The sequence below is a fragment of the Telmatherina bonti genome, assembly GCF_933228915.1.
Source record: "Telmatherina bonti genome assembly, chromosome: 5".
In the NCBI taxonomy this organism is placed as follows: domain Eukaryota; kingdom Metazoa; phylum Chordata; class Actinopteri; order Atheriniformes; family Telmatherinidae; genus Telmatherina; species Telmatherina bonti.
The window spans coordinates 3,320,516-3,392,604 of record NC_136623.1 but is presented as its reverse complement, the minus strand read 5'-3'; positions in this window follow the sequence as shown (position 1 = coordinate 3,392,604).

Here is a 72,089-nt window from a genome sequence, read left to right as displayed (position 1 = left end):
TATTCTAAATTTACATTAATTTTCAGACTCAAACTGGAGTCAAACATTACTAGAAATTTATCACAAATTAATAATCAATATCTTAATTAATAATCACAATATTTTTCTGTTTTGTGGTCAATTGTCTTCATTATTCTCATTGTGACAGGGATTCTCCTCCTCACCTCCTCATCGAAAGAATAACTCAAGGGATAAGAGAATAACTTAAGACGAGATCAGGTTGACGTCATAAATAAAATCCTGTGAGTTTAAGTTAAGTTTAGGTTAAAGTTTAAGTTAAAAATCGTGAGTAACAAGACCAAGTCGTAAGTGCTGTGAGCTAGACGTAGCAAGACCAGACCAGTAAATCTTGTGAGTTACAAGACCGAGACCAGTAAATTAGTCAGTAAGTCCTGTGAGCTCGAGAAGCAAGACCAGGCCAACCTTGAGTTAGAAGACGGAGAGGAAAGCCATCTTGAGTGAGGAGGAACAGAGAAGAAACTGTGTGGGCTGGTTTCTGGAGACATTGAGAATTTTGCCTGATAATTCTACAAAGGTGTGGGATTGACCCTCTGTGTACATCCGCTGCAAACAGAACTAGTTCCTTTGCAGTAGGAGATTGATGTACAGCACCATTAAGAAGTTGAAATCTCTGTCTTCATGTGAGGGGTAAACTGGGGTGGTTGTGTAAAATTTCCTGTGTTAAACTTGATTGGACTGATTGTGTGGAGAATTAAAACCACGTCTTGTGAAGCCACACTGGACTCTCGCAGGAGAGCCTAGAAGCTTGTGTGGGGGTAGACAAACGTGGGGGCACGACCCATTCACATGCATTCATCCAACTGTTGAAGTGAATTGTTTGTGTAAAATCTAATTTACTGCAGTAAGAAAAAAAAAAAAAAAAGAAAAAAAAACAAACAACAAAAAATGTATGAGAGAAGGAAGTGAGGAAAAGAGTGTGTTCATTAAAGGCCTTCTGCTCACTGAAGGAGATGATGTCATAGCATGTTAGGCAGAAACAAACATATAAATCCTGTGTAAAATAGATGCTTGTGCTTTTCTTCCTAAAGCTTTTATAAGAGCATAAAAGCCACTCCCTGTATGAATGTGGAACCCTTTTCCTAAGGAAAAGCATTCTCTATTATCACCTGAGAACATTTTAAAGAGCAACAACATATTAAGAATGAAAAATCTGAAATGTGAGAGATGTGATTTATAGTATTAGGAACTTACTATGTTAAATTACTGTACATTGTGTAGGCAATAAGCTTAGGTTTCTGTCTGTTCCCTTTCAGACATTCATAAGGTGATTTTTATTCCTTTACTACTGCAATTATTAATTTATGCCTAGCATGTCTAAATAAATCTAGATAAACTGGAAATAAAAAATGCAGCTGAAGGATGCTGAAAATAAGCATAATGTTAGGAGAAAAAGAAAATTCTTGACCTTAAAATAGGAATGGTGAACCAACGTAACTTTGCTAGAGTAAATTTCCCTTGCAATAAGTTCACTTTAGCTAAATGTGAGCGAACGGCAAGAAGAGAAGTTCTCAGAACAAGTGTATCTTCTTAGCAAGATCATGTTCAGCTTTCCCAGGAGAGAACTGAGTTATGAATCCACTGATAATATAGTCTCACACACACAATTACAATGTAATATTCAAGTTACATGATGTTCACAGCACAGAACATGGTCCACATAATATGTTTGCCTCAGGATTCAGAAGAAAACTATTATAATTATGAGGCTATGATCTTTATTTTCCCCTTACTGGAGAAGAAAATACACCACATGACCAAATGGTTCAGTCTCAAAAGCTCGTCTGCTGTATGGTGTTGGACACATTGCAGCGTTTCCCTTCTAAACCCTTGTCAGCATGCAGCTTGGACCTCAAATGTCTATCCTGCCTGAGGGGATTCAGAGGAGGGGCTGGGGGAGAGTGAGTTCTTGATCCGGGTCACCGTAGAGTTCTGGGTGTCACGCGTGGTCAGTCAGGAGACTGGAGCAGAAACGGTCCCTACAACCTACAACATCATTCCACCTCCCTTCTGTGTCAGCTCTGAGTCCTGGAGCAGAACCTGATATGCAGATGTGGCTGCATGGACCCGGCCGCTGCTGATGGCCTGGGGATCCCAGAACCAGAGGGTCTGGCAGAGCCCTGTTGGTTGTGACTGTGAGCAGTGTGGATATGGCTCCTATGGTGGACATGTGAGCTGGATTTTCACCTTTGACCTCTGGAGGTGATGGATCCTCCTTGTCCTCAGACTGTGTTTCAGTTGTGGGATTTTCTGGAAGTAAAAGACTAACGGATGTGGCCGGCAGGCAGCACGAATCTCACCCCGACTACAGAATCAGATGGTGTTTTCTGGAATAAGCTGCACCCTGATTCTGTCAGAAAGACTGTTCGGTTCACTCAGTTCTCTGTGGAAAACCTGGATCTCCTTCCTTGAACTTTTGCCTACTTTCTGATCCTTTACATGTTACTCTTAATTAATTACACATATGAATCTGATTTATCTACCAGGAAGTTTTGATGAACATGTGTCGGGCACTTCCTGGCATGAATTTCTGATTGTATGCTGATTGGAGGAGAGCATGGTGGCTGTGGTGCGTCTGACTCCTGAGCAGATCGAGTGATACGAGCTGAATGATTATCCACAAGACCAGGCCAAGGAATGAGGCCCTACAACCAAACATTTACTCACTGTTTCTGCTTAGCTTTATACCACATTTATGAGCATGCATAAAATTTCGCACTCCTGCAGACTTCTGCAACTGAACAATGACACAGACATCTCTGCTTTGCTGCAGGGAAGCTGAACAGTTCATACAGACAAGTCAACTTCTGGCACGCTGTGCCTTATAAAAAAAAAAAAAAAAAAAAAAAAGTGATGAATACTAAGTTTTTAATGTTTGAGACAGAATAGATGTCAAAAGAGAAAAAATAAGCCGCTATATGACATTAAATAAGAAGGTAGCTTTGTAATTTCCTGACTTCAGCGAATGCAACACAAGTACAACAATCTCCGTGTTTTATTTGCTGACAGCTTGGTGTTTCATCCCTAATCAGAATTCATTATTTTGAATTAAAGCAGATATGCTCAGTGGTTAAAATACACATCAGATTACTTTTGTTTAAAGAGTAGAACCAACTCTTGCGATGGCTGCCAGTAAACAGACCAGTCTCTTAGTTAACACGCTTAATAAGTAAACAAACAAGTCATTTAAGCCCTGTATGTCCTCAAAATAACATGAATATGAGGCAGATTATTTGTAACAGTATTGATACTTCCAAAGTTAAGCTAACTATGCTAAACAGTTAGCCTTGGCCTTTTCTTTGCATTAAAATCATTAAGGAAGAAATGCTGCTGTGAGTGTGTGCACATACATGTGTGCGTCGTGTTGTTGTAGATGTAAACAGCTTTACCATCAGTATTAGAAGTTTGTTTCTAAATGCTGCTTTAGTTCAAATGTAGATAGAAAACAAACAGCTTTATTATGACCTGAAGGTCTCTGGCTGTTCAGTACCTGAAGTCCAGCTGTTAAAGATGGGTTTACATCTTGTTGCTTTATGCTTATGCTTATGTTTACAATATATTTGGAATAGAAAGCCAGTCTTATCATGATCTCAGTTTTGTGTGTGTTGCTCCTGAATGGGTCTGTTGGAGTCTAAGAGAGACAAATCAGAGTAAACCATGAGACTAAACTAGACTACATTACTGATTAAATCAACAGTTCTGAATGAGCTTTATTTAATATATGCAGAGATTCTTCAGTGTGGTTCTGCTTCTGTCATTTAGCAGACATGACATAAACAACACGAGCAGTAAATCAGACAGGAAATTCCAGCATGGATAAGTGTTGGTCAGACTGCTGGGAGTCCAGTTTGACACATGTCCTGCTATGCAGTACTAGAGGATTTTTTCTGGTTGTTGGTTAAGATGAGACTACCTGATAGGAACTTTGCAATAAGTAATTAAATGAATTTGGTTACTTTGAATGCTTACCTACCAGATAACTGAGTGGCCCTAACTGTTGCTTTGTATTGTTCATGTTTTACTCCATGACTGTTTAGCTTAAACTGACTATCCTCTGCACCCCCCAGGCCTGGCCCCTGACCGACCTCTAGTTGACCCTGACTTGATTTTCCTTTTGATGCTGTTTGCTCTGACTGTGACACGGTGGAGGCTGCAGCTCTCCCGTCTCAGTTCTCGTTACTTGAGCTTACTCTTTAGCTGAAAACAAGTCCATGTTTTGGCGCTCTCTTATGAATGACTTTCTGGATGCCATTTTCCTGAATGTTTTCCTCCCACAGGTTGCAGACGGGGAAATTTCCTTCTGGCTCTCTTTTCAGATCTTCCTTGGACCAAATGTACTTTTTCTGGTTCTGATGTACATGCGCATGCGTAACATGGAAGCATGGGCCTTTTTGTGATTCTTTTTGCAGGACCCTCACCCAAGCGGGCATGGTTCCTTCCAAGACTGCCTGTTCAGACACAGCTCTGTGTGAAAGTAATGTTTTAACATATTGTCCTAACCTCATAAGAACCCTTTTCAGGCATTTGCACACAGGTGAAAGCTGCCCTTCATGAATCAGCATCTATGCAGCTCTATTCACTTCATTTTGTCATGATAAGAAGCTTTAAACATCAGCGCTGGAACCAACATCGATGGTTTAGGCCATTTCAGGTTTTCCTGGCGACCCAGACAGCGGTAAAGGTCGCAGAGTGAGCTGCTTGGCACTACAGATTGCTTGAACCTCCTGAAGCTCTTCAGTCTGAAATTACAGAAGAATAACGCACCACCCAACAAAGGGCAGAATAATCCCTGTGGTTGCGTGGGTAAGTGAGATAGTCTACTCTCACGCCTGAAGACCAGCCTTCGCTCTCAAGCAAGATCAGTGAAAGGTGAAAGAAGCGCTCCACTGCAACTGTGACATGCCAAGTCCCACCAGAACGCCGACAGTGTCTTCACTGCACCTCTGTCACCCCCTAAGAGGAATGATTTGTTTCCACTTTTCTTACATTTATTGTTAGACTCAGATTTTGAAGCTGAAGTGAATGGCTCCTCACTATTGTAATTTCTGAAAGATTCTTTTAAAACCAGACGGGCATGAGGCTCCTGATGTTTTGAGAATGTTGTCTTCTGTATGTATTTTTGCGTTCTGATAACAATTTCTCTTCTTATTGTTGGTCCTGTAGGACCAAGAGGAGGGAGAGTGTTGGGGAAAATTGTTATGAGATTGGTTTGTATTAAGTATTAGACATATATGCATTGATTTGCTGTGATCCTGCTGTGTTTTGTGTCTATGCACAAAGCTTTCTTTAAGTTATATGATCCTTGTCTGGAATGTGCAGACAAAGTCTGAGACAGGAAGAGTTTCCTGCAGGGCATCGGTTTTTGTCAACTGCTTGGTTGACCAGTTGTCTAAAGGTTAGAGGTTAAAGGTAATAAAGTAATATAGTGAGTGATTGATGCTTAGTGAGTTCAGTTTAGTCTTAAATAAGAGATAATGATTGTTTCATATGGTGTGCTCAGCAACTAGGAGGAGTTAAGCATGGTTTATAATTGGGTGTTACTTCAGCATCTGCAGAGAGAGTTTTCTCTCCAAGCTCCAGCGTGTGCTTGTATTAGTTTATAATAAAATGTTCATTGTAAGAAGACAGTTGACTCTTAGATGTATTACAACTTCTCAAGACCAGAGTATTTTCCACCACAGAAGACATGTAGAACCTAGAGCGTGTTAGAAGACATGTAGAACGTAGACCGTATAAGAAGACATGTACAACCTAGAGCGTGTTAGAAGACATGTAGAACGTATAGCGAGGTGGAAGACATGTGGAACGTAGAGCGAGTTAGAAGACATGTAGAACGGAGAGCGTGTTAGAAGACATGTAGAACTTAGAGTGAGTTAGAAGACATGTAGCACCTAAAGTGAGTTAGATGACATGTAGAACCTAGAGCGAGTTAGAACACATGTAGAACCTAGAGCTTGTGAGAAGACATGTAGTACCTAGAGTGTTTTAGAAAACATGTAGAACCTAGAGCGTCTTAGTAGACATCTAGAACCTAAACCGTGTTAGAAGACATGTAGAACCGAAAGCATGCTAGAAGACATATAGAACCTCGAGCGTGTTTGAAGACATGTATAACCTAAAGCGAGTTAGAATTCATGTAGAACCTAGAGCGTGTTAGGAGACATGTAGAACCTGAAGTCTGTTAGAAAACATGTAGAACCTAGAGCGTGTTAGAAGATATGTAGAACGTAGAGCATGTTAAAAGACATGTAGAACCTAGAGCGTGTTAGAAGACATGAAGAACCTAGAGCGTGTTAGAAGACATGTCGAACCTAGAGCGTGTTAGAAGACATGTAGAACCTAGAGCGAGTAAGAAGACATGTTGGACCTAGAGCGTATTAGAAGACATGTATAACCTAAAGCGTGTTAGAAGACATGTAGAAAGTAGAGCGTGTTAGAAGACATGTAGAACCTAAAGAGTTTTACAACACATGTAGAACCTAGAGCGTGTGAGAAGACATGTAGAACCTAGAGTGTTTTAGAAGTCATTTAGAACGTAGAGCGTGTTAAAAGACATGTAGAACCTAGAGCGTGTTAGAAGACATGTCGAACAGAAGGCTCGTTAGAAGACATGTAGAACCTAGGGCGTGTTAGAAGACATCTAGAACCTAGAGCGTGTTAGAAGACATGTCCAAAAGAAAGCATGTTAGAAGACATGTAGCACCTAAAGTGAGTTAGATGACATGTAGAACCTAGAGCGTGTTAGAAGACATGTAGAACCTAAAGCGAGTTAGAAGACATGTAGAACCTATAGCGTGTTAGAAGACATGTAGAACCTAAAGCGAGTTAGAAGACATGTAGAACCTATAGCGTTTTAGAAGACATGTAGAACCTAAAGCGTGTTAGAAAACATTTAGAACGTACAGCGTGTTAGAAGACATGTAGAACGCAGAGCGAGTAAGATGACATGTAGAACGTAGAGCGTATTAGAAGACATGTAGAATGTGCAGTGCGGTCGAAGACATGTTGAACCTTAAACGTGTTAGAAGACATGTACAACGTAGAGCGAGGTGGAAGATATGTAAAACCTAGAGCGTGTTAGAAGAGATGTATAACATAGAGCGTGTTAGAAAATATGTAGAACCTAGAGCGTGTTAGAATAGATGTAGAACGTAGAGCGAGTTAGAAGACATGTAGAACGCAGAGCGAGTAAGATGACATGTAGAACGTAGAGCGTATTAGAAGACATGTAGAATGTGCAGTGCGGTCGAAGACATGTTGAACCTTAAACGTGTTAGAAGACATGTACAACGTAGAGCGAGGTGGAAGATATGTAAAACCTAGAGCGTGTTAGAAGAGATGTATAACATAGAGCGTGTTAGAAAATATGTAGAACCTAGAGCGTGTTAGAATAGATGTAGAACGTAGAGCGAGTTAGAAGACATGTAGAACGTAGAGCGTGTTAGAAGACATTTAGATCCTAGAGCGTGTTCGAAGAGATTGACAACGTAGATTGTGTTCGAAGACATGTAGAACCTAGACTGTGTTAGAAAACATGTAGAACGTAGAGCGAGGTGGAAGACATGTAGAACCTAGAGCGTGTTAGAAGACATTTAGAACCTAGAGCGTGTTCGAAGAGATTGAGAACGTAGATTGTGTTCGAAGACATGTAGAACCTAGACTGTGTTAGAAAACATGTAGAACGTAGAGCGAGGTGGAAGACATGTAGAACGTAGAGCGAGTTACAAGACATGTATAATCTAGAGTGTGTTAGAAGACATGTAGAACCTAGAGTATTTTAGAAGACATGTGGAACCTACAGCGTTTTAGAAGACATGTAGAACCTAAAGCGTGTTTGATAACATGTAGAACGTAGAGCGTGTTAGAAGAAATGTAGAACGTAGAGCGAGTTACATGACATGAAAAACGTAGAGCGTGTTAGAAGAAATTTAGAATGTGCAGCGGGGTGGAAGACATATTGAACCTATTGCGTGTTTGAAGACATGTAGAACGTAGAGCGAGGTGGAAGATATGTAGAACCTAGAGCGTTTGAGAAGACATGTAGAACGTAGAGCGAGGTGGAAGACATGTAGAACCTAGAGCATTTTAGAAGACATGTAGAACCTAAAGTTTGTTAGAAAACATTTAGAGCGTAGAGTGTGTTAGAAGACATGTACAACCTAGAGCGTGTTAGAAGACATGTAGAACCTAAAGCGTTTTAGAAGACATGTAGAACCTAGAGCGTGTTAGAAGACATGTCATACCTAGAGTGTGTTAGAAGACATGTAGAACTTGAAGCGTGTTAGAAGACATGTAGAACCTAAAGCGAGTTAGAAGACATGTAGAACCTAGAGCGTTTTAGAAGTCATGGAGAGCCTAGAGCGTTTTAGAAGACATGTAGAACCTAAAGTGTGTTAGAAAACATTTAGAGCGTACAGCGTGTTAGAAGACATGTAGAACCTAAAGTGAGTTAGAACACATGTAGAACCTTGAGCGTTATAGAAGAGATGTATAACATAGAGCGTGTTAGAAAACATGTAGAACCTAGAGCGTGTTAGAATAGATGTAGAACGTAGAGCGAGTTAGAAGACATGTAGAACGTAGAGCGAGTTAGAAGACATGTAGAACCTCGAACGTGTTAGAAGACATGTAGAACGTAGACCGTATAAGAAGACATGTACAACCTAGAGCGTGTTAGAAGACATGTAGAACGTATAGCGAGGGGGAAGACATGTAGAACGTAGAGCGAGTTAGAAGACATGGAGAACGTCGAGCGAGTTAGAAAACATGTAGAATCTAGAGTGTGTTAGAAGACATGTAGAACGTAGACCGTATAAGAAGACATGTAGAACCTAGAGGGTGTTAGAAGACATGTAGAACGTATAGCGAGGGGGAAGACATGTAGAACGTAGAGCGAGTTAGAAGACATGGAGAACGTCGAGCGAGTTAGAAAACATGTAGAATCTAGAGTGTGTTAGAAGACATGTAGAACGTAGACCGTATAAGAAGACATGCAGAACCTAGAGGGTGTTAGAAGACATGTAGAACATATAGCGAGGTGGAAGACATGAGGAACGGAGAGCGTGTTAGAAGACATGTAGAACTTAGAGTGAGTTAGAAGACATGTAGAACCTAGAGCGTGATAGAAGACATGTCCATCAGAAAGTGTGTTAGAAGACATGTAGCACCTAAAGTGAGTTAGATGACATGTAGAACCTAGAGCGAGTTAGAACACATGTAGAACCTAGAGCTTGTGAGAAGACATGTAGAACCTAGAGTGTTTTAGAAAACATGTAGAACCTAGAGCGTTTTAGTAGACATCTAGAACCTAAACCGTGTTAGAAGACATGTAGAACCGAAAGCATGCTAGAAGACATATAGAACCTCGAGCGTGTTAGAAGACATGTATAACCTAAAGCGAGTTAGAATTCATGTAGAACCTACAGCGTGTTAGAAGACATGTAGAACGGAGAGTGTGTTAGAAGACATGTGGAACTTAGAGCGAGTTAGAAGACATGTAGAACGCAGAGCATGTTAGAAGACATGTAGAGCGTGTTAGAAGACATGTCGTACCTAGAGCGTGTTAGAAGACATGTAGAACCTAGAGTGTGTTAGAAGACATGTAGAACCTGGAGCATTTTAGAAGACATGTAGAAACTAGAGCGTTTTAGAAGACATGTAGAACCTAAAGCCTGTCAGAAAACATGTAGAACGTAGAGCGTGTTAGAAGAAATGTAGAACGTAGAGTGAGTTAGAAGTCATTTAGAACGTAGAGCGAGGTGGAAGATATGTAGAACCTGGAGTGTTTTAGAAGACATGTAGAACGTAGAGCGAGGTGGAAAACATGTAGAACCTAGAGCATTTGAGAAGACATATAGAACCTAGAGCGTTTTAGAAGACATGTAGAACCTAAAGCGTGTTAGAAAACATGTAGAACCTAAAGTGAGTTAGAAGAAATGTAAAACCTAGAGCGTTTTAGAAGACATGTAGAACGCAGAGCGAGTTGGAAGACATGTAGAACCTAAAGTGAGTTAGAAGACATGTAGAACGTCGAGCGTGATAGAAGACATGTAGAACCTAAACGTGTTAGTACACATGTAGAACCTGGAGCGAAGTGGAGGACATATAGAACCTGGAGCAAGGTAGAGGACATGTAGAACACGGAGCGTGTTAGAAGACATGTAGAACCTAGAGCGTGTTAGAAGACATGTATAACCTAAAGCGTTTTAGAAGACATGTGGAACGTAGAGCGTTTTAGAAAACATCTAGAACCTAAACCGTGTTATAAGACATGTAGAACCGAAAGCGTGTTAGAAGACATATAGAACCTAGAGCGTGTTAGAAGACATGTAGAACCTAAAGCGAGTTAGAATTCATGTAGAACCTAGGGAGTGTTAGAAGACATGTAGAACCTAGAGCAAGTTAGAAGACATGTAGAATGTAGACCATGTAAGAAGACATGTAGAACCTAGAGCGTGTTAGAAGACATGTAGCGAGGTGTAGGACATATAGAACACGTAGCGAGGTGGAGGACATGTAGAACACGGAGCGAGGTGGAGGACATGTAGGACCCTGAGCGAGGTGGAGGACATGTAGAACCCGGAGCGTGTTAGAAGACATGTAGAATCTTGAGCGTGTTAGAAGACATGTAGAACCCGGAGTGTGGTGGAGGACATATAGAACACGGAGCGATGTGGAGGACATGTAGAACACAGAGCATGTTAGAAGACATGGAGAACACGGAGCGAGGTGGAGGACATGTAGAACACGGAGCGAGGTGGAGGACATGTAGAACACGGAGCGAGGTGGAGGACATGTCCTCCACTTCGCTCCGTGCTCTACATGTAGAACCCGGAGCGTGTTAGAAGACATGTAGAATCTTGAGCGTGTTAGAAGACATGTAGAACCCGGAGCGTGGTGGAGGACATGTAGCACACGGAGCGAGGTGGAGGACATATAGAACACGGAGCGAGGTGGAGGACATGTAGCACACGGAGCGAGGTGGAGGACATATAGAACACGGAGCGAGGTGGAGGACATGTAGAACACGGAGCGAGGTGTAGGATATGCAGAACACGGAGCGAGGTTGGGGGACAGGTAGAACCCGGAGCGAGGTGGAGGACATGTAGAACACATAGCGTGTTAGAAGACATGGAGAACACGGAGCGAGGTGGAGGACATGTAGAACACGGAGCGAGGTGGAGGACATGTAGAGCACGGAGCGAGGTGGAGGACATGTAGAACCCGGAGCGTGTTAGAAGACATGTACAATCTTGAGCCTTTTAGAAGACATGTAGAACCCGGAGCACGGTGGAGGACATATAGAACACAGAGTGTGTTAGAAGACATGTTGAACCTCGAGCATGTTAGAAGACATGTAGAAGACGGAGCGAGGTGGAGGACATATAGAACACGGAGCGAGGTGGAGGACATGTAGAGCACAGAGCGTGTTAGAAGACATGTAGTACCTAGAGCGTGTTAGAAGACATGTAGAACCTAGAGCATGTTAGAAGACATGTTGAACACGGAACGAGGTGGAGGGCATGTAGAACATGGAGCGAGGTTGGGGGACAGGTAGAACCCGGAGCGAGGTGGAGGACATGTAGAACACATAGCGTGTTAGAAGACATGGAGAACACGGAGCGAGGTGGAGGACATGTAGAACACGGAGCGAGGTGGAGGACATGTAGAGCACGGAGCGAGGTGGAGGACATGTAGAACCCGGAGCGTGTTAGAAGACATGTACAATCTTGAGCCTTTTAGAAGACATGTAGAACCCGGAGCAAGGTGGAGGACATATAGAACACAGAGTGTGTTAGAAGACATGTTGAACCTCGAGCATGTTAGAAGACATGTAGAAGACGGAGCGAGGTGGAGGACATATAGAACACGGAGCGAGGTGGAGGACATGTAGAACACGTAGCGAGGTGGAGGACATGTAGAGCACAGAGCGTGTTAGAAGACATGTAGTACCTAGAGCGTGTTAGAAGACATGTAGAACCTAGAGCATGTTAGAAGACATGTTGAACACGGAACGAGGTGGAGGGCATGTAGAACATGGAGCGAGGTTGAGGACATGTAGAACACGGAGCGAGGTGGAGGACATGTAGAACCTGGAGCAAGGTAGAGGACATGTAGAACACGGAGCGTGTTAGAAGACATGTAGAACCTAGAGCGTGTTAGAAGACATGTAGAACCTAAAGCGTTTTAGAAGACATGTAGAACGTAGAGCGTTTTAGAAAACATCTAGAACCTAAACCGTGTTATAAGACATGTAGAACCGAAAGCGTGTTAGAAGACATATGGAACCTAGAGCGTGTTAGAAGACATGTAGAACCTAAAGCGAGTTAGAATTCATGTAGAACCTAGGGAGTGTTAGAAGACATGTAGAACCTAGAGCATGTTAGAAGACATGTAGAATGTAGACCATGTAAGAAGACATGTAGAACCTAGAGCGTGTTAGAAGACATGTAGCGAGGTGTAGGACATATAGAACACGTAGCGACGTGGAGGACATGTAGAACACGGAGCGAGGTGGAGGACATGTAGGACCCTGAGCGAGGTGGAGGACATGTAGAACCCGGAGCGTGTTAGAAGACATGTAGAATCTTGAGCGTGTTAGAAGACATGTAGAACCCGGAGCGTGGTGGAGGACATATAGAACACGGAGCGAGGTGGAGGACATGTAGAACACAGAGCATGTTAGAAGACATGGAGAACACGGAGCAAGGTGGAGGACATGTAGAACACGGAGCGAGGTGGAGGACATGTCCTCCACTTCGCTCCGTGCTCTACATGTAGAACCCGGAGCGTGTAAGAAGACATGTAGAATCTTGAGCGTGTTAGAAGACATGTAGAATCTTGAGCCTTTTAGAAGACATGTAGAACCCGGAGCGTGTTAGAAGACATGTACAATCTTGAGCCTTTTAGAAGACATGTAGAACCCGGAGCAAGGTGGAGGACATATAGAACAGGGAGCGAGGTGGAGGACATATAGAACACAGAGTGTGTTAGAAGACATGTTGAACCTCGAGCATGTTAGAAGACATGTAGAAGACGGAGGGAGGTGGAGGACATATAGAACACGGAGCGAGGTGGAGGACATGTAGAACACGGAGCGAGGTGGAGGACATGTAGAACACGGAGCGAGGTGGAGGACATGTAGAACACAGAGCGTGTTAGAAGACATGTAGTACCTAGAGCGTGTTAGAAGACATGTAGAACCTAGAGCATGTTAGAAGACATGTTGAACACGGAACGAGGTGGAGGGCATGTAGAACATGGAGCGAGGTTGAGGACATGTAGAACACGGAGCGAGGTCGAGGACATGTAGAACACGGAGCGAGGTGGAGGACATGTAGAACACGGAGCGAGGTGGAGGACATGTAGAACACAGAGTGTGTTAGAAGACATGTAAAACCTAGAGCGTGTTAAAAGACATGTAGAACACGGAGCGAGGTGGAAGACATGTAGAACCTAAAGTGATTTAGAAGACATGTAGAACCTAAAGCGTGTGAGAAGACATGTAGAACGTAGAGCGTGTTAGAAGACATGTAGAACATAGAGCGTGTAAGAAGACATGTCGGACCTAGAGCGTTTTAGAAGACATCTAGAACCTAAACGTGTTAGAACACATGTAGAACCTGGAGCGAGGTGGAGGACATATAGAACCTGGAGCACTGGATTGACTGGATAAAAATATTATACAACAACCCAAATGCATGTGTGAAGACTAATGACAAAACTTCTCCAAACTTCTGCTTACAGAGAGGCACCAGACAGGGCTGCCCACTTTCTCCATCACTCTTTGCCATTTCTATCGAACCCCTGGCAGCTGCCATAAGACAGAACCCAGAAATCAAAGGAATTCAAGCTAAAAATATTGAACATAAAATTCGTCTTTACGCAGATGACATTTTACTTTTCCTTAACAACTCACAAACAACACTTTCTCAAACAATCACACTAATTAATACATTCTCTTCAATATCAGACTATTCTATTAACTGGTTAAAGACTACAGCAATGCCCATTAACTGTGACTTTAAAAGCATATCGAATACCACTATGCAGTCAGGAAATATTAGTTATTTAGGTATAATAATCTCTCCCAGACTAACCGAACTAATAAAGTTAAATCATGATCAGTTAATAAAAACAGTGGAGGATGACCTCTCAAGGTGGAACCGCTTGCCCATATCACTTATGGGGAGGGTTTCCACTGTTAAAATGATGGTTTTACCAAAAGTTAATTACCTTTTCTCAATGGTTCCCATCAGACCATCCTCCACTTGGTTTAAATCACTAGACTCCCACATATCCAGATTTCTCTGGAAAAACAAGCCATCCCGCATTAGTCTAAAAACTTTACAACAGACCAAAGACAGAGGTGGGTTGGACCTGCCATATTTTAATCAATATTTCTTATGTAATAGGCTGCAGTGCATCTCCAAGTGGCTTAATCCAAGTTCTTTGGATGAGCCATGGCTGGATGTTGAGCAAGCATTGTGTGAGGATTTAGTCATCTCTGATTTACCATTCATCAGCTCAACTGTCAAGTCATATAAGTGTTTTAAAAGCATTAACATCAGCTCCAGTTTAACGGCTTGGTGGGAATTCCTGAAAGTAACCAAGTCTGCGCTTATTCCATGTAAGCTCACACCCATCTGGAACAATCCTGACTTCCTGCAAAACAAAAAGATGATAAACTTCCCTCAGTGGAAGAATAAAGGAGTAAAGCAGTTAGAACATATAGTAGAAAATGGAAACTTTCTGCCATTTGATGCAATTTCTTCACGGTATGAATTCAGCAGCACCAAATTCTTAGAATACCACCAACTTAAATCTATCATAAGTAAGAAATACACCACTGATCAACTAAACTTACAGTTACCTATCAGGGTTGCAGAATTCCTAAATCTTAAGGCCCTGAAGCTACTATCCAAAATATACAGATTACTATTGAAGCTAGAAGATTCCATCTCTCTCCCAACTTCTAAATGGGAAGCAGACTTATCCAGTAACTTCAATCAAAATGAATGGTCACAAATCTGCTTAAACACATTCAAAATGACTAAGAATTCAAGCATGCAATTAATACAATTCAAAATTCTACACAGAACTCATTATACGGGACACAGGATGTTCAGGATGGGTCTGTTACACTCACATATCTGTCCACACTGTACTGACAACATGATTGACAGCTACTACCATGCCTTATGGTCTTGTCCACCTGTCCAGAGATTCTGGCTCCAGGTATGTAAAGATCTGTCAGACTGGTTTAAATGTAATATCCCTGCAAACCCCAAACTGGGCCTCTTGAGTCACTTAGGTGAAAATAACAGGGTTTAATTTAGCAAAACCAATCCTCAGCAGCCTGTGCATTGCAAAGAAAACTATCCTTGTGAACTGGAAAAGCAAACAGAATCTGTGTATCCAGCAGTTTAGAAATCTGTTATTAGATTACATCAGCATGGAAATGATGTCTGCCTCCTCAAAGGATCAGTCAGTTGGATTTCACTCTCTCTGGTCTCCTGTGATCAGCTCCATCACTTAGTGTAGGGGGGAGAGTGTGACCTCATCCTGCTCGGGGCTGGGGACTGGCTGGGTGGCTCAGGTGGCTGTGGGTCTGGGGTGGACCCCTGGACGGGGATCTTGGCTGCTTCATTACTGGGGGGGCTAGGTTTCCAGACCTGGCGGGAGGCCTTGGGTTGATCAATGGTTGGAGTTGCCTTTTGGCGGGGGGGCGAGGTCGCTGGCGGGGGCTGGATCGGCGGGTATTGGCTCCGTGACGGGTGGCCGTGCCGCTGTGGGGGGGGGGCGGGGTGCGGGTCCTGGGCTCCGGTGCCCGGGGCTGTCCCCTGCTTCTCGGGGATGGGGGGGTCGGCCCTGCCGTGGGGGGGTTGGGCTGACCTGGACCTGCCACTGCAGCGGGGGCGGGTCCGTGCCCTGGTGCCCGGCAGAGGGGCCCGGGCCCAAGATAGTTGAGGATGGGGGGGTGCCTGTGTATATATGGGGTGTGTATGGAGGAGTGTAGTGGTACATGAATGTATGGGGGGTGAGGGGTGCGTGTATGTGGGAGTGTGTTGAGGCATGTATGTGTGGGGGTGTATGTATGAGGGAGTGCGGGGGTGTATATGCGGGGTGTGTATAGAGGATTGTAGCGGTACATGAAGGTATAGGGGGTGAGGGGTGTGTGTATGGGGGAGTGTGTGAGGGGTGTTGGGGTGGAGGTTTAGGGGACTGTGATAGTACATGAGTGTGTGGGGTGTAGGAAGTGTGTGGTGATTTATATGTGGGGGGTTTATGGGGAGTGTAGTGGAGCATGAGTTTGTGGGGGGTAGGGTTGTGTGTAAGGGGGAGTGTGTTAGGGCATGTAGGTGTGGGGGTGGAGGTTTTGGGGAGTGTGATAGTACATGATTGTGTGGGGGGTAGGGTTGTGTGTAAGGGGGAGTGTGTTAGGGCATGTAGGTGTGGGGGTGGAGGTTTTGGGGAGTGTGATAGTACATGATTGTGTGGGGGGTTGGGGTTGTGAATGAGGGAGTGGGTGTGTGTGTGTGTGTGTGTGTGTGTGGGAAGGGGTAAGGGCTTGTGTGTGGATAATCTGGTGTTAAATGCATGGGAGATAGGGGTGTGTATATAGAGGAGTGTTGAGATGCATGTGTATGGGGGGAAGTGGCCCGTGTGTAGGGGGGAGTGGGGGGGTGCATGTGTATGTAGGTGTATAGGGGGGTGAAGGGTCATGATTATGAAGGGGGTAGGACTTCAGTGAGAGAAGTGGGGAGTTGTAGTGGTTTGTTCTAGGGTAGGTAGAATGAGAAGGGGTGTTTTGTGATGGGCAGGGAGGTGAGTGGGATGTAGGGTTTTGGAGGTGGACTAAACTTTTGGCTGTGTATCTGTTAGAATGGATGTGTATGTGTATAGATGTATGTGTGGGTCTGTAGGTGTGTGTGTGTGTGTAGATGTGTGTGTAGGTGTGTGTGTGTGTAGATGTGTGGGTCTGTAGGTGTGTGTGTGTGTGTGTAGATGTGTGTGTATACCAGGCTGATGGTGAGGGGGTGTGAATGTGTTGGTGTGTAAAGGAGAAGGGAATGCAACGTGTCTCTGGGTGGGGGCGTCTCCTGGGGGTGTGGGGGCGGTGGGCCCTCCTTCTCCCGCCCCTCCTCTTCCTGCCCCCCCCCCCACTTTTGCATGTGGTTTGTTGGTGCCTTCTGGGGCCGGTGGCGGCTCCTTTATTGGGGTTGCTGAGGGCCCTGGTTGTTGGGGCAGCTGCCCTTGGCCTGTCCTGGCCTTCGGGGGCCCTGGGAATGGGGGACGTGCCTCGTGCCGCAGGTGGCTCATCTTCTTGAGGGAGGGGCGCTTCCCTCGGGACCTAAATCCCCGGACCCCCCTCCTTCCCTTCTTCCAGCACACACAGGCAGGGCGTTGGGAGGTGGACACGTTGATCTGGATGGTGAGAGAGGCCATCAAGGTGGTCTCCATCGCTGCACCCAGCATCGGTTCACCTCCCAGTTTTAATTACACTTAGTCAACATAACACAAAAAACACACACTGACAACACATGGACATGTTTTGGGGGGCGGGCCATGCAGTGTGCGGTGGGCGGGGCTGCTTTGGTGGTCCCGCTCCCAACATGATGTGGTTACTTCTTCCCAATTTTAATTGCAAACAACACACACTTCACAATCATTCATAAGCTGGGAGGGAGGGGGTGACAATGGGGTCCTGCCACGCCCCTCTTTCTGGGGCTGTGCCGGGGGGGTTTGGGCGGGGGAGTGGTGCTGTTCAGGGGGCCTGGGTCTGGGCTGGCCTGGCGGGGGTGGGACTGCTGCTGGCCCTGGGTGGTGCTGGATCGGCTGCATGTGTGGAGTGGTGGGGGGGGCATTGACAGGGGTGGGGGGTAGTTGTGGGGCCCTGATCGGGGCCCTCCTATCCCCTGCTCCCCCGGGGGTATCTCACAGGGGACACGTTGGGAAAGAAAGGTGAGGGCGTGCATGAGCCGATGGATGAAGTGGTGAATGAATGTTAGGGTAGAGGGGGGGGGGGGGGGATCAGGGTGAAAGAATTTAGGAAAGTGGATGGCCGCTGGGATAGGAGGAAGGGGGGGTGTATGCAGATGGGTGGGGGTGTGTATGTGGGGTTATGTTGGTGGTACAGGGAAGTGATGGGGTGGGTGTACAATGAGGACTGTGAATGTGGATAGAGGGGTGTAGGGAGGTGTGTGTGTGTGTGTAGAGTGGGGTATATGTGTGGTATATATAGAAGACATGTAGAACCCCGAGCGAGGTGGAAGACATGTAGAACACGGAGCGTGTTAGAAGACATGTAGAACACGGAGCGAGGTGGAAGACATGTAGAACACGGAGCGAGGTGGAGGACATGTAGAACACGGAGCGAGGTGGAGGACATGTAGAACATGGAGCGGGGTGGAGGACATGTAGAAACCAGAGCGAGGTGGAGGACATGTAGAACCCGGAGCGAGGTGGAGGACATGTAGAACACGGAGCGAGATGGAGGACATGTAGAACACAGAGCGTGTTAGAAGACATGTAGAACCTAAAGCGTTTTAGAAGACATGTAGAACGTAGAGCGTTTTAGAAAACATCTAGAACCTAAACCGTGTTAAAAGACATGTAGAACCGAAAGCGTGTTAGAAGACATGTAGAACCTAAAGCGAGTTAGAATTCATGTAGAACCTAGAGCATGTTAGAAGACATGTAGAATGTAGACCGTGTAAGAAGACATGTAGAACCTAGAGCGTGTTAGAAGACATGTAGAACGTAGAGCGAGTTAGAAAACATGTAGAACGTAGAGCGTGTTAGAAGACATGTGGAACATAGAGCGTTTTAGAAGACATGTAGACCACGGAGGGAGGTGGAGGACATGTAGTACACGGAGCGAGGTGGAGGACATGTAGAACACGGAGCGAGGTGGAGGACATGTAGAACACGTAGCGAGGTGGAGGACATGTAGAACACAGAGCGTGTTAGAAGACATGTAGTACCTAGAGCGTTTTAGAAGACATGTAGAACCCGGAGCGTGTTAGAAGACATGTAGAATCTTGAGCGTGTTAGAAGACATGTAGAACACGGAGCGTGGTGGAGGACATGTAGAACACGTAGCGAGGTGGAGGACATGTAGAACACAGAGCGTGTTAGAAGACATGTAGTACCTAGAGCGTTTTAGAAGACATGTAGAACCTAGAGCGTGTTAGAAGACATGTTGAACACGGAACGAGGTGGAGGGCATGTAGAACACAGAGCGAGGTTGAGGACATGTAGAACACGGAGCGAGGTGGAGGACATGTAGAACCTAGAGCGTGTTAAAAGACATGTAGAACACGGAGCGAGGTGCAAGACATGTAGAACCTAAAGTGATTTAGAAGACATGTAGAACTTAAAGCGTGTGAGAAGACATGTAGAACCTAGAGCGTGATAGAAGAGATGTAGAACGTAGAGCGAGTTAGAAGACATGTTGAACGTAGAGCGTGTTAGAAGACATGTAGAACATAGAGCGTGTAAGAAGACATGTCGGACCTAGAGCGTTTTAGAAGACATCTAGAAGCTAAACGTGTTAGAACACATGTAGAACCTGGAGATAGGTGGAGGACATGTAGAACCCGGAGCGAGGTGGAGGACATGTAGAACACAGAGCGTGTTAGAAGACATGTGGAACGTAGAGCGTTTTAGAAAACATCTAGAACCTAAACCGTGTTAGAAGACATGTAGAACCGAAAGCGTGTTAGTAGACATATAGAACCTAAAGCGTGTTAGAAGACATGTAGAACCTAAAGCGAGTTAGAATTCATGTAGAACCTAGGGAGTGTTAGAAGACATGTAGAACCTAAAGCGTGTTAGAAGACATGTAGAACCTAAAGCGTGTTAGAAGACATGTAGAACCTAGAGCATGTTAGAAGACATGTAGAATGTAGACCGTGTAAGATGACATGTAGAACCTAGAGCGTGTTAGAAGACATGTAGAACGTATAGCGATGTCGAAGACATGTAGAACGTACAACGAGTTAGAAGACATGTAGAACGTAGAGCGAGTTAGAAAACATGTTGAACGTAGAGCGTGTTAGAAGACATGTGGAACATAGATCGTGTAAGAAGACATGTCGGACCTAGAGCGTATTAGAAGACATGTAGACCACGGAGCCAGTTGGAAGACATGTAGAACACGGAGCGAGGTGGAGGACATAAAGAACACGGAGCGAGGTGGAGGACATGTAGAACACAGAGCGAGGTGGAGGACATGTAGAACACGGTGTGAAGTGGAGGACATGTAGAACACGGAGCGAGCTGGAAGACATGTAGAACACGGAGCGAGGTGGAGGACATGTAGAACACAGTCTGAAGTGGAGGACATGTAGAACACGGAGCGAGGTGGAAGACATGTAGAACACGGAGCGTGTTAGAAGACATGTAGAACACGGAGCGAGATGGAAGACATATAGAACACGGTGTGAAGTGGAGGACATGTAGAACACGGAGCGAGGTGAAAGACATGTAGAACACGGAGCGAGGTGGTGGACATGTAGAACACGGAGCGAGGTGGAGGAAGTGTAGAACACCGAGCGAGATGGAGGACATGTAGAACACAGAGCGTGTTAGAAGACATTTAGTACCTAGAGCGAGATAGAAGACATGTTGAACATGGAGCGAGTTGGAGGACATGTAGAACACGGAGCGTGTTAGAAGACATTTAGTACCTAGAGCGAGATAGAAGACATGTTGAACATGGAGCGAGTTGGAGGACATGTAGAACCCAGAGCGAGGTGGAGGACATGTAGAACACGGAGAGAGGTGGAGGACATGTAGAAAAAGGAGCGTGTTGGAAGACATGTAGAACCTAGAGCATGTTAGAAGACATGTAGCGAGGTGTAGGACATATAGAACACGTAGCGAGGTGGAGGACATGTAGAACACAGAGCGTGTTAGAAGACATGTGGAACGTAGAGCGTTTTAGAAAACATCTAGAACCTAAACCGTGTTAGAAGACATGTAGAACCGAAAGCGTGTTAGTAGACATATAGAACCTAAAGCGTGTTAGAAGACATGTAGAACCTAAAGCGAGTTAGAATTCATGTAGAACCTAGGGAGTGTTAGAAGACATGTAGAACCTAAAGCGTGTTAGAAGACATGTAGAACCTAGAGCATGTTAGAAGACATGTAGAATGTAGACCGTGTAAGATGACATGTAGAACCTAGAGCGTGTTAGAAGACATGTAGAACGTATAGCGATGTCGAAGACATGTAGAACGTACAACGAGTTAGAAGACATGTAGAACGTAGAGCGAGTTAGAAAACATGTTGAACGTAGAGCGTGTTAGAAGACATGTGGAACATAGATCGTGTAAGAAGACATGTCGGACCTAGAGCGTATTAGAAGACATGTAGACCACGGAGCCAGTTGGAAGACATGTAGAACACGGAGCGAGGTGGAGGACATAAAGAACACGGAGCGAGGTGGAGGACATGTAGAACACAGAGCGAGGTGGAGGACATGTAGAACACGGTGTGAAGTGGAGGACATGTAGAACACGGAGCGAGCTGGAAGACATGTAGAACACGGAGCGAGGTGGAGGACATGTAGAACACAGTCTGAAGTGGAGGACATGTAGAACACGGAGCGAGGTGGAAGACATGTAGAACACGGAGCGTGTTAGAAGACATGTAGAACACGGAGCGAGATGGAAGACATATAGAACACGGTGTGAAGTGGAGGACATGTAGAACACGGAGCGAGGTGAAAGACATGTAGAACACGGAGCGAGGTGGTGGACATGTAGAACACGGAGCGAGGTGGAGGAAGTGTAGAACACCGAGCGAGATGGAGGACATGTAGAACACAGAGCGTGTTAGAAGACATTTAGTACCTAGAGCGAGATAGAAGACATGTTGAACATGGAGCGAGTTGGAGGACATGTAGAACACGGAGCGTGTTAGAAGACATTTAGTACCTAGAGCGAGATAGAAGACATGTTGAACATGGAGCGAGTTGGAGGACATGTAGAACCCAGAGCGAGGTGGAGGACATGTAGAACACGGAGAGAGGTGGAGGACATGTAGAAAAAGGAGCGTGTTGGAAGACATGTAGAACCTAGAGCATGTTAGAAGACATGTAGCGAGGTGTAGGACATATAGAACACGTAGCGAGGTGGAGGACATGTAGAACACGGAGCGAGGTGGAGGACATGTAGAGCACGGAGCGAGGTGGAGGACATGTAGAACACAGAGTGTGTTAGAAGACATATAGAACCTAGAGCGTGTTTAGAACACATGTAGAACACGGAGCGAGGTGGAGGACATATAGAACACGGAGCGGGGTGAAGGACATGTAGAACACGGAGCGAGGTGGAGGACATGTAGAACACGGAGCGAGGTGGAGGACATATAGAACACGGAGCGAGGTGGAGGACATGTAGAACCCGGAGCGTGTTAGAAGACATGTAGAATCTTGAGCGTGTTAGATGACATGTAGAACCCCGAGCGAGGTGGAAGACATGTAGAACACGGAGCGTGTTAGAAGACATGTAGAACACGGAGCGAGGTGGAAGACATGTAGAACACGGAGCGAGGTGGTGGACATGTAGAACACGGAGCGAGGTGGAGGACATGTAGAACACGGAGCGAGGTGGAGGACATGTAGAACACGGAGCGAGGTGGAGGACATGTAGAACACGGAGCGAGGTGGAGGACATGTAGAACACGGAGAGAGGTGGAGGACATAAAGAACAAGGAGCGAGGTGGAGGACATGTAGAACACAGAGCGTGTTAGAAGACATGTAGAACCTAGAGCGTGTTAGAAGACATCTAGAACCTAGAGCGTGTTAGAAGACATGTTGAACACGGAACGAGGTGGAGGACATGTAGAACACGGAGCTAGGTGGAGGTCTTGTAGAACACGGAGCGAGGTGGAGGACATGTAGAAAACAGAGTGTGTTAGAAGACATGTAAAACCTGGAGCGTGTTAAAAGACATGTAGAACACAGAGCGAGACGGAGGACATGTAGAACATGGAGCGAGGTGGAGGACATGTAGAACATGGAGCGAGGTGGAGGACATGTAGAACCCAGAGCGTGTTAGAAGACATGTAGAACCTAGAGCGTGTTAGAAGACATGTTGAACACGGAACGAGGTGGAGGGCATGTAGAACACGGAGCGAGCTTGAGGACATGTAGAACACGGAGCGAGGTGGAGGACATGTAGAAACCAGAGCGAGGTGGAGGACATGTAGAACCCGGAGCGAAGTGGAGGACATGTAGAACACGGAGCGAGGTGGAGGACATGTAGAACATGGAGCGGGGTGGAGGACATGTAGAAACCAGAGCGAGGTGGAGGACATGTAGAACCCGGAGCGAGGTGGAGGACATGTAGAACACGGAGCGAGATGGAGGACATGTAGAACACAGAGCGTGTTAGAAGACATGTAGAACACGGAGCGAGGTGGAGGACATGTAGAACACAGAGCGTGTTAGAAGACATGTAGAACACGGAGCGAGGTGGAGGACATGTAGAACACGGAGCGAAGTGGAGGACATGTAGAACACGGAACGAGGTGGAGGACATATAGAACATGGAGCGAGGTGGAGGACATGTAGAACCCGGAGCTTGTTAGAAGACATGTAGAATCTTGAGCGTGTTAGAAGACATGTAGAACCCGGAGCGTGGTGGAGGACATGTAGAACACAGAGCGTGTTAGAAGACATGGAGAACAAGGAGCGCGTTGGAAGACATGTAGAACACGGAGCGAGGTGGAGAACATGTAGAACACGGAGCGAGGTGGACGACATGTAGAGCACGGAGCGTGTTAGAAGACATGTAGAACCCGGAGCGTGGTGGAGGACATGTAGAACACAGAGCGTGTTAGAAGACATGGAGAACAAGGAGCGAGGTGGAGAACATGTAGAACACGGAGCGAGGTGGAGAACATGTAGAACACGGAGCGAGGTGGACGACATGTAGAGCACGGAGCGTGTTAGAAGACATGTAGAATCTTGAGCGTGTTAGAAGACATGTAGAACCCGGAGCGAGGTGGAGGACATGTAGAACACGGAGCGAGGTGGAGGACATGTAGAACACGGAGCGAGGTGGAGGACATGTAGAGCACGGAGCGACGTGGAGGACATGTAGAACCCGGAGCGTGTTAGAAGACATGTAGAATCTTGAGCGTGTTAGAAGACATGTAGAACACGGAGCGAGGTGGAGTACATGTAGAGCACGGAGCGACGAGGAGGACATGTAGAGCACGGAGCGAGGTGGAGGACATGTAGAACACGGAGCGAGGTGGAGGACATGTAGAGCACGGAGCGACGAGGAGGACATGTAGAGCACGGAGCGAGGTGGAGGACATGTAGAACCCGGAGCGTGTTAGAAGACATGTAGAATCTTGAGCGTGTTAGAAGACATGTAGAACCCGGAGCATGGTGGAGGACATATAGAACACGGAGCGAGGTGGAGGACATGTAGAACACAGAGCGAGTTAGAAGACATGGAGAACACGGAGCGAGGTGGAAGACATGTTGAACACGGAGCGAGGTGGAGGACATGTAGAACACGGAGCGTGTTAGAAGACATGTAGAATCTTGAGCGTGTTAGAAGACATGTAGAATCTTGAGTGTCTTAGAAGACATGTAGAACCCGGAGATTGGTGGAGGACATGTAGAACACAGAGCGTGTTAGAAGACCTGTAGAATCTTGAGGGTGTTAGAAGACATGTAGAACCCGGAGCGTGGTGGAGGACATATTGAACACGGTGCGAGGTGGAGGACATGTAGAACACGGAGCGAGGTGGAGCACATGTAGAACACGGAGCGAGGTGGAAGACATGTAGAACACAGAGCGTGGTTGAAGACATGTAGAATCTTGAGCGTGTTAAAAGACATCTAGAACCCGGAGCGTGGTGGAGGACATGTAGATCCCGGAGCGAGGTGGAGGACATGTAGAACACGGAGCGAGGTGGAGGACATATAGAACACGGAGCGAGGTGGAGGACATGTAGAACACAGAGCGTGTCAGAAGACATGGAGAACAAGGAGCGCGGTGGAAGACATGTAGAACACAGAGCGTGGTTGAAGACATGTAGAATCTTGAGCGTGTTAGAAGACATCTAGAACCCGGAGCGTGGTGGAGGACATGTAGAACCCGGAGCGAGGTGGAGGACATGTAGAACCCGGAGCGAGGTGGAGGACATATAGAACACGGAGCGAGGTGGAGGACATGTAGAACACAGAGCGTGTCAGAAGACATGGAGAACAAGGAGCGCGGTGGAAGACATGTAGAACACGGAGCGAGGTGGAGGACATGGAGACCACGGAGCGAGGTGGACGACATGTAGAGAACGGAGCGAGGTGGAGGACATGTAGAACCCGGAGCGTGTTAGAAGACATGGAGACCACGGAGCGAGGTGGACGACATGTAGAGCACGGAGCGAGGTGGAGGACATGTAGAACCCGGAGCGAGGTGGAGGACATGTAGAACCCGGAGCGTGTTAGAAGACATGGACACCACGGAGCGAGGTGGAAGACATGAAGAACACGGAGCGAGGTGGAGGACATGTAGAGCACGGAGCGAGGTGGAAGACATGAAGAACACGGAGCGAGGTGGAGGACATGTAGAACATGGAGCGTGTTAGAAGACATGTAGAATCTTGAGCGTGTTAGAAGACTTGTAGAACCCGGAGCGTGGTGGAGGACATATAGAACACGGAGCGAGGTGGAAGACATGTTGAACACGGAGCGAGGTGGAGGACATGTAGAACACAGAGCGTGTTAGAAGACATGGAGAACACGGAGCGAGGTGGAAGACATGTTGAACACGGAGCGAGGTGGAGGACATGTAGAACCCGGAGCGTGGTGGAAGACATGTAGAGCACGGAGCGCGGTGGAGGACATGTGGAACATGGAGCGAGGTGGAGGACATGAAGAACACGGAGCATGGTGGAGGACATATAGAACACGGAGCGAGGTGGAGGACATGTAGAACACAGAGCGTGTTAGAAGACATGGAGAACACGGAGCGAGGTGGAAGACATGTTGAACACGGAGCGAGGTGGAGGACATGTAGAACACGGAGCGTGTTAGAAGACATGTAGAATCTTGAGCGTGTTAGAAGACATGTAGAACCCGGAGCGTGGTGGAGGACATGGAGAACACGGAGCGAGGTGGAAGACATGTTGAACACGGAGCGAGGTGGAGGACATGTAGAGCACGGAGCGAGGTGGAGGACATGTAGAACCCGGAGCGTGTTAGAAGACATGTAGAATCTTGAGCGTGTTAGAAGACATGTAGAATCTTGAGTGTCTTAGAAGACATGTAGAACCCGGAGATTGGTGGAGGACATGTAGAACACAGAGCGTGTTAGAAGACCTGTAGAATCTTGAGGGTGTTAGAAGACATGTAGAACCCGGAGCGTGGTGGAGGACATATTGAACACGGTGCGAGGTGGAGGACATGTAGAACACGGAGCGAGGTGGAGCACATGTAGAACACGGAGCGAGGTGGAAGACATGTAGAACACAGAGCGTGGTTGAAGACATGTAGAATCTTGAGCGTGTTAGAAGACATCTAGAACCCGGAGCGTGGTGGAGGACATGTAGAACCCGGAGCGAGGTGGAGGACATGTAGAACACGGAGCGAGGTGGAGGACATATAGAACACGGAGCGAGGTGGAGGACATGTAGAACACAGAGCGTGTCAGAAGACATGGAGAACAAGGAGCGCGGTGGAAGACATGTAGAACACAGAGCGTGGTTGAAGACATGTAGAATCTTGAGCGTGTTAGAAGACATCTAGAACCCGGAGCGTGGTGGAGGACATGTAGAACCCGGAGCGAGGTGGAGGACATGTAGAACCCGGAGCGAGGTGGAGGACATGTAGAACACGGAGCGAGGTGGAGGACATATAGAACACGGAGCGAGGTGGAGGACATGTAGAACACAGAGCGTGTCAGAAGACATGGAGAACAAGGAGCGCGGTGGAAGACATGTAGAACACGGAGCGAGGTGGAGGACATGGAGACCACGGAGCGAGGTGGACGACATGTAGAGCACGGAGCGAGGTGGAGGACATGTAGAACCCGGAGCGTGTTAGAAGACATGGAGACCACGGAGCGAGGTGGACGACATGTAGAGCACGGAGCGAGGTGGAGGACATGTAGAACCCGGAGCGAGGTGGAGGACATGTAGAACCCGGAGCGTGTTAGAAGACATGGACACCACGGAGCGAGGTGGAAGACATGAAGAACACGGAGCGAGGTGGAGGACATGTAGAACATGGAGCGTGTTAGAAGACATGTAGAATCTTGAGCGTGTTAGAAGACTTGTAGAACCCGGAGCGTGGTGGAGGACATATAGAACACGGAGAGAGGTGGAGGACATATAGAACACAGAGCGAGGTGGAGGACATGTAGAACATGGAGCGTGTTAGAAGACATGTAGAATCTTGAGCATGTTAGAAGACATGTAGAACCCGGAGCGTGGTGGAGGACATATAGAACACGGAGCGAGGTGGAAGACATGTTGAACACGGAGCGAGGTGGAGGACATGTAGAACACAGAGCGTGTTAGAAGACATGGAGAACACGGAGCGAGGTGGAAGACATGTTGAACACGGAGCGAGGTGGAAGACATGTAGAACCCGGAGCGTGGTGGAAGACATGTAGAGCACGGAGCGCGGTGGAGGACATGTGGAACATGGAGCGAGGTGGAGGACATGAAGAACACGGAGCATGGTGGAGGACATATAGAACACGGAGCGAGGTGGAGGACATGTAGAACACAGAGCGTGTTAGAAGACATGGAGAACACGGAGCGAGGTGGAAGACATGTTGAACACGGAGCGAGGTGGAGGACATGTAGAACACGGAGCGTGTTAGAAGACATGTAGAATCTTGAGCGTGTTAGAAGACATGTAGAACCCGGAGCGTGGTGGAGGACATGTAGAACCCGGAGCGAGGTGGAGGACATGTAGAGCACGGAGCGAGGTGGAGGACATGTAGAACCCGGAGCGTGTTAGAAGACATGTAGAATCTTGAGCGTGTTAGAAGACATGTAGAATCTTGAGTGTCTTAGAAGACATGTAGAACCCGGAGATTGGTGGAGGACATGTAGAACACAGAGCGTGTTAGAAGACCTGTAGAATCTTGAGGGTGTTAGAAGACATGTAGAACCCGGAGCGTGGTGGAGGACATATTGAACACGGTGCGAGGTGGAGGACATGTAGAACACGGAGCGAGGTGGAGCACATGTAGAACCCGGAGCGAGGTGGAGGACATGTAGAACACAGAGCGTGTCAGAAGACATGGAGAACAAGGAGCGCGGTGGAAGACATGTAGAACACGGAGCGAGGTGGAGGACATGGAGACCACGGAGCGAGGTGGACGACATGTAGAGCACGGAGCGTGTTAGAAGACATGTAGAACAAGGAGCGCGGTGGAAGACATGTAGAACACAGAGCGTGGTTGAAGACATGTAGAATCTTGAGCGTGTTAGAAGACATGTAGAATCTTGAGTGTCTTAGAAGACATGTAGAACCCGGAGATTGGTGGAGGACATGTAGAACACAGAGCGTGTTAGAAGACCTGTAGAATCTTGAGCGTGTTAGAAGACATGTAGAATCTTGAGTGTCTTAGAAGACATGTAGAACCCGGAGATTGGTGGAGGACATGTAGAACACAGAGAGTGTTAGAAGACATGTAGAATCTTGAGCGTGTTAGAAGACATGTAGAATCTTGAGTGTCTTAGAAGACATGTAGAACCCGGAGATTGGTGGAGGACATGTAGAACACAGAGCGTGTTAGAAGACCTGTAGAATCTTGAGGGTGTTAGAAGACATGTAGAACCCGGAGCGTGGTGGAAGACATGTAGAGCACGGAGCGAGGTGGAGGACATGTAGAACACGGAGCGAGGTGGAGGACATGTGGAACATGGAGCGAGGTGGAGGACATGAAGAACACAGAGCGTGGTGGAGGACATGTAGAACAAGGAGCGCGGTGGAAGACATGTAGAACACGGAGCGAGGTGGAGGACATGTAGAACCCGGAGCGAGGTGGAGGACATGTAGAACCCGGAGCGAGGTGGAAGACATGAAGAACACGGAGCGAGGTGGAGGACATGTGGAACATGGAGCGAGGTGGAGGACATGAAGAACACGGAGCATGGTGGAGGACATATAGAACACGGAGCGTGTTAGAAGACATGTTGAACACGGAGCGACGTGGAAGACATGTAGAACACGGAGCGATGTGGAGGACATGTAGAACCCGGAGCGTGTTAGAAGACATGTAGAACCTAGAGCGTGTTGGAAGTTATGAACAACCTAGAGCATGTTAGAAGACATGTAGAACCTAGAGCGTGTTAGAAGACATGTAGAACATGGAGCGAGGTGGATGACATGTAGAACACGGAGCGAGGTGGAGGACATGTAGAACACGGAGCGTATTAGGAGACATTTAGAACCTAGAGCATGTTAGAAGACATGTAGAACATGGTGGACGTGGAAGACATGTAGAACACGGAGCGAGGTGGATGACATGTAGAACACGGAGCGAGGTGGAGGACATGTAGAACACAGAGTGTGTTAGAAGACATATAGAACCTAGAGCGTGTTTAGAAGACATGTAGAATACGGAGAGAGATGGAGGACATGTAGAACACGGAACGTATTAGGAGACATTTAGAACCTAGAGCATGTTAGAAGACATGTAGAACACGGAGCGAGGTGGAGGACATGTAGAGCACGGAGCGAGGTGGAGGACATTTAGAACACAGAGCGTGTTAGAAGACATGGAGAACAAGGAGCGCGGTGGAAGACATGTAGAACACGGAGCGAGGTGGAGGACATGTAGAACACAGAGCGTGTTAGAAGACATGGAGACCAAGGAGCGCGGTGGAGGACATGTAGAACCCGGAGCGTGGTGGAGGACATATGGAACACGGAGCGAGGTGGAGGACATGTAGAACATGGAGCGAGGTGGAGGACATGTAGAGCACGGAGCGAGGTGGAGGACATGTAGAACCCGGAGCGTGTTAGAAGACATGTAGAATCTTGAGCGTGTTAGAAGACATGTAGAACACGGAGCGAGGTGGAGGACATATAGAACACGGAGCGAGGTGGAGGACATGTAGAACACAGAGCGTGTTAGAAGACATGGAGGACAAGGAGCGCGGTGGAAGACATGTAGAACACGGAGCGAGGTGGACGACATGTAGAGCACGGAGCGAGGTGGAAGACATGTAGAACCCGGAGCGAGGTGGACGACATGTAGAGCCCGGAGCGAGGTGGACGACATGTAGAACACGGAGCGAGGTGGACGACATGTAGAGCACGGAGCGAGGTGGAGGACATGTAGAACCCGGAGCGTGTTAGAAGACATGTAGAATCTTGAGCGTGTTAGAAGACATGTAGAACCCGGAGCGTGGTGGAGGACATATAGAACACCGAGCGAGGTGGAGGACATGTAGAACACGGAGCGAGGTGGAGGACATGTAGAGCACGGAGCGAGGTGGAGGACATGTAGAACACGGAGCGTGTTAGAAGTCATGTAGAATCGTGAGCGTGTTAGAAGACATGTAGAACCCGGAGCGTGGTGGAGGACATGTAGAACCCGGAGAGTGGTGGTGGACATATAGAACACGGAGCGTGTTAGAAGACATGTAGAATCTTGAGCGTGTTAGAAGACATGTAGAACCCGGAGCGAGGTGGAGGACATGTAGAACACGGAGCGAGGTGGAGGACATGTAGAACACGGAGCGTGTTAGAAGACATGTAGAATCTTGAGCGTGTTAGAAGACATGTAGAACCCGGAGCGTGGTGGAGGACATGTAGAACCCGGAGCGAAGTGGTGGACATGTAGAACACGGAGCGAGGTTGAGGACATGTAGAACACGGAGCGAGTTGGAGGACATGTAGAACACGGAGCGAGGTTGAGGACATGTAGAACACGGAGCGAGTTGGAGGACATGTAGAACACGGAGCGAGGTGGTGGACATGTAGAACACAGAGTGTGTTTGAAGACATGTAAAACCTAGAGCGTGTTAAAGGACATGTAGAACACGGAGCGAGGTGGTGGACATGTAGAACCCGGAGCGTGTTAGAAGACATGTAGAATCTTGAGCGTGTTAAAAGACATGTAGAACCCGGAGCGTGGTGGAGGACATATAGAACACGGAGCGAAGTGGAGGACATGTAGAACACGGAGCGTGTTAGAAGTCATGTAGAATCGTGAGCGTGTTAGAAGACATGTAGAACCCGGAGCGAGGTGGAGGACATGTAGAACACGGAGCGAGGTGGAGGACATGTAGAACCCGGAGCGTGGTGGAGGACATGTAGAACCCGGAGAGTGGTGGTGGACATATAGAACACGGAGCGAGGTGGAAGACATGTAGAATCTTGAGCGTGTTAGAAGACATGTAGAACCCGGAGCGAGGTGGAGGACATGTAGAACACGGAGCGAGGTGGAGGACATGTAGAACACGGAGCGAGGTGGAGGACATGTAGAACCCGGAGAGTGGTGGTGGACATATAGAACACGGAGCGTGTTAGAAGACATGTAGAATCTTGAGCGTGTTAGAAGACATGTAGAACCCGGAGCGTGGTGGAGGACATGTAGAACCCGGAGTGTGGTGGAGGACATATAGAACACGGAGCGAGGTGGAGGACATGTAGAACCCGGAGCGTGTTAGAAGACATGTAGAATCTTGAGCGTGTTAGAAGACATGTAGAATCTTGAGTGTCTTAGAAGACATGTAGAACCCGGAGATTGGTGGAGGACATGTAGAACACAGAGCGTGTTAGAAGACCTGTAGAATCTTGAGGGTGTTAGAAGACATGTAGAACCCGGAGCGTGGTGGAGGACATATTGAACACGGTGCGAGGTGGAGGACATGTAGAACACGGAGCGAGGTGGAGCACATGTAGAACACGGAGCGAGGTGGAAGACATGTAGAACACAGAGCGTGGTTGAAGACATGTAGAATCTTGAGCGTGTTAGAAGACATCTAGAACCCGGAGCGTGGTGGAGGACATGTAGAACCCGGAGCGAGGTGGAGGACATGTAGAACACGGAGCGAGGTGGAGGACATATAGAACACGGAGCGAGGTGGAGGACATGTAGAACAAAGAGCGTGTCAGAAGACATGGAGAACAAGGAGCGCGGTGGAAGACATGTAGAACACAGAGCGTGGTTGAAGACATGTAGAATCTTGAGCGTGTTAGAAGACATCTAGAACCCGGAGCGTGGTGGAGGACATGTAGAACCCGGAGCGAGGTGGAGGACATGTAGAACCCGGAGCGAGGTGGAGGACATATAGAACACGGAGCGAGGTGGAGGACATGTAGAACACAGAGCGTGTCAGAAGACATGGAGAACAAGGAGCGCGGTGGAAGACATGTAGAACACGGAGCGAGGTGGAGGACATGGAGACCACGGAGCGAGGTGGACGACATGTAGAGCACGGAGCGAGGTGGAGGACATGTAGAACCCGGAGCGTGTTAGAAGACATGGAGAACAAGGAGCGCGGTGGAAGACATGTAGAACACAGAGCGTGGTTGAAGACATGTAGAATCTTAAGCGTGTTAGAAGACATCTAGAACCCGGAGCGTGGTGGAGGACATGTAGAACCCGGAGCGAGGTGGAGGACATGTAGAACACGGAGCGAGGTGGAGGACATATAGAACACGGAGCGAGGTGGAGGACATGTAGAACACAGAGCGTGTCAGAAGACATGGAGAACAAGGAGCGCGGTGGAAGACATGTAGAACACAGAGCGTGGTTGAAGACATGTAGAATCTTGAGCGTGTTAGAAGACATCTAGAACCCGGAGCGTGGTGGAGGACATATAGAACACGGAGCGAGGTGGAGGACATGTAGAACACAGAGCGTGTTAGAAGACATGGAGAACACGGAGCGAGGTGGAGGACATGTAGAACACGGAGTGTGTTAGAAGACATGTAGAATCTTGAGCGTGTTAGAAGACATGTAGAATCTTGAGTGTCTTAGAAGACATGTAGAACCCGGAGATTGGTGGAGGACATGTAGAACACAGAGCGTGTTAGAAGACCTGTAGAATCTTGAGCGTGTTAGAAGACATGTAGAATCTTGAGTGTCTTAGAAGACATGTAGAACCCGGAGATTGGTGGAGGACATGTAGAACACAGAGAGTGTTAGAAGACATGTAGAATCTTGAGCGTGTTAGAAGACATGTAGAATCTTGAGTGTCTTAGAAGACATGTAGAACCCGGAGATTGGTGGAGGACATGTAGAACACAGAGCGTGTTAGAAGACCTGTAGAATCTTGAGGGTGTTAGAAGACATGTAGAACCCGGAGCGTGGTGGAAGACATGTAGAGCACGGAGCGCGGTGGAGGACATGTGGAACATGGAGCGAGGTGGAGGACATGAAGAACACAGAGCGTGGTGGAGGACATGTAGAACAAGGAGCGCGGTGGAAGACATGTAGAACACGGAGCGAGGTGGAGGACATGTAGAACCCGGAGCGAGGTGGAGGACATGTAGAACCCGGAGCGAGGTGGAAGACATGAAGAACACGGAGCGAGGTGGAGGACATGTGGAACATGGAGCGAGGTGGAGGACATGAAGAACACGGAGCATGGTGGAGGACATATAGAACACGGAGCGTGTTAGAAGACATGTTGAACACGGAGCGAGGTGGAAGACATGTAGAACACGGAGCGATGTGGAGGACATGTAGAACCCGGAGCGTGTTAGAAGACATGTAGTACCTAGAGCGTGTTGGAAGTTATGAACAACCTAGAGCATGTTAGAAGACATGTAGAACCTAGAGCGTGTTAGAAGACATGTAGAACATGGAGCGAGGTGAAGGGCATGTAGAACACGGAGCGAGGTGGATGACATGTAGAACACGGAGCGAGGTGGATGACATGTAGAACACGGAGCGAGGTGGAGGACATGTAGAACACGGAGCGTATTAGGAGACATTTAGAACCTAGAGCATGTTAGAAGACATGTAGAACATGGTGGACGTGGAAGACATGTAGAACACGGAGCGAGGTGGATGACATGTAGAACACGGAGCGAGGTGGAGGACATGTAGAACACAGAGTGTGTTAGAAGACATATAGAACCTAGAGCGTGTTTAGAAGACATGTAGAATACGGAGAGAGATGGAGGACATGTAGAACACGGAACGTATTAGGAGACATTTAGAACCTAGAGCATGTTAGAAGACATGTAGAACACGGAGCGAGGTGGAGGACATGTAGAGCACGGAGCGAGGTGGAGGACATTTAGAACACAGAGCGTGTTAGAAGACATGGAGAACAAGGAGCGCGGTGGAAGACATGTAGAACACGGAGCGAGGTGGAGGACATGTAGAACACAGAGCGTGTTAGAAGACATGGAGACCAAGGAGCGCGGTGGAGGACATGTAGAACCCGGAGCGTGGTGAAGGACATATAGAACACGGAGCGAGGTGGAGGACATGTAGAACCCGGAGCGTGTTAGAAGACATGTAGAATCTTGAGCGTGTTAGAAGACATGTAGAACACGGAGCGAGGTGGAGGACATATAGAACACGGAGCGAGGTGGAGGACATGTAGAACACAGAGCGTGTTAGAAGACATGGAGGACAAGGAGCGCGGTGGAAGACATGTAGAACACGGAGCGAGGTGGACGACATGTAGAGCACGGAGCGAGGTGGAAGACATGTAGAACCCGGAGCGAGGTGGACGACATGTAGAGCACGGAGCGAGGTGGACGACATGTAGAACACGGAGCGAGGTGGACGACATGTAGAGCACGGAGCGAGGTGGAGGACATGTAGAACCCGGAGCGTGTTAGAAGACATGTAGAATCTTGAGCGTGTTAGAAGACATGTAGAACCCGGAGCGTGGTGGAGGACATATAGAACACCGAGCGAGGTGGAGGACATGTAGAACACGGAGCGAGGTGGAGGACATGTAGAGCACGGAGCGAGGTGGAGGACATGTAGAACACGGAGCGTGTTAGAAGTCATGTAGAATCGTGAGCGTGTTAGAAGACATGTAGAACCCGGAGCGTGGTGGAGGACATGTAGAACCCGAAGCGAGGTGGAGGACATGTAGAACACGGAGCGTGTTAGAAGACATGTAGAATCTTGAGCGTGTTAGAAGACATGTAGAACCCGGAGCGAGGTGGTGGACATATAGAACACGGAGCGTGTTAGAAGACATGTAGAATCTTGAGCGTGTTAGAAGACATGTAGAACCCGGAGCGAGGTGGAGGACATGTAGAACACGGAGCGAGGTGGAGGACATGTAGAACACGGAGCGTGTTAGAAGACATGTAGAATCTTGAGCGTGTTAGAAGACATGTAGAACCCGGAGCGAGGTGGAGGACATGTAGAACCCGGAGCGAGGTGGAAGACATGAAGAACACGGAGCGAGGTGGAGGACATGTGGAACATGGAGCGAGGTGGAGGACATGAAGAACACGGAGCATGGTGGAGGACATATAGAACACGGAGCGTGTTAGAAGACATGTTGAACACGGAGCGAGGTGGAAGACATGTAGAACACGGAGCGATGTGGAGGACATGTAGAACCCGGAGCGTGTTAGAAGACATGTAGTACCTAGAGCGTGTTGGAAGTTATGAACAACCTAGAGCATGTTAGAAGACATGTAGAACCTAGAGCGTGTTAGAAGACATGTAGAACATGGAGCGAGGTGAAGGGCATGTAGAACACGGAGCGAGGTGGATGACATGTAGAACACGGAGCGAGGTGGATGACATGTAGAACACGGAGCGAGGTGGAGGACATGTAGAACACGGAGCGTATTAGGAGACATTTAGAACCTAGAGCATGTTAGAAGACATGTAGAACATGGTGGACGTGGAAGACATGTAGAACACGGAGCGAGGTGGATGACATGTAGAACACGGAGCGAGGTGGAGGACATGTAGAACACAGAGTGTGTTAGAAGACATATAGAACCTAGAGCGTGTTTAGAAGACATGTAGAATACGGAGAGAGATGGAGGACATGTAGAACACGGAACGTATTAGGAGACATTTAGAACCTAGAGCATGTTAGAAGACATGTAGAACACGGAGCGAGGTGGAGGACATGTAGAGCACGGAGCGAGGTGGAGGACATTTAGAACACAGAGCGTGTTAGAAGACATGGAGAACAAGGAGCGCGGTGGAAGACATGTAGAACACGGAGCGAGGTGGAGGACATGTAGAACACAGAGCGTGTTAGAAGACATGGAGACCAAGGAGCGCGGTGGAGGACATGTAGAACCCGGAGCGTGGTGAAGGACATATAGAACACGGAGCGAGGTGGAGGACATGTAGAACCCGGAGCGTGTTAGAAGACATGTAGAATCTTGAGCGTGTTAGAAGACATGTAGAACACGGAGCGAGGTGGAGGACATATAGAACACGGAGCGAGGTGGAGGACATGTAGAACACAGAGCGTGTTAGAAGACATGGAGGACAAGGAGCGCGGTGGAAGACATGTAGAACACGGAGCGAGGTGGACGACATGTAGAGCACGGAGCGAGGTGGAAGACATGTAGAACCCGGAGCGAGGTGGACGACATGTAGAGCACGGAGCGAGGTGGACGACATGTAGAACACGGAGCGAGGTGGACGACATGTAGAGCACGGAGCGAGGTGGAGGACATGTAGAACCCGGAGCGTGTTAGAAGACATGTAGAATCTTGAGCGTGTTAGAAGACATGTAGAACCCGGAGCGTGGTGGAGGACATATAGAACACCGAGCGAGGTGGAGGACATGTAGAACACGGAGCGAGGTGGAGGACATGTAGAGCACGGAGCGAGGTGGAGGACATGTAGAACACGGAGCGTGTTAGAAGTCATGTAGAATCGTGAGCGTGTTAGAAGACATGTAGAACCCGGAGCGTGGTGGAGGACATGTAGAACCCGAAGCGAGGTGGAGGACATGTAGAACACGGAGCGTGTTAGAAGACATGTAGAATCTTGAGCGTGTTAGAAGACATGTAGAACCCGGAGCGAGGTGGTGGACATATAGAACACGGAGCGTGTTAGAAGACATGTAGAATCTTGAGCGTGTTAGAAGACATGTAGAACCCGGAGCGAGGTGGAGGACATGTAGAACACGGAGCGAGGTGGAGGACATGTAGAACACGGAGCGTGTTAGAAGACATGTAGAATCTTGAGCGTGTTAGAAGACATGTAGAACCCGGAGCGAGGTGGAGGACATGTAGAACCCGGAGCGAAGTGGTGGACATGTAGAACACGGAGCGAGGTTGAGGACATGTAGAACACGGAGCGAGTTGGAGGACATGTAGAACACGGAGCGAGGTTGAGGACATGTAGAACACGGAGCGAGTTGGAGGACATGTAGAACACGGAGCGAGGTGGAGGACATGTAGAACACAGAGTGTGTTTGAAGACATGTAAAACCTAGAGCGTGTTAAAGGACATGTAGAACACGGAGCGAGGTGGTGGACATGTAGAACCCGGAGCGTGTTAGAAGACATGTAGAATCTTGAGCGTGTTAAAAGACATGTAGAACCCGGAGCGTGGTGGAGGACATATAGAACACGGAGCGAAGTGGAGGACATGTAGAACACGGAGCGTGTTAGAAGTCATGTAGAATCGTGAGCGTGTTAGAAGACATGTAGTACCCGGAGCGAGGTGGAGGACATGTAGAACACGGAGCGAGGTGGAGGACATGTAGAACCCGGAGCGTGGTGGAGGACATGTAGAACCCGGAGAGTGGTGGTGGACATATAGAACACGGAGCGAGGTGGAAGACATGTAGAATCTTGAGCGTGTTAGAAGACATGTAGAACCCGGAGCGTGGTGGAGGACATGTAGAACACGGAGCGAGGTGGAGGACATGTAGAACCCGGAGCGTGGTGGAGGACATGTAGAACCCGGAGAGTGGTGGTGGACATATAGAACACGGAGCGAGGTGGAAGACATGTAGAATCTTGAGCGTGTTAGAAGACATGTAGAACCCGGAGCGAGGTGGAGGACATGTAGAACACGGAGCGAGGTGGAGGACATGTAGAACACGGAGCGAGGTGGAGGACATGTAGAACCCGGAGAGTGGTGGTGGACATATAGAACACGGAGCGTGTTAGAAGACATGTAGAATCTTGAGCGTGTTAGAAGACATGTAGAACCCGGAGCGTGGTGGAGGACATGTAGAACCCGGAGTGTGGTGGAGGACATATAGAACACGGAGCGAGGTGGAGGACATGTAGAACACAGAGCGTGTTAGAAGACATGGAGACCACGGAGCGAGGTGGAGGACATGTAGAACCCGGAGCGAAGTGGTGGACATGTAGAACACGGAGCGAGGTTGAGGACATGTAGAACACGGAGCGAGTTGGAGGACATGTAGAACACGGAGCGAGGTTGAGGACATGTAGAACACGGAGCGAGTTGGAGGACATGTAGAACACGGAGCGAGGTGGAGGACATGTAGAACACAGAGTGTGTTTGAAGACATGTAAAACCTAGAGCGTGTTAAAGGACATGTAGAACCCGGAGCGAGGTGGAGGACATGTAGAACCCGGAGCGAAGTGGAAGACATGTAGAACATGGAGCCAGGTTGAGGACATGTAGAACACGGAGCGAGGTGGAGGACATGTAGAACACAGAGCGTGTTAGAAGACATGGAGAACCCGGAGCGAGGTGGAGGACATGTAGAACACAGAGCGAGGTGGAGGACATGTAGAACCCGGAGCGAGGTGGAGGACATGTAGAACACGGAGCGAGGTGGAGGACATGTAGAACACGGAGCGAGGTTGAGGACATGTAGAACCAGGAGCGAAGTGGAGGACATGTAGAACCCGGAGCGTGGTGGAGGACATGTAGAACCCGGAGCGAGGTGGAGGACATGTAGAACACGGAGCGAGGTTGAGGACATGTAGAACCCGGAGCGAAGTGGAGGACATGTAGAACCCGGAGCGAAGTGGAGGACATGTAGAACACGGAGCGAGGTTGAGGACATGTAGAACCCGGAGCGAAGTGGAGGACATGTAGAACCCGGAGCGTGGTGGAGGACATATAGAACACGGAGCGAGGTGGAGGACATGTAGAACAAAGAGCGTGTTAGAAGACATGGAGAACCCGGAGCGAGGTGGAGGACATGTAGAACCCGGAGCGAAGTGGAAGACATGTAGAACATGGAGCCAGGTTGAGGACATGTAGAACACGGAGCGAGGTGGAGGACATGTAGAACACAGAGCGTGTTAGAAGACATGGAGAACCCGGAGCGAGGTGGAGGACATGTAGAACACAGAGCGAGGTGGAGGACATGTAGAACCCGGAGCGAGGTGGAGGACATGTAGAACACGGAGCGAGGTGGAGGACATGTAGAACACGGAGCGAGGTTGAGGACATGTAGAACCAGGAGCGAAGTGGAGGACATGTAGAACCCGGAGCGTGGTGGAGGACATGTAGAACCCGGAGCGAGGTGGAGGACATGTAGAACACGGAGCGAGGTTGAGGACATGTAGAACCCGGAGCGAAGTGGAGGACATGTAGAACCCGGAGCGAAGTGGAGGACATGTAGAACACGGAGCGAGGTTGAGGACATGTAGAACCCGGAGCGAAGTGGAGGACATGTAGAACCCGGAGCGTGGTGGAGGACATATAGAACACGGAGCGAGGTGGAGGACATGTAGAATCGTGAGCGTGTTAGAAGACATGTAGAACCCGGAGCGTGGTGGAGGACATGTAGAACCCGAAGCGAGGTGGAGGACATGTAGAACACGGAGCGTGTTAGAAGACATGTAGAATCTTGAGCGTGTTAGAAGACATGTAGAACCCGGAGCGAGGTGGTGGACATATAGAACACGGAGCGTGTTAGAAGACATGTAGAATCTTGAGCGTGTTAGAAGACATGTAGAACCCGGAGCGAGGTGGAGGACATGTAGAACACGGAGCGAGGTGGAGGACATGTAGAACACGGAGCGTGTTAGAAGACATGTAGAATCTTGAGCGTGTTAGAAGACATGTAGAACCCGGAGCGAGGTGGAGGACATGTAGAACCCGGAGCGAAGTGGTGGACATGTAGAACACGGAGCGAGGTTGAGGACATGTAGAACACGGAGCGAGTTGGAGGACATGTAGAACACGGAGCGAGGTTGAGGACATGTAGAACACGGAGCGAGTTGGAGGACATGTAGAACACGGAGCGAGGTGGAGGACATGTAGAACACAGAGTGTGTTTGAAGACATGTAAAACCTAGAGCGTGTTAAAGGACATGTAGAACACGGAGCGAGGTGGTGGACATGTAGAACCCGGAGCGTGTTAGAAGACATGTAGAATCTTGAGCGTGTTAAAAGACATGTAGAACCCGGAGCGTGGTGGAGGACATATAGAACACGGAGCGAAGTGGAGGACATGTAGAACACGGAGCGTGTTAGAAGTCATGTAGAATCGTGAGCGTGTTAGAAGACATGTAGTACCCGGAGCGAGGTGGAGGACATGTAGAACACGGAGCGAGGTGGAGGACATGTAGAACCCGGAGCGTGGTGGAGGACATGTAGAACCCGGAGAGTGGTGGTGGACATATAGAACACGGAGCGAGGTGGAAGACATGTAGAATCTTGAGCGTGTTAGAAGACATGTAGAACCCGGAGCGTGGTGGAGGACATGTAGAACACGGAGCGAGGTGGAGGACATGTAGAACCCGGAGCGTGGTGGAGGACATGTAGAACCCGGAGAGTGGTGGTGGACATATAGAACACGGAGCGAGGTGGAAGACATGTAGAATCTTGAGCGTGTTAGAAGACATGTAGAACCCGGAGCGAGGTGGAGGACATGTAGAACACGGAGCGAGGTGGAGGACATGTAGAACACGGAGCGAGGTGGAGGACATGTAGAACCCGGAGAGTGGTGGTGGACATATAGAACACGGAGCGTGTTAGAAGACATGTAGAATCTTGAGCGTGTTAGAAGACATGTAGAACCCGGAGCGTGGTGGAGGACATGTAGAACCCGGAGTGTGGTGGAGGACATATAGAACACGGAGCGAGGTGGAGGACATGTAGAACACAGAGCGTGTTAGAAGACATGGAGACCACGGAGCGAGGTGGAGGACATGTAGAACCCGGAGCGAAGTGGTGGACATGTAGAACACGGAGCGAGGTTGAGGACATGTAGAACACGGAGCGAGTTGGAGGACATGTAGAACACGGAGCGAGGTTGAGGACATGTAGAACACGGAGCGAGTTGGAGGACATGTAGAACACGGAGCGAGGTGGAGGACATGTAGAACACAGAGTGTGTTTGAAGACATGTAAAACCTAGAGCGTGTTAAAGGACATGTAGAACCCGGAGCGAGGTGGAGGACATGTAGAACCCGGAGCGAAGTGGAAGACATGTAGAACATGGAGCCAGGTTGAGGACATGTAGAACACGGAGCGAGGTGGAGGACATGTAGAACACAGAGCGTGTTAGAAGACATGGAGAACCCGGAGCGAGGTGGAGGACATGTAGAACACAGAGCGAGGTGGAGGACATGTAGAACCCGGAGCGAGGTGGAGGACATGTAGAACACGGAGCGAGGTGGAGGACATGTAGAACACGGAGCGAGGTTGAGGACATGTAGAACCAGGAGCGAAGTGGAGGACATGTAGAACCCGGAGCGTGGTGGAGGACATGTAGAACCCGGAGCGAGGTGGAGGACATGTAGAACACGGAGCGAGGTTGAGGACATGTAGAACCCGGAGCGAAGTGGAGGACATGTAGAACCCGGAGCGAAGTGGAGGACATGTAGAACACGGAGCGAGGTTGAGGACATGTAGAACCCGGAGCGAAGTGGAGGACATGTAGAACCCGGAGCGTGGTGGAGGACATATAGAACACGGAGCGAGGTGGAGGACATGTAGAACAAAGAGCGTGTTAGAAGACATGGAGAACCCGGAGCGAGGTTGAGGACATGTAGAACCCGGAGCGAGGTGGAGGACATGTAGTACCCGGAGCGAAGTGGAGGACATGTAGAACACGGAGCGAGGTTGAGGACATGTAGAACACGGAGCGAGGTGGAGGACATGTAGAACACGGAGCAAGGTGGAGGACATGTAGAACACAGAGTGTGTTTGAAGACATGTAAAACCTAGAGCGTGTTAAAGGACATGTAGAACACGGAGCGAGATAGAGGACATGTAGAACATGGAGCGAGGTGGAGGACATGTAGAACACAGAGCGAGGTGGAGCACATGTAGAACACGGAGCGAGGTGGAGGACATGTAGAACCCGGAGCGTGTTAGAAGACATGTAGAATCTTGAGCGTGTTAGAAGACATGTAGAACCCGGAGCGTGGTGGAGGACATATAGAACACGGAGCGAGGTGGAGGACATGTAGAACACGGAGCGAGGTGGAGGACATGTAGAGCACGAAGCGAGGTGGAGGACATGTAGAGCACGGAACGAGGTGGAGGACATGTAGAATATTGAGCGTATTAGAAGACATGTAGAACCCGGAGCATGGTGGAGGACATATAGAACACGGAGCGTGTTAGAAGACATGGAGAACACGGAGCGAGGTGGTAGACATGTAGAACACGGAGCGAGGTGGAGGACATGTAGAACCCGGAGCGTGTAAGAAGACATGTAGAACCTAGAGCGTGTTAGAAGACATGTAGAACATGGAGTGAGGTGAAGGGCATGTAGAACACGGAGCGAGGTGGATGACATGTAGAACACGGAGCGAGGTGGAGGACATGTAGAACACAGAGTGTGTTAGAAGACATATAGAACCTAGAGCGTGTTTAGAACACATGTAGAACACGGAGCGAGGTGGACGACATGTAGAACACGGAGAGAGATGGAGGACATGTAGAACACGGAGCGTATTAGGAGACATTTAGAACCTAGAGCATGTTAGAAGACATGTAGAACATGGTGGACGTGGAAGAAATGTAGAACACGGAGCAAGGTGGATGACATGTAGAACACGGAGCGAGGTGGAGGACATGTAGAACACGGAGAGAGATGGAGGACATGTAGAACACGGAGCGTATTAGGAGACATTTAGAACCTAGAGCATATTAGAAGACATGTAGAACACGGAGCGAGGTGGAGGACATGTAGAGCACGGAGCGAAGTGGAGGACATGTAGAACACAGAGTGTGTTTGAAGACATGTAAAACCTAGAGCGTGTTAAAGGACATGTAGAACACGGAGCGAGATGGAGGACATGTAGAACATGGAGCGAGGTGGAGGACATGTAGAACACAGAGCGTGTTAGAAGACATGGAGAACACGGAGCGAGGTGGAAGACATGTAGAACACGGAGCGAGGTGGAGGACATGTAGAACATGGAGCGTGGTGGAGGACATATAGAACACGGAGCGAGGTGGAGGACATGTAGGACACGGAGCGAGGTGGAGGACATGTAGAACACAGAGCGAGGTGGAGGACATGTAGAACCCGGAGCGAGGTGGAGGACATGTAGAACATGGAGAGAGGTGGAGGACATGTAGAGCACGGAGCGAGGTGGAGGACATGTAGAACCCGGAGCGTGTTAGAAGACATGTAGAATCTTGAGCGTGTTAAAAGACATGTAGAACCCGGAGCGTGGTGGAGGACATGTAGAACACGGAGCGAGGTTGAGGACATGTAGAACCCGGAGCGAAGTGGAAGACATGTAGAACACGGAGCCAGGTTGAGGACATGTAGAACACGGAGCGAGGTGGAGGACATGTAGAACACAGAGCGTGTTAGAAGACATGGAGAACCCGGAGCGAGGTGGAGGACATGTAGAACCCGGAGCGAGGTGGAGGACATGTAGAACACAGAGCGAGGTGGAGGACATGTAGAACCCGGAGCGAGGTTGAGGACATGTAGAACCCGGAGCGAGGTGGAGGACATGTAGAACACGGAGCGAGGTTGAGGACATGTAGAACCCGGAGCGAAGTGGAGGACATGTAGAACCCGGAGCGTGGTGGAGGACATGTAGAACCCGGAGCGAGGTGGAGGACATGTAGAACACGGAGCGAGGTTGAGGACATGTAGAACCCGGAGCGAAGTGGAGGACATGTAGAACCCGGAGCGAAGTGGAGGACATGTAGAACACGGAGCGAGGTTGAGGACATGTAGAACCCGGAGCGAAGTGGAGGACATGTAGAACCCGGAGCGTGGTGGAGGACATATAGAACATGGAGCGAGGTGGAGGACATGTAGAACACAGAGCGTGTTAGAAGACATGGAGAACCCGGAGCGAGGTTGAGGACATGTAGAACCCGGAGCGAGGTGGAGGACATGTAGTACCCGGAGCGAAGTGGAGGACATGTAGAACACGGAGCGAGGTTGAGGACATGTAGAACACGGAGCGAGGTGGAGGACATGTAGAACACGGAGCAAGGTGGAGGACATGTAGAACACAGAGTGTGTTTGAAGACATGTAAAACCTAGAGCGTGTTAAAGGACATGTAGAACACGGAGCGAGAGAGAGGACATGTAGAACATGGAGCGAGGTGGAGGACATGTAGAACACAGAGCGAGGTGGAGCACATGTAGAACACGGAGCGAGGTGGAGGACATGTAGAACCCGGAGCGTGTTAGAAGACATGTAGAATCTTGAGCGTGTTAGAAGACATGTAGAACCCGGAGCGTGGTGGAGGACATATAGAACACGGAGCGAGGTGGAGGACATGTAGAACACGGAGCGAGGTGGAGGACATGTAGAGCACGGAGCGAGGTGGAGGACATGTAGAATATTGAGCGTATTAGAAGACATGTAGAACCCGGAGTGTGCTGGAGGACATATAGAACACGGAGCGAGGTGGAGGACATGTAGAACACAGAGCGTGTTAGAAGACATGGAGAACACGGAGCGAGGTGGAAGACATGTAGAACACGGAGCGAGTTGGAGGACATGTAGAACACGGAGCGTGGTGGAGGACATATAGAACACGGAGCGTGGTGGAGGACATGTAGAACACGGAGCGTGGTGGAGGACATATAGAACACGGAGCGTGGTGGAGGACATATAGAACACGGAGCGAGGTGGAGGACATGTAGAACACGGAGCGAGGTGGAGGACATGTAGAGCACGGAGCGAGGTGGAGGACATAAAGAACCCGGAGCGTGTTAGAAGACATGTAGAATCTTGAGCGTGTTAGAAGACATGTAAAACCCGGAGGGTGGTTGAGGACATATAGAACACGGAGCGAGGTGGAGGACATGTAGAACACAGAGCGTGTTAGAAGACATGTAGAACACGGAGCGAGGTGGAAGACATGTAGAACACGGAGCGAGGTGGAGGACATGTAGAACCCGGAGCGTGTTAGAAGACATGTAGAATCTTGAGCGTGTTAGAAGACATGTAAAATCTTGAGGGTTTTAGAAGACATGTAGAACCCGGAGCATGGTGGAGGACATTTAGAACACGGAGCGTGTTAGAAGACATGGATAACACGGAGCGAGGTGGTAGACATGTAGAACACGGAGCGAGGTGGAGGACATGTAGAACCCGGAGCGTGTTAGAAGACATGTAGAACCTAGAGCGTGTTGGAAGTTATGAACAACCTAGAGCATGTTAGAAGACATGTAGAACCTAGAGCGTGTTAGACGACATGTAGAACATGGAGTGAGGTGAAGGACATGTAGAACACAGAGTGTGTTAGAAGACATATAGAACCTAGAGCGTGTTTAGAACACATGTAGAACACGGAGCGAGGTGGAGGACATGTAGAACACGGAGCGTATTAGGAGACATTTAGAACCTAGAGCATGTTAGAAGACATGTAGAACATGGTGGACGTGGAAGACATGTAGAACACGGAGCGAGGTGGATGACATGTAGAACACGGAGCGAGGTGGAGGACATGTAGAACACGGAGCGAGGTGGAGGACATGTAGAACACGGAGCGAGGTGGAGGACATGTAGAACACGGAGCGAGGTGGAGGACATGTAGAATATTGAGCGTGTTAGAAGACATGTAGAACCCGGAGCATGGTGGAGGACATATAGAACATGGAGCCAGGTGGAGGACATGTAGAACACAGAGCGTGTTAGAAGACATGGAGAACACGGAACGAGGTGGAGGACATGTAGAACACGGAGCGTGTTAGAAGACATGTAGAATCTTGAGCGTGTTAGAAGACATGTAGAACCCGGAGCGTGGTGGAGGACATATAGAACACGGAGCGAGGTGGAGGACATGTAGAACACGGAGCGAGGTGGAAGACATGTAGAGCACGGAGCGAGGTGGACGACATGTAGAGCACGGAGCGAGGTGGACGACATGTAGAACCCGGAGCGTGTTAGAAGACATGTAGAATCTTGAGCGTGTTAGAAGACATGTAGAACCAGGAGCGAGGTGGAGGACATATAGAACACGGAGCGAGGTGGAGGACATGTAGAACACGGAGCGAGGTGGAGGACATGTAGAACACAGAGCGTGTTAGAAGACATGGAGAACACGGAGCGTGTTAGAAGACATGTAGAACACGGAGCGAGGTGGAGGACATGTAGAACACGGAGCGTGTTAGAAGACATGTAGAATCTTGAGCGTGTTAGAAGACATGTAGAACCCGGAGCGTGGTGGAGGACATGTAGAACCCGGAGCGTGGTGGAGGACATGTAGAACACGGAGCGAGGTGGAGGACTTATAGAACACGGAGCGAGGTGGAGGACATGTAGAACACAGAGCGTGTTAGAAGACATGGAGAACCCGGAGCGAGGTTGAGGACATGTAGAACATGGAGCGAGGTGGAGGACATGTAGAACATGGAGCGAGGTGGAGGACATGTAGAACATGGAGCGAGGTGGAGGACATGTAGAACCCGGACCGTGTTAGAAGACATGTAGGATCTTGAGCGTGTTAGAAGACATGTAGAACCCGGAGCGTGGTGGAGGACATATAGAACACGGAGCGAGGTAGAGGACATGTAGAACACAGAGCGTGTTAGAAGACATGGAGAACACGGAGCGAGGTGGATGACATGTAGAACCCTGAGCGTGTTAGAAGGCATGGAGACCACGGAGCGAGGTGGAAGACATGAAGAACACGGAGCGAGGTGGAGGACATGTAGAACACGGAGCGAAGTGGAGGACATGTAGAACATGGAGCGAGGTGGAGGACATGTAGAACCCGGAGCGTGTTAGAAGACATGTAGAATCTTGAGCGTGTTAGAAGACATGTAGAACCCGGAGCGTGGTGGAGGACATATAGAACACGGAGCGAGGTGGAGGACATGTAGAACACAGAGCGTGTTAGAAGACATGGAGAACAAGGAGCGCGGTGGAAGACATGTAGAACACGGAGCGAGGTGGAGGACATGTAGAACCCGGAGCGTGTTAGAAGACATGTAGAACCCGGAGCGTGTTAGAAGACATGTAGAATCTTGAGCGTGTTAGAAGACATGTAGAACACGGAGCGAGGTGGAGGACATGTAGAATATTGAGCGTGTTAGAAGACATGTAGAACCCGGAGCATGGTGGAGGACATATAGAACATGGAGCGAGGTGGAGGACATGTAGAACACAGAGCGTGTTAGAAGACATGGAGAACACGGAACGAGGTGGAAGACATGTAGAACCCGGAGCGTGTTAGAAGACATGTAGAATCTTGAGCGTGTTAGAAGACATGTAGAACACGGAGCGAGGTGGAGGACATGTAGAACACGGAGCGAGGTGGAGGACATGTAGAATATTGAGCGTGTTAGAAGACATGTAGAACCCGGAGCATGGTGGAGGACATATAGAACATGGAGCGAGGTGGAGGACATGTAGAACACAGAGCGTGTTAGAAGACATGGAGACCACCGAGTTAGGTGGAGGACATGTAGAACCCGGAGCGTGGTGGAGGACATATAGAACACGGAACGAGGTGGAGGACATGTAGAACCCGGAGCGAAGTGGAGGACATGTAGAACACGGAGCGAGGTTGAGGACATGTAGAACCCGGAGCGTGGTGGAGGACATGTAGAACACGGAGCGAGGTGGAGGACATGTAGAACACAGAGCGTGTTAGAAGACATGGAGACCACCGAGCGAGGTGGAGGACATGTAGAACCCGGAGCGTGGTGGAGGACATATAGAACACGGAACGAGGTGGAGGACATGTAGAACCCGGAGCGAAGTGGAGGACATGTAGAACACGGAGCGAGGTTGAGGACATGTAGAACACAGAGCGTGTTAGAAGACATGGAGACCACCGAGCGAGGTGGAGGACATGTAGAACCCGGAGCGAAGTGGAGGACATGTAGAACACGGAGCGAGGTTGAGGACATGTAGAACCCGGAGCGAAGTGGAGGACATTTACAACACGGAGCGAGGTGGAGCACATGTAGAACACGGAGCGAGATGGAGGACAAGTAGAACATGGAGCGAGTTGGAGGACATGTAGAACACAGAGCGTGTTAGAAGACATGGACAACAAGGAGCACGGTGGAAGACATGTAGAACACGGAGCGAGGTGGAGCACATGTAGAACACGGAGCGAGGTGGAGGACATGTAGAACACAGAGCATGTTAGAAGACATGGAGAACACGGAGCGAGGTGGAGGACATGTAGAACACAGAGCGTGTTAGAAGACATGTAGAACACGGAGCGAGGTGGAGGACATGTAGAACACGGAGCGTGTTAGAAGACATGGAGAACACGGAACGAGGTGGAGGACATGTAGAACACGGAGCGTGTTAGAAGACATGTAGAATCTTGAGCGTGTTAGAAGACATGTAGAACCCGGAGCGTGGTGGAGGACATATAGAACACGGAGCGAGGTGGAGGACATGTAGAACACGGAGCGAGGTGGAAGACATGTAGAGCACGGAGCGAGGTGGACGACATGTAGAGCACGGAGCGAGGTGGACGACATGTAGAACCCGGAGCGTGTTAGAAGACATGTAGAATCTTGAGCGTGTTAGAAGACATGTAGAACCAGGAGCGAGGTGGAGGACATATAGAACACGGAGCGAGGTGGAGGACATGTAGAACACGGAGCGAGGTGGAGGACATGTAGAACACAGAGCGTGTTAGAAGACATGGAGAACACGGAGCGTGTTAGAAGACATGTAGAACACGGAGCGAGGTGGAGGACATGTAGAACACGGAGCGTGTTAGAAGACATGTAGAATCTTGAGCGTGTTAGAAGACATGTAGAACCCGGAGCGTGGTGGAGGACATGTAGAACCCGGAGCGTGGTGGAGGACATGTAGAACACGGAGCGAGGTGGAGGACATATAGAACACGGAGCGAGGTGGAGGACATGTAGAACATGGAGCGAGGTGGAGGACATGTAGAACATGGAGCGAGGTGGAGGACATGTAGAACCCGGACCGTGTTAGAAGACATGTAGGATCTTGAGCGTGTTAGAAGACATGTAGAACCCGGAGCGTGGTGGAGGACATATAGAACACGGAGCGAGGTAGAGGACATGTAGAACACAGAGCGTGTTAGAAGACATGGAGAACACGGAGCGAGGTGGATGACATGTAGAACCCTGAGCGTGTTAGAAGGCATGGAGACCACGGAGCGAGGTGGAAGACATGAAGAACACGGAGCGAGGTGGAGGACATGTAGAACACGGAGCGAGGTGGAAGACATGAAGAACCCGGAGCGTGGTGGAGGACATATAGAACACGGAGCGAGGTGGAGGACATGTAGAACACAGAGCGTGTTAGAAGACATGGAGAACAAGGAGCGCGGTGGAAGACATGTAGAACACGGAGCGAGGTGGAGGACATGTAGAACCCGGAGCGTGTTAGAAGACATGTAGAATCTTGAGCGTGTTAGAAGACATGTAGAACCCGGAGCGTGGTGGAGGACATATAGAACACGGAGCGAGGTGGAGGACATGTAGAACACAGAGCGTGTTAGAAGACATGGAGAACAAGGAGCGCGGTGGAAGACATGTAGAACACGGAGCGAGGTGGAGGACATGTAGAACCCGGAGCGTGTTAGAAGACATGTAGAATCTTGAGCGTGTTAGAAGACATGTAGAACCCGGAGCGTGGTGGAGGACATATAGAACACGGAGCGAGGTGGAGGACATGTAGAACCCGGAGCGTGTTAGAAGACATGTAGAATCTTGAGCGTGTTAGAAGACATGTAGAACACGGAGCGAGGTGGAGGACATGTAGAATATTGAGCGTGTTAGAAGACATGTAGAACCCGGAGCATGGTGGAGGACATATAGAACATGGAGCGAGGTGGAGGACATGTAGAACACAGAGCGTGTTAGAAGACATGGAGAACACGGAACGAGGTGGAAGACATGTAGAACACGGAGAGAGGTGGAGGACATGTAGAACACGGAGCGTGTTCGAAGACATGTAGAATCTTGAGCGTGTTAGAAGACATGTAGAACCCGGAGCGTGGTGGAGGACATATAGAACACTGAGCGAGGTGGAGGACATGTAGAACCCGGAGCGTGTTAGAAGACATGTAGAATCTTGAGCGTGTTAGAAGACATGTAGAACACGGAGCGAGGTGGAGGACATGTAGAACACGGAGCGAGGTGGAGGACATGTAGAATATTGAGCGTGTTAGAAGACATGTAGAACCCGGAGCATGGTGGAGGACATATAGAACATGGAGCGAGGTGGAGGACATGTAGAACACAGAGCGTGTTAGAAGACATGGAGACCACCAAGCGAGGTGGAGGACATGTAGAACCCGGAGCGTGGTGGAGGACATATAGAACACGGAACGAGGTGGAGGACATGTAGAACCCGGAGCGAAGTGGAGGACATGTAGAACACGGAGCGAGGTTGAGGACATGTAGAACCCGGAGCGTGGTGGAGGACATGTAGAACACGGAGCGAGGTGGAGGACATGTAGAACACAGAGCGTGTTAGAAGACATGGAGACCACCGAGCGAGGTGGAGGACATGTAGAACCCGGAGCGTGGTGGAGGACATATAGAACACGGAACGAGGTGGAGGACATGTAGAACCCGGAGCGAAGTGGAGGACATGTAGAACACGGAGCGAGGTTGAGGACATGTAGAACACAGAGCGTGTTAGAAGACATGGAGACCACCGAGCGAGGTGGAGGACATGTAGAACCCGGAGCGAAGTGGAGGACATGTAGAACACGGAGCGAAGTGGAGGACATGTAGAACCCGGAGCGAGGTGGAGGACATGTAGAACCCGGAGCGAAGTGGAGGACATGTAGAACCCGGAGCGAAGTGGAGGACATTTACAACACGGAGCGAGGTGGAGCACATGTAGAACACGGAGCGAGATTGAGGACAAGTAGAACATGGAGCGAGTTGGAGGACATGTAGAACACAGAGCGTGTTAGAAGACATGGACAACAAGGAGCACGGTGGAAGACATGTAGAAAACGGAGCGAGGTGGAGCACATGTAGAACACGGAGCGAGGTGGAGGACATGTAGAACACAGAGCGTGTTAGAAGACATGGAGAACACGGAGCGAGGTGGAGGACATGTAGAACACAGAGCGTGTTAGAAGACATGTAGAACACGGAGCGAGGTGGAGGACATGTAGAACACGGAGCGTGTTAGAAGACATGTAGAATCTTGAGCGTGTTAGAAGACATATAGAACACGGAGCGAGGTGGAGGACATGTAGAACACAGAGCGTGTTAGAAGACATGGAAAACAAGGAGCGCGGTGGAAGACATGTAGAACACGGAGCGAGGTGGAGGACATGTAGAACCCGGAACGTGTTAGAAGACATGTAGAATCTTGAGCGTGTTAGAAGACATGTAGAACCCGGAGCATGGTGGAGGACATATAGAACACGGAGCGTGTTAGAAGACATGGAGAACACGGAGCGAGGTGGAGGACATGTAGAACCCGGAGCGTGTTAGAAGACATGTAGAACCTAGAGCGTGTTAGAAGACATGTAGAACATGGAGCGAGGTGAAGGGCATGTAGAACACGGAGCGAGGTGGATGACATGTAGAACACGGAGCGAGGTGGAGGACATGTAGAACACAGAGTGTGTTAGAAGACATATAGAACCTAGAGCGTGTTTAGAAGACATGTAGAATACGGAGCGAGGTGGAGGACATGTAGAACACGGAGAGAGATGATGGACATGTAGAACACGGAGCGTATTAGGAGACATTTAGAACCTAGAGCATGTTAGAAGACATGTAGAACACGGAGCGAGGTGGAGGACATGTAGAGCACGGAGCGAGGTGGAGGACATGTAGAACACGGAGCGAGGTGGAGGACATGTAGAACCCGGAGCGTGTTAGAAGACATGTAGAATCTTGAGCGTGTTAGAAGACATGTAGAATCTTGAGCGTGTTAGAAGACATGTAGAACCCGGAGCGTGGTGGAGGACATGTAGAACACGGAGCGAGGTGGAGGACATGTAGAACACAGAGCGTGTTAGAAGACATGGAGAACAAGGAGCACGGTAGAAGACATGTAGAACACGGAGCGAGGTGGAGGACATGTAGAACACAGAGCGTGTTAGAAGACATGGAGAACAAGGAGCACGGTAGAAGACATGTAGAGCACGGAGCGAGGTGGACGACATGTAGAACCCGGAGCGTGTTAGAAGACATGTAGAATCTTGAGCGTGTTAGAAGACATGTAGAACCCGGAGCGTGGTGGAGGACATGTAGAACACGGAGCGAGGTGGAGGACATGTAGAACACGGAGCGAGGTGGAGGACATGTAGAGCACGGAGCGACGTGGAGGACATGTAGAACCCGGAGCGAGGTGGAGGACATATAGAACACGGAGCGTGGTGGAGGACATATAGAACACGGAGCGTGGAGGAGGACATATAGAACACGGAGCGAGGTGGAGGACATGTAGAATATTGAGCGTGTTAGAAGACATGTAGAACCCGGAGCATGGTGGAGGACATATAGAACATGGAGCGAGGTGGAGGACATGTAGAACACAGAGCGTGTTAGAAGACATGGAGAACACGGAATGAGGTGAAAGACATGTAGAACACGGAGCGTGTTAGAAGACATGTAGAATCTTGAGCGTGTTAGAAGACATGTAGAACCCGGAGCGTAGTGGAGGACATGTAGAACCCGGAGCGAGGTGGAGGACATGTAGAACACGGAGCGAGGTGGAGGACATGTAGAACACGGAGCGAGGTGGAGGACATGTAGAACACAGAGTGTGTTTGAAGACATGTAGAACATGGAGCGTGTTAGAAGACATGTAGAATCTTGAGCGTGTTAGAAGACATGTAGAACCCGGAGCGTGGTGGAGGACATATAGAACACGGAGCGAGGTGGAAGACATGTTGAACACGGAGCGAGGTGGAGGACATGTAGAACACAGAGTGTGTTAGAAGACATGTAAAACCTAGAGCGTGTTAAAAGACATGTAGAACACGGAGCGAGGTGGAGGACATATAGAACACGTAGCGGGTGGAAGACATGTAGAAAAAGGAGCGTGTTGGAAGACATGTAGAACCTAGAGCATGTTAGAAGACATGTAGAACACGTAGCGAGGTGGAGGACATGTAGAACACGGAGCGTGTTAGAAGACATGTAGAATCTTGAGGGTGTTAGAAGGCATGTAGAACACGGAGCGAGGTGGAGGACATGTAGACCCCGGAGCGAGGTGGAGGACATATAGAACACGGAGCGTGTTAGAAGACATGGAGAACAAGGAGTGCGGTGGAAAACATGTAGAACACGGAGCGAGGTGGAGGACATGTAGAACCCGGAGCGTGTTAGAAGACATGTAGAATCTTGAGCGTGTTAGAAGACATGTAGAACCCGGAGCGTGGTGGAGGACATGTAGAACACGGAGCGAGGTGGAGGACATATATAACACGGAGCGAGGTGGAGGACATGTAGAACACAGAGCGTGTTAGAAGACATGGAGAACACGGAACGAGGTGGAAGACATGTAGAACAACGAGCGAGGTGGAGGACATGTAGAGCACGGAGCGTGTTAGAAGACATGTAGAATCTTGAGCGTGTTAGAAGACATGTAAAACCCGGAGCGTGGTTGAGGACATATAGAACACGGAGCGAGGTGGAGGACATGTAGAACCCGGAGCGTGTTAGAAGACATGTAGAATCTTGAGCGTGTTAGAAGACATGTAAAACCCGGAGCGTGGTTGAGGACATATAGAACACGGAGCGAGGTGGAGGACATGTAGAACACAGAGCGTGTTCGAAGACATGGAGAACACGGAGCGAGGTGGAGGACATATAGAACACGGAGCGAGGTGGAGGACATGTAGAACACGGAGCGAGGTGGAGGACATGTAGAACACAGAGCGAGGTGGAAGACATGGAGAACACGGAGAGAGGTGGAGGACATGTAGAACACAGAGTGTGTTTGAAGACATGTAAAACCTAGAGCGTGTTAAAAGACATGTAGAATCTTGAGCGTGTTAGAAGACATGTAGAGCTCGGAGCGAGGTAGAGGACATGTAGAACATGGAGCGAGGTGGAGGACATGTAGAACCCGGAGCGTGTTAAAAGACATGTAGAATCTTGAGAGTGTTAGAAGACATGTAGAACCCGGAGCGTGGTGGAGGACATATAGAACACGGAGCGTGGTGGAGGACATGTAGAACTAGGAGCGAGGTGGAGGACATGTAGAACCCGGAGCGAGGTGGAGGACATGTAGAACACGTAGCGAGGTAGAGGACATGTAGAACACGGAGAGAGGTGGAGGACATGTAGAAAAAGGAGCGTGTTGGAAGACATGTAGAACACGGAGCGAGGTAGAGGACATGTAGAACATGGAGCGAGGTGGAGGACATGTAGAACCCGGAGCGTGTTAAAAGACATGTAGAATCTTGAGAGTGTTAGAAGACATGTAGAACCCGGAGCGTGGTGGAGGACATGTAGAACACGGAGCGAAGTGGAGGACATGTAGAACTAGGAGCGAGGTGGAGGACATGTAGAACCCGGAGCGAGGTGGAGGACATGTAGAACACGGAGCGAGGTAGAGGACATGTAGAACACGGAGAGAGGTGGAGGACATGTAGAAAAAGGAGCGTGTTGGAAGACATGTAGAACACGGAGCGAGGTAGAGGACATGTAGAACACGGAGCGAAGTGGAGGACATGTAGAACTAGGAGCGAGGTGGAGGACATGTAGAACCCGGAGCGAGGTGGAGGACATGTAGAACACGTAGCGAGTTAGAGGACATGTAGAACACGGAGAGAGGTGGAGGACATGTAGAACTAGGAGCGAGGTGGAGGACATGTAGAACCCGGAGCGAGGTGGAGGACATGTAGAACACGGAGAGAGGTGGAGGACATGTAGAAAAAGGAGCGTGGTGGAGGACATGTAGAACCCGGAGCGTGGTGGAGGACATGTAGAACCCGGAGCGAGGTGGAGGACATGTAGAACCCGGAGAGAGGTGGAGGACATGTAGAAAAAGGAGCGAGGTGGAGGACATGTAGAACACGGAGAGAGGTGGAGGACATGTAGAAAAAGGAGCGAGGTGGAGGACATGTAGAACACGGAGAGAGGTGGAGGACATGTAGAAAAAGGAGCGAGGTGGAGGACATATAGAACTAGGAGCGAGGTGGAGGACATGTAGAACACGGAGCGAGGTGGAGGACATATAGAACTAGGAGCGAGGTGGAGGACATGTAGAACTAGGAGCGAGGTAGAGGACATGTAGAACACGGAGAGAGGTGGAGGACATGTAGAAAAAGGAGCGTGTTGGAAGACATGTAGAACCTAGAGCATGTTAGAAGACATGTAGAATCTTGAGGGTGTTAGACGACATGTAGAACCCGGAGCGTGGTGGAGGACATATAGAACACGGAGAGAGGTGGAGGACATGTAGAACACGGAGAGAGGTGGAGGACATGTAGAACACGGAGCGACGTGGAGGACATGTAGAGCACGGAGCGAGGTGGAGGACATGTAGAACCCGGAGTGAGGTGGAGGACATTTAGAACACAGAGCGTGTTAGAAGACATGTAGAACCTAGAGCGTGTTGGAAGTTATGAACAACCTACAGCATGTTAGAAGACATGTAGAACATGGAGCGAGGTGAAGGGCATGTAGAACACAGAGCGTGTTAGAAGACATGTAGAATCTTGAGCGTGTTAGAAGACACATAGAATCTTGAGCGTGTTAGAAGACATGTAAAACCCGGAGCGTGGTTGAGGACATATAGAACACGGAGCGAGGTGGAGGACATGTAGAACACGGAGCGAAGTGGAGGACATGTAGAACACGGAGCGAGGTGGAGGACATGTAGAACACGGAGCGAAGTGGAGGACATATAGAACACGGAGCGAGGTGGAGGACATGTAGAACCCGGAGTGAGGTGGAGGACATTTAGAACACAGAGCGTGTTAGAAGACATGTAGAACCTAGAGCGTGTTGGAAGTTATGAACAACCTACAGCATGTTAGAAGACATGTAGAACATGGAGCGAGGTGAAGGGCATGTAGAACACAGAGTGTGTTAGAAGACATATAGAACCTAGAGCGTGTTTAGAACACATGTAAAACACGGAGCGAGGTGGAGGACATAAATAACACGGAGCAGAGTGGAGGACATGTAGTACACGGAGCGAGGTGGAGGACATGTAGAACCCGGAGCGAGGTGGAGGACATATAGAACACGGAGCAGAGTGGAGGACATGTAGAACCCGGAGCGTGTTAGAAGACATGTAGAACCTAGAGCGTGTTAGAAGACATGTAGAACCTAGAGCGTGTTAGAAGACATGTTGAACACGGAACGAGGTGGAGGGCATGTAGAACACGGAGCGAGGTTGAGGACATGTAGAACACGGAGCGAGGTGTAGGACATAAATAACACGGAGCGAGGTGGAGGACATGTAGAACCCGGAGCGAGGTGGACATGTAGAACCCAGAGCGAGCTGGAGGACATGTAGAACCCAGAGCGTGATAGAAGACATGTTGAACACGGAACGAGGTGGAGGGCATGTAGAACATGGAGCGAGGTTGAGGACATGTAGAACACGGAGCGAGGTCGAGGACATGTAGAACACGGATCGAGGTGGAGGAGATGTAGAACACGGAGCGAGGTGGAGGACATGTAGAACACAGAGCGAGGTGGAGGACATGTAGAACATGGAGCGAGGTTGAGGACATGTAGAACACGGAGCGAGGTCGAGGACATGTAGAACACGGAGCGAGGTGGAGGAGATGTAGAACACGGAGCGAGGTGGAGGACATGTAGAACACAGAGCGAGGTGGAGGACATGTAGAACACAGAGCGAGGTGGAGGACATGTAGAAAAAGGAGCGTGTTGGAAGACATGTAGAACCTAGAGCATGTTAGAAGACATGTAGAACACGTAGCGAGGTGGAGGACATGTAGAACACGGAGCGTGGTGGAAGATATGCAGAACACTGAGCGAGGTGGACGACATGTGGAACTCGGAGCGAGGTGGAGGACATATAGAACACGGAGCGAGCTGGAGGACATGTAGAGCCCGGAGCGAGGTGGAGGACATGTAGAACCCGGACCGTGGTGGAGGACATGCAGAACACGGAGCGAGCTGGAGGACATGTAGAGCCCGGAGCGAGGTGGAGGACATGTAGAACCCGGAGCGAGGTGGAGGACATGTAGAACACAGAGGGAGGTGGAGGACATGTAGAAAAAGGAGCGTGTTGGAAGGCATGTAGAACCCGAACCGTGTTAGAAGACATGTGGAATCTGGAGCGTGTTAGAAGACATGTAGAACCCGGAGCATGGTGGAGGACATATAGAACACGGAGCGAGGTGGAGGACATGTAGAACACTGAGCGAGGTGGAGGACATGTAGAGCACGGAGCGTGTTAGAAGACATGTAGAACCCGGAGCATGGTGGAGGACATATAGAACCCGGAGCATGGTGGAGGACATATAGAACACGGAGCGAGGTGGAGGACATGTGGAACTCGGAGCGAGGTGGAGGACATGTAGAACCCGCAGCGTGTTAGAAGACATGTACAATCTTGAGCCTGTTAGAAGACATGTAGAACCCGGAGCGGGGTGGAGGATATGTAGAACACCGAGTGGGGTGGGGGACATGTAGAACACTGAGCGAGGTGGAGGACATGTAGAACCCGGAGCGAGGTGGAGGACATGTAGAACACAGGGCATGTTAGAAGACATGTAGAACACGGAGCGAGGTGGACATGTAGAACCCGGAGCGAGGTGCAGGACATGTAGAACACGGAGCGAGGTGCAGGACATGTAGAACACGGAGAGAGGTGGAGGACATGTAGAACCCGGAGCGAGGTGGAGGACAAGTAGAACACGGAGCGAGGTGGAGGACATGTAGAACACGGAGCGAGGTGGAGGACATGTAGAACACAGAGCGAGGTGGAGGACAAGTAGAACACGGAGCTAGGTGGAGGACATGTAAAACACGGAGCGAGGTGGAGGACATGTAGAACCCGGAGCGAGGTGGAGGACATGTAGAACCAGGAGCGAGGTGGAGGACATGAAGAACCCGGAGCGAGGTGGAGGACATGTAGAACACAGAGCGAGGTGGAGGACATGTAGAACACGGAGCGAGGTGGAGGACATGTAGAACACAGAGCATGTTAGAAGACATGTAGAACACGGAGCGAGGTGGACATGTAGAACCCGGAGCGAGGTGCAGGACATGTAGAACACGGAACTAGGTGGAGGACATGTAGAACCCGGAGCGAGGTGGAGGACAAGTAGAACACGGAGCTAGGTGGAGGACATGTAGAACACAGAGCGAGGTGGAGGACATGTAGAACCCGGAGCGAGGTGGAGGACAAGTAGAACACGGAGCGAGGTGGAGGACATCTAGAACACGGAGCGAGGTGGAGGACATGTAGAACACGGAGCGAGGTGGAGGACATGTAGAACCCGGAGCGAGGTGCAGGACATGTAGAACACGGAACTAGGTGGAGGACATGTAGAACCCGGAGCGAGGTGGAGGACATGAAGAACCCGGAGCGAGGTGGAGGATATGTAGAACACCGAGTGGGGTGGGGGACATGTAGAACACTGAGCGAGGTGGAGGACATGTAGAACCCGGAGCGAGGTGGAGGACATGTAGAACACAGAGCATGTTATAAGACATGTAGAACCTAGGGCATGTTAGAAGACATGTAGAACACGGAGCGAGGTGGACATGTAGAACCCGGAACTAGGTGGAGGACATGTAGAACCCGGAGCGAGGTGGAGGACAAGTAGAACACGGAGCTAGGTGCAGGACATGTAGAACACGGAACTAGGTGGAGGACATGTAGAACCCGGAGCGAGGTGGAGGACAAGTAGAACACGGAGCTAGGTGGAGGACATGTAGAACACAGAGCGAGGTGGAGGACATGTAGAACCCGGAGCGAGGTGGAGGACAAGTAGAACACGGAGCTAGGTGGAGGACATGTAGAACACGGAGCGAGGTGGAGGACATGTAGAACCCGGAGCGAGGTGGAGGACATGAAGAACCCGGAGCGAGGTGGAGGACATGTAGAACACAGAGCGAGGTGGAGGACATGTAGAACACGGAGCGAGGTGGAGGACATGTAGAACACAGAGCATGTTAGAAGACATGGAGAACACGGAGCGAGGTGGAGGACATGTAGAACCCGGAGCGAGTTGGAGGACAAGTAGAACACGGAGCGAGGTGGAGGACATGTAGAACACGGAGCGAGGTGGAGGACAAGTAGAACCCGGAGCGAGGTGGAGGACATGTAGAACACGGAGCGAGGTGGAGGACATGTAGAACACAGAGCGACTTGGAGGACATGTAGAACACAGAGCGAGGTGGAGGACAAGTAGAACACGGAGCGAGGTGGAGGACATGTAGAACACAGAGCATGTTAGAAGACATGTAGAACCTAGGGCATGTTAGAAGACAAGTAGAACATGGAGCGAGGTGGAAGACATGTAGAACACGGAATGAAATGGAGGACATGTACAACACGGAGCGAGGTGGAAGACAAGTAGAACACGGAGCGAGGTGGAGGACATGTAGAACACGGAGCGAGGTGGAGGACAAGTAGAACCCGGAGCGAGGTGGAGGACATGTAGAACACGGAGCGAGGTGGAGGACATGTAGAACACAGAGCGACTTGGAGGACATGTAGAACACAGAGCGAGGTGGAGGACAAGTAGAACACGGAGCGAGGTGGAGGACATGTAGAACACAGAGCATGGTAGAAGACATGTAGAACCTAGGGCATGTTAGAAGACAAGTAGAACATGGAGCGAGGTGGAAGACATGTAGAACACGGAATGAAATGGAGGACATGTACAACACGGAGCGAGGTGGAAGACATGTACAACACGGAGCGAGGTGGAGGACAAGTAGAACACAGAGCGACTTGGAGGACATGTAGAACACAGAGCAAGGTGGAAGACATGTAGAACACGGAGCGAGGTGGAGGACATGTAGAACACAGAGCATGTTAGAAGACATGTAGAACCTAGGGCATGTTAGAAGACAAGTAGAACATGGAGCGAGGTGGAAGACATGTAGAACACGGAATGAAATGGAGGACATGTACAACACGGAGCGAGGTGGAAGACATGTAGAACACGGAGCGAGGTGGAGGACATGTAGAAAAAGGAGCGTGTTGGAAGGAGTGTAGAACCTAGAGCATGTTAGAAGACATTTAGAACACGTAGCGAGGTGGAGGACATGTAGAACACGGAGCGAGGTGGAGGACATGTAGAACACGGAGCGAGCTGGAGGACATGTAGAACCCGGAGCGAGGTGGAGGACATGTAGAACACAGAGCGAGGTTGAAGACATGTAGAACACGGAGCGAGGTGGAGGACATGTAGAACACAGAGCGAGGTGGAAGACATGTAGAACACGGAGCGAGGTGGAGGACATGTAGAACACAGAGCATGTTAGAAGACATGTAGAACCTAGGGCATGTTAGAAGACATGGAGAACACGGAGCGAGGTGGAGGACATGTAGAACCCGGAGCGAGTTGGAGGACAAGTAGAACACGGAGCTAGGTGGAGGACATGTAGAACCCGGAGCGAGGTGGAGGACATGTAGAACACGGAGCGAGGTGGAGGACATGTAGAACACGGAGCGAGGAGGAGGACATGTAGAACACTGAGCGTGTTAGAAGACATTTAGAACCTAGAGCGAAATAGAAGACATGTAGAACATGGAGCGAGGTGGAGGACATGTTGAACACGGACATAGGTGGAGGACATGTAAAACACGGAGCGTGGTGGAGGACATGTGGAACACGGAGAGAGGTGGAGGACATGTAGAAACCGGAGCGAGGTGGAGGACATGTTGAACCCGGAGCGAGGTGGAGGACATGTAGAACACGGAGCAAGGTGGAGGACTATTAGAACCCGGAGAGAGGTGGAGGACATGTTGAACAAGGAGCGAGGTGGAGGACATATAGAACACGGAGCAAGGTGGAGGACTATTAGAACCCGGAGAGAGGTGGAGGACATGTGGAACACGGAGAGAGGTGGAGGACATGTAGAAACCGGAGCGAGGTGGAGGACTATTAGAACTCGGAGCGAGGTGGAGGACATGTTGAACCCGGAGCGAGGTGGAGGACATGTAGAACACGGAGCGAGGTGGAGGACATATATAACACGGAGCGAGGTGGAGGACATGTAGAACACAGAGCGTGTTAGAAGACATGGAGAACACGGAACGAGGTGGAAGACATGTAGAACAACGAGCGAGGTGGAGGACATGTAGAGCACGGAGCGTGTTAGAAGACATGTAGAATCTTGAGCGTGTTAGAAGACATGTAAAACCCGGAGCGTGGTTGAGGACATATAGAACACGGAGCGAGGTGGAGGACATGTAGAACCCGGAGCGTGTTAGAAGACATGTAGAATCTTGAGCGTGTTAGAAGACATGTAAAACCCGGAGCGTGGTTGAGGACATATAGAACACGGAGCGAGGTGGAGGACATGTAGAACACAGAGCGTGTTCGAAGACATGGAGAACACGGAGCGAGGTGGAGGACATATAGAACACGGAGCGAGGTGGAGGACATGTAGAACACGGAGCGAGGTGGAGGACATGTAGAACACAGAGCGAGGTGGAAGACATGGAGAACACGGAGAGAGGTGGAGGACATGTAGAACACAGAGTGTGTTTGAAGACATGTAAAACCTAGAGCGTGTTAAAAGACATGTAGAATCTTGAGCGTGTTAGAAGACATGTAGAGCTCGGAGCGAGGTAGAGGACATGTAGAACATGGAGCGAGGTGGAGGACATGTAGAACCCGGAGCGTGTTAAAAGACATGTAGAATCTTGAGAGTGTTAGAAGACATGTAGAACCCGGAGCGTGGTGGAGGACATATAGAACACGGAGCGTGGTGGAGGACATGTAGAACTAGGAGCGAGGTGGAGGACATGTAGAACCCGGAGCGAGGTGGAGGACATGTAGAACACGTAGCGAGGTAGAGGACATGTAGAACACGGAGAGAGGTGGAGGACATGTAGAAAAAGGAGCGTGTTGGAAGACATGTAGAACACGGAGCGAGGTAGAGGACATGTAGAACATGGAGCGAGGTGGAGGACATGTAGAACCCGGAGCGTGTTAAAAGACATGTAGAATCTTGAGAGTGTTAGAAGACATGTAGAACCCGGAGCGTGGTGGAGGACATGTAGAACACGGAGCGAAGTGGAGGACATGTAGAACTAGGAGCGAGGTGGAGGACATGTAGAACCCGGAGCGAGGTGGAGGACATGTAGAACACGTAGCGAGGTAGAGGACATGTAGAACACGGAGAGAGGTGGAGGACATGTAGAAAAAGGAGCGTGTTGGAAGACATGTAGAACACGGAGCGAGGTAGAGGACATGTAGAACACGGAGCGAAGTGGAGGACATGTAGAACTAGGAGCGAGGTGGAGGACATGTAGAACCCGGAGCGAGGTGGAGGACATGTAGAACACGTAGCGAGTTAGAGGACATGTAGAACACGGAGAGAGGTGGAGGACATGTAGAACTAGGAGCGAGGTGGAGGACATGTAGAACCCGGAGCGAGGTGGAGGACATGTAGAACACGGAGAGAGGTGGAGGACATGTAGAAAAAGGAGCGTGGTGGAGGACATGTAGAACCCGGAGCGTGGTGGAGGACATGTAGAACCCGGAGCGAGGTGGAGGACATGTAGAACCCGGAGAGAGGTGGAGGACATGTAGAAAAAGGAGCGAGGTGGAGGACATGTAGAACACGGAGAGAGGTGGAGGACATGTAGAAAAAGGAGCGAGGTGGAGGACATGTAGAACACGGAGAGAGGTGGAGGACATGTAGAAAAAGGAGCGAGGTGGAGGACATATAGAACTAGGAGCGAGGTGGAGGACATGTAGAACACGGAGCGAGGTGGAGGACATATAGAACTAGGAGCGAGGTGGAGGACATGTAGAACTAGGAGCGAGGTAGAGGACATGTAGAACACGGAGAGAGGTGGAGGACATGTAGAAAAAGGAGCGTGTTGGAAGACATGTAGAACCTAGAGCATGTTAGAAGACATGTAGAATCTTGAGGGTGTTAGACGACATGTAGAACCCGGAGCGTGGTGGAGGACATATAGAACACGGAGAGAGGTGGAGGACATGTAGAACACGGAGAGAGGTGGAGGACATGTAGAACACGGAGCGACGTGGAGGACATGTAGAGCACGGAGCGAGGTGGAGGACATGTAGAACCCGGAGTGAGGTGGAGGACATTTAGAACACAGAGCGTGTTAGAAGACATGTAGAACCTAGAGCGTGTTGGAAGTTATGAACAACCTACAGCATGTTAGAAGACATGTAGAACATGGAGCGAGGTGAAGGGCATGTAGAACACAGAGCGTGTTAGAAGACATGTAGAATCTTGAGCGTGTTAGAAGACACATAGAATCTTGAGCGTGTTAGAAGACATGTAAAACCCGGAGCGTGGTTGAGGACATATAGAACACGGAGCGAGGTGGAGGACATGTAGAACACGGAGCGAAGTGGAGGACATGTAGAACACGGAGCGAGGTGGAGGACATGTAGAACACGGAGCGAAGTGGAGGACATATAGAACACGGAGCGAGGTGGAGGACATGTAGAACCCGGAGTGAGGTGGAGGACATTTAGAACACAGAGCGTGTTAGAAGACATGTAGAACCTAGAGCGTGTTGGAAGTTATGAACAACCTACAGCATGTTAGAAGACATGTAGAACATGGAGCGAGGTGAAGGGCATGTAGAACACAGAGTGTGTTAGAAGACATATAGAACCTAGAGCGTGTTTAGAACACATGTAAAACACGGAGCGAGGTGGAGGACATAAATAACACGGAGCAGAGTGGAGGACATGTAGTACACGGAGCGAGGTGGAGGACATGTAGAACCCGGAGCGAGGTGGAGGACATATAGAACACGGAGCAGAGTGGAGGACATGTAGAACCCGGAGCGTGTTAGAAGACATGTAGAACCTAGAGCGTGTTAGAAGACATGTAGAACCTAGAGCGTGTTAGAAGACATGTTGAACACGGAACGAGGTGGAGGGCATGTAGAACACGGAGCGAGGTTGAGGACATGTAGAACACGGAGCGAGGTGTAGGACATAAATAACACGGAGCGAGGTGGAGGACATGTAGAACCCGGAGCGAGGTGGACATGTAGAACCCAGAGCGAGCTGGAGGACATGTAGAACCCAGAGCGTGATAGAAGACATGTTGAACACGGAACGAGGTGGAGGGCATGTAGAACATGGAGCGAGGTTGAGGACATGTAGAACACGGAGCGAGGTCGAGGACATGTAGAACACGGATCGAGGTGGAGGAGATGTAGAACACGGAGCGAGGTGGAGGACATGTAGAACACAGAGCGAGGTGGAGGACATGTAGAACATGGAGCGAGGTTGAGGACATGTAGAACACGGAGCGAGGTCGAGGACATGTAGAACACGGAGCGAGGTGGAGGAGATGTAGAACACGGAGCGAGGTGGAGGACATGTAGAACACAGAGCGAGGTGGAGGACATGTAGAACACAGAGCGAGGTGGAGGACATGTAGAAAAAGGAGCGTGTTGGAAGACATGTAGAACCTAGAGCATGTTAGAAGACATGTAGAACACGTAGCGAGGTGGAGGACATGTAGAACACGGAGCGTGGTGGAAGATATGCAGAACACTGAGCGAGGTGGAGGACATGTGGAACTCGGAGCGAGGTGGAGGACATATAGAACACGGAGCGAGCTGGAGGACATGTAGAGCCCGGAGCGAGGTGGAGGACATGTAGAACCCGGACCGTGGTGGAGGACATGCAGAACACGGAGCGAGCTGGAGGACATGTAGAGCCCGGAGCGAGGTGGAGGACATGTAGAACCCGGAGCGAGGTGGAGGACATGTAGAACACAGAGGGAGGTGGAGGACATGTAGAAAAAGGAGCGTGTTGGAAGGCATGTAGAACCCGAACCGTGTTAGAAGACATGTGGAATCTGGAGCGTGTTAGAAGACATGTAGAACCCGGAGCATGGTGGAGGACATATAGAACACGGAGCGAGGTGGAGGACATGTAGAACACTGAGCGAGGTGGAGGACATGTAGAGCACGGAGCGTGTTAGAAGACATGTAGAACCCGGAGCATGGTGGAGGACATATAGAACCCGGAGCATGGTGGAGGACATATAGAACACGGAGCGAGGTGGAGGACATGTGGAACTCGGAGCGAGGTGGAGGACATGTAGAACCCGCAGCGTGTTAGAAGACATGTACAATCTTGAGCCTGTTAGAAGACATGTAGAACCCGGAGCGGGGTGGAGGATATGTAGAACACCGAGTGGGGTGGGGGACATGTAGAACACTGAGCGAGGTGGAGGACATGTAGAACCCGGAGCGAGGTGGAGGACATGTAGAACACAGGGCATGTTAGAAGACATGTAGAACACGGAGCGAGGTGGACATGTAGAACCCGGAGCGAGGTGCAGGACATGTAGAACACGGAGCGAGGTGCAGGACATGTAGAACACGGAGAGAGGTGGAGGACATGTAGAACCCGGAGCGAGGTGGAGGACAAGTAGAACACGGAGCGAGGTGGAGGACATGTAGAACACGGAGCGAGGTGGAGGACATGTAGAACACAGAGCGAGGTGGAGGACAAGTAGAACACGGAGCTAGGTGGAGGACATGTAAAACACGGAGCGAGGTGGAGGACATGTAGAACCCGGAGCGAGGTGGAGGACATGTAGAACCAGGAGCGAGGTGGAGGACATGAAGAACCCGGAGCGAGGTGGAGGACATGTAGAACACAGAGCGAGGTGGAGGACATGTAGAACACGGAGCGAGGTGGAGGACATGTAGAACACAGAGCATGTTAGAAGACATGTAGAACACGGAGCGAGGTGGACATGTAGAACCCGGAGCGAGGTGCAGGACATGTAGAACACGGAACTAGGTGGAGGACATGTAGAACCCGGAGCGAGGTGGAGGACAAGTAGAACACGGAGCTAGGTGGAGGACATGTAGAACACAGAGCGAGGTGGAGGACATGTAGAACCCGGAGCGAGGTGGAGGACAAGTAGAACACGGAGCGAGGTGGAGGACATCTAGAACACGGAGCGAGGTGGAGGACATGTAGAACACGGAGCGAGGTGGAGGACATGTAGAACCCGGAGCGAGGTGCAGGACATGTAGAACACGGAACTAGGTGGAGGACATGTAGAACCCGGAGCGAGGTGGAGGACATGAAGAACCCGGAGCGAGGTGGAGGATATGTAGAACACCGAGTGGGGTGGGGGACATGTAGAACACTGAGCGAGGTGGAGGACATGTAGAACCCGGAGCGAGGTGGAGGACATGTAGAACACAGAGCATGTTATAAGACATGTAGAACCTAGGGCATGTTAGAAGACATGTAGAACACGGAGCGAGGTGGACATGTAGAACCCGGAACTAGGTGGAGGACATGTAGAACCCGGAGCGAGGTGGAGGACAAGTAGAACACGGAGCTAGGTGCAGGACATGTAGAACACGGAACTAGGTGGAGGACATGTAGAACCCGGAGCGAGGTGGAGGACAAGTAGAACACGGAGCTAGGTGGAGGACATGTAGAACACAGAGCGAGGTGGAGGACATGTAGAACCCGGAGCGAGGTGGAGGACAAGTAGAACACGGAGCTAGGTGGAGGACATGTAGAACACGGAGCGAGGTGGAGGACATGTAGAACCCGGAGCGAGGTGGAGGACATGAAGAACCCGGAGCGAGGTGGAGGACATGTAGAACACAGAGCGAGGTGGAGGACATGTAGAACACGGAGCGAGGTGGAGGACATGTAGAACACAGAGCATGTTAGAAGACATGGAGAACACGGAGCGAGGTGGAGGACATGTAGAACCCGGAGCGAGTTGGAGGACAAGTAGAACACGGAGCGAGGTGGAGGACATGTAGAACACGGAGCGAGGTGGAGGACAAGTAGAACCCGGAGCGAGGTGGAGGACATGTAGAACACGGAGCGAGGTGGAGGACATGTAGAACACAGAGCGACTTGGAGGACATGTAGAACACAGAGCGAGGTGGAGGACAAGTAGAACACGGAGCGAGGTGGAGGACATGTAGAACACAGAGCATGTTAGAAGACATGTAGAACCTAGGGCATGTTAGAAGACAAGTAGAACATGGAGCGAGGTGGAAGACATGTAGAACACGGAATGAAATGGAGGACATGTACAACACGGAGCGAGGTGGAAGACAAGTAGAACACGGAGCGAGGTGGAGGACATGTAGAACACGGAGCGAGGTGGAGGACAAGTAGAACCCGGAGCGAGGTGGAGGACATGTAGAACACGGAGCGAGGTGGAGGACATGTAGAACACAGAGCGACTTGGAGGACATGTAGAACACAGAGCGAGGTGGAGGACAAGTAGAACACGGAGCGAGGTGGAGGACATGTACAACACGGAGCGAGGTGGAGGACAAGTAGAACACAGAGCGACTTGGAGGACATGTAGAACACAGAGCAAGGTGGAAGACATGTAGAACACGGAGCGAGGTGGAGGACATGTAGAACACAGAGCATGTTAGAAGACATGTAGAACCTAGGGCATGTTAGAAGACAAGTAGAACATGGAGCGAGGTGGAAGACATGTAGAACACGGAATGAAATGGAGGACATGTACAACACGGAGCGAGGTGGAAGACATGTAGAACACGGAGCGAGGTGGAGGACATGTAGAAAAAGGAGCGTGTTGGAAGGAGTGTAGAACCTAGAGCATGTTAGAAGACATTTAGAACACGTAGCGAGGTGGAGGACATGTAGAACACGGAGCGAGGTGGAGGACATGTAGAACACGGAGCGAGCTGGAGGACATGTAGAACCCGGAGCGAGGTGGAGGACATGTAGAACACAGAGCGAGGTTGAAGACATGTAGAACACGGAGCGAGGTGGAGGACATGTAGAACACAGAGCGAGGTGGAAGACATGTAGAACACGGAGCGAGGTGGAGGACATGTAGAACACAGAGCATGTTAGAAGACATGTAGAACCTAGGGCATGTTAGAAGACATGGAGAACACGGAGCGAGGTGGAGGACATGTAGAACCCGGAGCGAGTTGGAGGACAAGTAGAACACGGAGCTAGGTGGAGGACATGTAGAACCCGGAGCGAGGTGGAGGACATGTAGAACACGGAGCGAGGTGGAGGACATGTAGAACACGGAGCGAGGAGGAGGACATGTAGAACACTGAGCGTGTTAGAAGACATTTAGAACCTAGAGCGAAATAGAAGACATGTAGAACATGGAGCGAGGTGGAGGACATGTTGAACACGGACATAGGTGGAGGACATGTAAAACACGGAGCGTGGTGGAGGACATGTGGAACACGGAGAGAGGTGGAGGACATGTAGAAACCGGAGCGAGGTGGAGGACATGTTGAACCCGGAGCGAGGTGGAGGACATGTAGAACACGGAGCAAGGTGGAGGACTATTAGAACCCGGAGAGAGGTGGAGGACATGTTGAACAAGGAGCGAGGTGGAGGACATATAGAACACGGAGCAAGGTGGAGGACTATTAGAACCCGGAGAGAGGTGGAGGACATGTGGAACACGGAGAGAGGTGGAGGACATGTAGAAACCGGAGCGAGGTGGAGGACTATTAGAACTCGGAGCGAGGTGGAGGACATGTTGAACCCGGAGCGAGGTGGAGGACATGTAGAACACGGAGCAAGGTGGAGGACTATTAGAACCCGGAGCGAGGTGGAGGACATGTAGAACCCAGAGCGAGGTGGAGGACATGTATAACACGGAGCGAGGTGCAGGACATGTAGAACACGGAGCGAGCTGGAGGACATGTAGAACCCGGAGCGAGGTCGATGACATGTAGAACCAAGAGCGAGGTGGAAATGTAGAACCCAGAGCGAGGTGGAGGACATGTAGAACACAGAGGGAGGTGGAGGACATGTAGAACACGGAGCGTGTTGGAAGGAGTGTAGAACATAGAGCATGTTAGAAGAAATTTAGAACACGTAGCGAGGTGGAGGACATGTAGAACCCGGAGAGAGGTGGAGGACATGTAGAACACGGAGTGTGTTGGAAGGAGTGTAGAACCTAGAGCATGATAGAAGAAATTTAGAACCCGGAGCGAGGTGGAGGACATGTAGAACCCGGAGCGAGTTGGAGGACATGTAGAACACGGAGAGAGGTGGGGGACATGTAGATCACGGAGCGTGTTGGAAGGAGTGTAGAACCTAGAGAATGTTAGAAGAAATTTAGAACACGGAGCGAGGTGGAGGACATGTAGAACCCGGAGCGAGGTGGAGGACATGTAGAACCCGGAGCGTGTTAGAAGACATGTAGAACCCGGAGCGAGGTGGAGGACATGTAGAACACGGAGCGAGGTGGACATGTAGAACCCAGAGCGAGGTGGAGGACATGTAGAACACGGAGCGAGGTGGAGGACATGTAGAACCCGGAGAGAGCTGGAGGACATGTAGAACACGGAGCGAGGTGGAGGACATGTAGAACCCGGAGCGAGGTGGAGGACATGTAGAACACGGAGCGAGCTGGAGGACATGTAGAACCCGGAGCGAGGTCGATGACATGTAGAACCAAGAGCGAGGTGGAAATGTAGAACCCAGAGCGAGGTGGAGGACATGTAGAACACGGAGCGAGCTGGAGGACATGTAGAACCCGGAGAGAGGTGGAGAACATGTAGAACACAGAGGGAGGTGGAGGACATGTAGAACACGGAGCGTGTTGGAAGGAGTGTAGAACATAGAGCATGTTAGAAGAAATTTAGAACACGTAGCGAGGTGGAGGACATGTAGAACCCGGAACGAGGTGGAGGACATGTAGAACACGGAGAGAGGTGGAGGAAATGTAGAACACGGAGTGTGTTGGAAGGAGTGTAGAACCTAGAGCATGTTAGAAGAAATTTAGAACACGTAGCGAGGTGGAGGACATGTAGAACCCGGAGTGTGTTGGAAGGAGTGTAGAACCTAGAGCATGTTAGAAGAAATTTAGAACCCGGAGCGAAGTGGAGGACATGTAGAACCCGGAGCGAGGTGGAGGACATGTAGACCCCGGAGCGAGGTGGAGGACATGTAGAACACGGAGAGAGGTGGGGGACATGTAGAACACGGAGCGTGTTGGAAGGAGTGTAGAACCTAGAGAATGTTAGAAGAAATTTAGAACACGTAGCGAGGTGGAGGACATGTAGAACCCGGAGCGAGGTGGAGGACATGTAGAACCCGGAGCGTGTTAGAAGACATGTAGAACCTGGAGCGAGGTGGAGGACATGTAGAACCCGGAGCGAGGTGGAGGACATGTAGAACCCGGAGCGAGGTGGAGGACATGTAGAACACGGAGCGAGTTGGAAGACATGTTGAACCCGGAGCGAGGTGGAGGACATATAGAACACGGAGGGAGGTGGAGGACATGTAGAACACGGAGAGAGGTGGAGGACATGTAGAACACGGACAGGGGTGGAGGACATGTAGAACATGGAGCATGTTAGAAGACATTTAGAACCTAGAGCGTATTGGAAGACATGTAAAACACGGAGCGAGGTGAAGGACATAAATAACACGGAGCGAGGTGGAGGACATGTAGAACACGGAGAGAGGTGGAGGACTATTAGAACTCGGAGCGAGGTGGAGGACATGTTGAACCCGGAGCGAGGTGGAGGACATGTAGAACCCGGAGCGAGGTGGAGGACATGTAGAACACGGAGCGAGGTGGAGGACTATTAGAACCCGGAGAGAGGTGGAAGACATATAGAACACGGAGAGAAGTGGAGGACATGTAGAACACGGAGCGAGGTGGAAGACATGTAGAACACGGAGCGAGGTGGAGGACATGTAGAACACGGAGCGAGGTGGAGGACATGTAGAACACAGAGCATGTTAGAAGACATGTAGAACCTAAAGCATGTTAGAAGACATGTAGAACACGGAGCGAGGTGGACATGTAGAACCCAGAGCGAGGTGGAGGACATGTAGAACAGGGAGCGAAATGGAGGACATGTAGAAGACGGAGCGAGGTGGAGGACATGTAGAACACAGAGCATGTTAGAAGACATGTAGAACCTAAAGCATGTTAGAAGACATGTAGAACCCAGAGCGAGGTGGACATGTAGAACCCAGAGCGACGTGGAGGACATGTAGAACACGGAGCGAGGTGGAGGACATGTAGAACACGGAGCGAGGTGGAGGACATGTAGAACACGGAGCAAGGTGGAGGACATGTAGGACACGGAGCGAGTTAGAAGACATTTAGAACCTAGAGCGTGTTAGAAGACATGTAGAACACGGAGCGAGGTGGACATGTAGAACCCAGAGCGAGGTGGAGGACATGTAGAACAGGGAGCGAGATGGAGGACATGTAGAAGACGGAGCGAGGTGGAGGACATGTAGAACACAGAGCATGTTAGAAGACGTGTAGAACCTAAAGCATGTTAGAAGACATGTAAAACCCAGAACGAGATAGAAGATATGTAGAACATGGAGCGAGGTGGAGGACATGTAGAACACGGAGCGAGGTGGAGAACATATAGAACACGGAGCGAGGTGGAGGACATGTAGAACACGGAGTGAGGTGGAGGACTATTAGAACCCGGACAGAGGTGGAGGACATGTTGAACCCGGAGCGAGGTGGAAGACATGTAGAACACGGAGCGAGGTGGAGGACATGTAGAACACGGAGCGAGGTGGAGGACATGTAGAACACAGAGCATGTTAGAAGACATATAGAACACGGAGTGAAGTGGAGGACATGTAGAACACGGAGCGAGGTGGAGGACATGTAGAACACAGAGCATGTTAGAAGACATGTAGAA